The following is a 72,089-nucleotide window of genomic DNA, read 5'->3' as shown; positions in this document are numbered from 1 at the left end:
CATTTAATTTATTCCTGAAAACCCATTTAGTTCCAATAAAATTCTTATCTTTAGGCCTAGTAACCAATTCCCAAGTCTTATTCTTTTCTATCTGATCTAGTTCCTCTTCCATTGCTTTCATCCAAATCTCATCTTTACTTTCTTCAATAAAAGATTTCGGTTCAATTTGAGAAATTAAACATACCTCTTCAGCAACCTTCTTCTTGGCATCACACCTTTCCTTTTATCTGCAATGATCTGATCTTCAAAATGATTTAGCTTCACATACCTAGGAGGCTTAGGATTGTCATGGCTTTTTGATTATTTATGCTCTTCAATAGTCACTATGGAATTTTCTAATGTTACCAGAGCAATTGGATCTATGCTCTGAGCAGATTCTTGCACTGTCAGTTCTGATTGACAAATTCATCTTCTGATCCATAGTCATATGATTTGATCTGATTATTAGCTTACTCATCCATTGTGACATTTATGCTTTCCATTATCCTATTCAACCTTTTTCTATAAAATCTATATGCTTTGCTCTTAGTAGAATAACCTAGAAATATTCCTTCATCACTTCTAGGATTAATTTTTCCTAATGCATCATCTCTTTTAATGTAGCATTTACTTCCAAATTTTTTGAAATATTTGATAGTGGGAGTATGAACAAACCATAATTCACAAGGAGTCTTACCAGTATCACCTTTTATGTGTATTTTGTTGAAAGTATATCGCAATATTAACAACTTCTCTCTAGTAGATATTAGGCAATTTGGCTTCCATTATCATTGTCCTTGCAGCATCTAAGATATTTTTGTTCTTCCTTTCCACTATTTCATTCTACTGTGGGGTTCTAAGTGCATAAAATTGTCTTCTGATTCCATTCTTTTCACAAAAGTTGTTGAACTCACCAAATGTAAACTCACCACCTTGATCTGATATTAAACATTTTATCTTCAATCCTGTTTCTATCTTAACCATAGATTTGAAAATTTTGAATTTCTCAAGAGCTTCATATTTTTCTTTCAAAAATGCAACCCACATCATTCTAGAATAATCATCAATAAGCAACATAAAGTATCTATCACCTTGAAAACTTGTAGTCCTTTTCGGTCCATGCAGATCAGTATGAATAAGATCAAGAATTTTATTAGATCTATAATGTATGCTTTTGAAGGAAGTTCTAACTTGCTTACCCATTTGACATTCTCTACATACCGGATTATATGGTTTAGCAATATTGGGCAAATCTTTGACAACTTTTGTTGAACTGATCTTTACTATGCAATCAAAGTTTACATGACATATCCTCTTATACCATAACCAACTTTCATCAATATGAGCAATCAAGCAAGCCTTTTCACTGGAGTTCAGATGAAAGATGTTTCCTTTGATCTGAGTTCCGGATGCAATCTCCAATCCAAATCTATTGATAATATTTCATTTTCCATCTTTAAATTGCAAATGAAATCCTTTATCCACCATTTGACCTACACTCAAAAGATTATGCTTCAATCCTTCAACATAATTAACATTGTCAGTATTAGTCTTACCATCCAGGGATATTGTTCCTTTTCCTTTGATCTTGCATGCCTTGTTGTCTCCAAATCTAACTAGTCTGCCATCAAATTCTTCTAGAGTTAATAATTTCCTCTTGTCATCGGTCATATGATGTGAGAAACCATTGTCTATAACCCATTCATCCTTCTCTTCAATTTTAGTAGCTAAAGACTTCTCCTCAGTATGAGTTGTATCAATGACAAGTTTCAGAGAATCATCCTTGATAGCAATAAAGACCAAATATTTACCGGAGCTTCCATTGCCAGATCCACTTACAAGTTCATCATCAGTAATACCAAAATCATCATCAGTAATACCAAAATCATCATCACTAGCATAGTAACATGATTTATCCTTATTCCTTTCAAATCTAGGTCTGCTCTGATATTCTGAATTAGGCTTATAATTCCTCACAAATATTTCATGATTCCTAACAACTCTTTTAGGACATCTAGAAGAAAAATTACCAACCTCATTACATGAAATTTATTTAAAAGATACTTTTCCTTCATACTTACTTCCAACCGGTCCTTTAGGGATTCTTCTTGTAATTAGGGCTTCCAACCCTTCAAGCTCTCTGCCTTCTCTCTCAATGTCTTCCAAATATTTAGCATATAACTCCTTCCAATCTATTTTCTGCTTACCGGAGGCAGATTCTTTAAATGCAGTTTCTATCTTAGTAGTACTCTAATCTCCAAGTTCCTCAAGCTCAAAACTAGTCAATTTCCCAAGTAATGTATCTTTGATAACATGGGTACTTGACATTGTCTGAAATTCATTAATTGCAGTAGCCTTCATCTTGTAATCTAGAGGTAGAACTCTCAGAATATTTGACACAACCTCATCCTCATTAATTGATCCACCACAACATTTGATTGTCATGACAATCTCATTCTCTCTATCCATGAAAGAAATTATCTTCTCATCTTCTTCCATCTTCAAACTTTCATATCTCATTCAGAAACCTTCAAGTTTTGCAATCTTTACTACTTGGTCACCTTCATAAAGAGTTTCAAGCTTTAGCTAGATCTACTTTGCATTCTCCAACTCTATGACATTCAATAGCTTCTCATCAAATAGGGCACTTAGCAATGCTTCTTTTTCTCTAACATCATTTTCAGCTCTCTTCTGTTCATCAGCAGGTGCTGGTGTTCCAGAATTAAGATCATGAGGTATATACCCTTTCTCCACTATCTCCCAAACTTCAGCTCCAAGACTACTAAAATGAATCTTCATTCGCTCCTTCCATATTTTATAATTTGTACCAACAAATTTGGGACTTTCCTTCTGGTAGGGATTAAATGTAGAATTGAATGTTGATGCCATCAGATCCCTCAAGTCGTTAAGATTTTGTAGAGAGGACCAAGAGCTCTGATACCAATTGTTAGACAGTTCCGATACCGGGAGAAAATTGAGAGGGTGGGGGTTTGTGAATCAGTTTTCTCACAAGTATAACAATTAATGTAGATTATAACCTTTATATCAGAGCACAAATAAACCAACACAATAACAGATAAAGCATGAAATAATAGTACACACAATACCACTATTTTTGATGTGGAAAATCCAGTAAAGGGAAAAACCACAGTGGGAAACCCTACCCACAATCATATAATACTTCTACATTAGTATGTGAAATAATTACAATGGGGATTGTACTTGCAATCAGGCCAACCACCTAGAGTGCACTGCTCATCACAAAAGAAAGTCTCACTAACTTACAAAAACATCAGGCTACAATCCGAAAAGAATGAACTATGGAAGTAGCATCTCCTAATGCTTGATACAGTTCCAGTTAAGCACAAATTTCTTCCATGCAACACCAAATCCTTTACAACCTTCTGCTAAATGATATATCGCTGTTCACACATAAACCTTTCTTGATAATGTGTACATAACCATTGATACCATACCATACCCAAATTACATGAATAAGTCACCTATAAATACTAATCATCAACCTTAATGATAAGGTCGACTAAACCCTAAACCTATAAACCCATAATTACATTACACAATATCACCAGACCAATATTATGATTTACATTACATAGCATGGACCTAATTCAAATTCCCAAACAATTACATCCATCGAAAATCATGCTAAGATCAATCTCCAACACGTTTCACCAACTGGTAGAAACCCTTAGTGCAATAACACATAATATATAACTGGATCCAAATAGGACCACCATATCATCACACTAGCCAATGTGAAGCCACCAAACAATTAGAACATGACCAAGAATCACCTTCAACATGTTAGAAATAATTACCATAATTCGGACCAAAATCACTTAACCAAATCATCAAATATCGCTAATTGGTACTAGGAAATACCAACTAGGAACATAAGCAATAGCTTTCAGAGCACCAAATCATGAACCAATAGAATATGACAATCATAAGCCATCTCGACTAACCATCCAAAACCAAATCCAAGGATTTGATCATATTGGATCAAAATCACAGCCAAAACCAAGACAAACACCAAGTCTAACCGGGATAGGTCCAACCAGGATACAACGTTGACATCAATGACAACACTTAACCAAATCTAGCATATTGCCAACAAGTTCTACATGACTATCAGGGGTAACATGTGGAGATCTTGTAGTTCTTCCTTCTATGTGAGGATAGCATGTGATGACACTCTTCCTTACATGTGTCCTTGTTCCTTATGCCATGTTTGTTGATTGGCCTCTGGGAGTTTTATGCTTTTGATTTAAGCCATGTGATGTGAATTGGATCATTGTTCATGTGGTTTTTTCTAGTTGTGGTTATTGTTATGTTATGTCCTTTGGTTGGTAGGTGTCAGCCTAGGTCTAGTGTGTGTGTGGGACCTTGTGTCATTCTTCGTAGCATGGAGATGGTTCCTTATTAGTTCCACATGGTCAGGTGGTTTGATTCCTTCTTCCATTGGGATATTCTTTGTTGAATTCTTGTGTGTGTGGATGTGGATTCTTTACCTCTTCAACTTATTCATGATTTCTTGGAGTAGATATTGTGTACTTTTGAATTAGTTGGAAGACATTATTGTAATATGTATCATGGGACAGTCTTAATTGCAGATTGGAACTATGTATCTTAATGTAAGAGGATATTGTATTCATGTGTAATATGCTATAGATGTAATAAATTATGATTATGATTCTGTTGATAGAGGATGTTGTTGTAAACCTTGTTGGACATATGATATATCTTGGATACTCGTTATTCATGTAATTAGAGATTAAGATTCATGGTTAAATAAATGATTTCATTGGAATAGTAATATGTGTTTCTTTTGACTTGAAATAGGAATATTGTATTAGTTATGTATGAATTAGAGTATGAGGAAAGATTATGTTTTAGAAATGTTATTCCTTGGAAAATGAATGATTATTCATAGGATAGGTTAGGAACATTTGGAAATGGTGCTTTTAAAATGAACCTAAAATATAGTTGGTAATTGGATTAAAGTAGAATGTGTTCACGATTCTTATGTTCTTAGTGTTAAGTAATGTCATTGAGATACCCTAGGGAATGTTAATTGATGTGATGTTATTTATTCTGCTGGAGTATCTTGTTCTTATGATCATGTTAGAGTTGTATATGCATGTAGCATCATAGAATTGTGACCCTTGCAATTTTGACCACATTTTAGGCCCTCACCTTCATGACTGCATCTCCCTGTTCAATTGAGATCCCTCTCTACATCATCATTCTGAGTCTCCTCTCATTTCAACCCTAATATCACCTTAGGACCCTGTCTAGGCAACAAAATAGGGCAAGAAAAGGGCATGGAACCCTTGTCCTCCCTCTTAAGGTGGACCTAAGATGAGTCCATCCAGCCCTTGAACCTAGTTTTCTCTTCGAGATTCAAATAAATCTATGTCAGCCTTCAGTGAGATGAAAATTAATTCTCCTAGGCTAGTATAAAAAGGGATTTAGTCCTCTCATTTTGATATACAAGGATAAGGAGAATAAGGGAAATTCAAGCGGAAGGTCTCCATTATCGTCATCAAGCATTCAAGTCTCCAAGCATCCATCAAGTTCTCTTCTTCACGTGTCTTCTCCATTCATCCATTAGAGCAACATTACAACATTCATTTGAAAGCATGTGTGTGTGTGTTAGGGTTTTGTCATGTTACAGACCATTTCATACAAAATTTGTGATTACATTCAAGAAGCAAAGCAACCATCATCAACAAATTGCAAATCTACAAGGTATACATTTCTATCATTTACATTTAAGCATTTGTAATTACTTTCTTTCAAGGTTGATTCCTCAACTGGGGTTTGACTGAGGCAAACCCCTATCCACAACCCTTCTTCGCTTCTTTTCTATGTGTAGGTTGCAAATGTGCAATTGTAATTGCAGGTTTGGGCTACATTTGCAAAGACAAAAAAACCCTTTTTGACACATGAATTTTTTGGAGGACCAAGTACACTTTCAACTCGGTCCTGGTGACTTTTCTCCAAATTTGCAGGGCATATTCATATCATTCTAAATATCTTAGATCCAAAGTTACAACACGATCATGAACCGGTAGCTCCTTATTTCATCCATTTTGTTTCCCTTTTCTACATAGTAAACAAGTCAATATATCTATTTACAAAAGAGGACAAATTGCATTCTAACCCTTGCAATATACTTGGTATTAACATCCTTATTACCCTTGGATTTGGATCTAATGGATTCAACCCCTCTTTTGAATGTAAAGTACCTCCCAAGTGAAAATCATCCTAGTGGTTTCCTTTCTCTCTCCTAGGTGGGGAACCATTAGGATCCAATTTTCCACTTTACATTTTGGTGAGCCCAACATCTTATACTTTAATTCTGATTTCTCATTACCAAATTTGAATAATTACAATTTGAATTTCAAAATTTCATTTCCAAGTTTGATCTTTTTGCAAATTTTAGAGGTTAATTGCATATAAACCCTAATTTTTCATTTGGAGGAAATTAAGCTTGTGAAGTGTAACATTTTAGTTGCTTGTTTAAGATATGATTCCTATTTCAAAATTATAATTTAAATCCATCTTTTCATTTTGAAAATTAAGTGGTTAAAAAGCAAAACCCTAAGTTTTAAGAATCTCCTATTTCAATCTTTGACTACTTATTTGACTGGTGTAGACATTTCCAAATCAGATGTTTTTTTGGATTCTGCAATAAAATCATAATTTTAATAATCCCTAAATTTTTTTAGAAAAAGTTGGTCAAACCAGGTACACTTTGCACCCGATCCCTAGCATTTTCCCCAAAATTTTGGGAGTCGAAATTGATTGTATTGTTCTGCATAAATCTAGAAAATTGGCATACTTTATCAATTCTAACACCTCTTAAGGTCAAAAATAAGTTCAAATTTCAATAAAAAGATCCTAATTTTAGATCTTCTTTTTTTAAGATTTTAATTAAGAGACTTTCAATGGCAATCAATGGACTAGATTTATTTGCTATTTCACATATGATTAGATTTTTTTTAACATATATTTATTACAATCATGTGTTGGATATTGATTTCTTTCATTTTATGTTGCTTCTTTTCATTTATAGCACTTTGTCATATTGTGTTGATAGGATTTCAAATGTATTTCCTTTTCAAATTGATCTCAAAGCTTTCATATACCATTTTTGTTGCATTATGGTGATGTTATTAACAAACAACATTTCATATGTTAATTACCTTAAGGCTTTTGTAGATCCCAATCTTAGAGATCCTAATCCTTGTACCTCTCCTAGAGTATCTTGTGTAAATGAGATGAGAGATAATGCTTCAATCAATGATCTTTTTAAAAGAGAGAAAGCATTAGAAAGCAAAATGGGCCCATCTTCTTCTCATACGCATACCCTTGAGCAAGGGGGGCAAAATCGGAATATTAACATTCTTACATGTTTGGACCCTCCTTATTCTCCTAGGAACTATCTTCAACATTAAAATATATGTAGAGATAATGATGCTATGCATTTTATTGATGATCTTCCCCCTCGCATAGAAATAAGTAAAGATGAGCCTTTAGATGATAAAGATGTTCATCCCCAACCTCCCAAAAAGGATAAGATTGATAAAGGAAAGAAGATTATCCTTTCACATGATATTCCTTCTTTATCTACAAATCCTTTTATTCCCCCTTACACATCATATTTCAAAGAAATTTAAGATCCTATTCCCCCACCTAGTCATTTGCAACATTCTTATAGTCATGTCTTTCATATAATAACAAAAAAAGGTTTTAGAGGACAAGGACTTGAGCAAGGAATTTGTGTCCCTATAAACCCTCCCACACAAGCTACTACAAAAGGCCTAGGAAATGAGACTTCTCTCCATATGGATGAACTCCTAGGATCCAAAATTTTAAAAATTATCTCCAAAGGCAACAAATCAAGAGAGCCCTCAAGAATGCTTCTTCTTCAAAATGTCCTTTTTGTTCCTTTCATCAAACCTATAATCATAAAGTTGATGATTGCCCCGATTTTGAAAAATCTATTCAAGATGACATAGACAGTGGCAAAATTAGAATCATGGATGATAATCCTTCTTCTTCTAATAGTTCTTCTCCTCCATGCCAAAAAAATGAATTAACATATTAATCATCCTGAAAGACTAGCTATACGAATCTATTGGAGATTGAAATATGATAAGAACATTTCCTTTCCTCCTAAATAACAGAACAACAATCTTAAGCAAGTGAAATGCGATGAATATTGTATTTTTTATGGTTCATATTCACATTCTCTTGGAAAATGTCATACATTTAAGAAATTTGTTCAAAAGCGATATGATCTTGAACAAATTTGTCTTACAATAGATCTAGTTATCTTCCTTGGAAAAAACATAGTGCCTTAGCACTTCTCTTCCCTTCATGTTTCTCTTCACCATATGACATAACTAGCCAACTTCATTGGGGGATCTTTATCATTTGTGGTGGTAATATTTCAATTTTAAACACCTTGGGGTAGCAACATGAAGTTCACTTTCCTTCTTCTTTCAATGGATTTATCTTTATCTTTGTCCATTATTCATTATTAAATATCCTTTATTGCATAGGGATTCCCTATCTGATTTAAGAAGAGTATCTTTAATGAGTAATCCATTTATTCTCTTGCCTTCATTCCCTTGGAAAAATTACCTCTTTTATGGTTTTGGCTATTCACAAGTATGATATGCCCCCTAGTATGGAATGATCTCTCATGAAGTACATGTCCCTTGAGAGGATTTGTTCCATTAGAAAGGCATATCTCTTGAAAATAACCACCATTAGAAGATGTGTAATACTTCTCCTTGTTATTCTCACTCGGGGGCAAGGATTTCTCTCATTTCTCTTTCTTTATATCTCATTATTTCCTTTAGGGGCTGCATTTTTCACAAGCGATTATCATTTCTTACAATGGTATGTTCTTATGACTAATCCCTCTTGGGGAATATGTGATGTTCTTTCTCTCTTCTCTTAGAAGATTACCACTTCCTGAGATGTGTGTTTTACATATACTAATGTCTTTTCTTACATGCGTTCATGTAAGTATATTGTGCATTTTATTATGTTTAATCTCTCTCTATAAGATTGTGTAAGCTCTTATCATTGTCCCTATACTTGGGGGGCAATTATTTCTCTCTCTCTCTTTCTCTTTCTATAAGGATCTACTCTTTCCTATGTTGATGATGGTGTGAGTTTCATTACTTAATGTCATTCCTTGTGTGAAATCATTATTGTTTGCTCAAGGGTTCTCTCTTATACAAGAGGTGTAAGTCCTTGACTAAAACCTCTTTTACATTTAATAATGTACATCTATAATAAATTCACCCATCACCATTGGGATAAAAGTGAGTCATCCTTCATAAATAATCCCTTTCACCTAGCACTAGAAGGAAGGATTGAATTCTTGTTCTCTTTTGCGCTTCATTCTAGAAGATGTTATATTTGTCTAAGACAACTCGTCTGGGGGGGTATATGTCTTTTGAACAAAGATCTCTTCTCCTACAAGGATCTCCTTTACATTTACAACAAGATATCTCTTTTCAACTATCTTACCCTTTCCTGAAGAGTTTTCCCTCTCTTGCTTGGATTTATGACATTGTTGCAAGATGGATATCTTCTTGGTGACAAAGGAAGGTATCCTTGTTCTACTTTTCTTAAGATATCAACATTAAACTATTTTCACATCTTAAGGGGGGGGGGGGGGAACCCATACTGCTCCTTTTGTATTATATTTCTCTTGTGCATTGTATCTCTTATATAGTGGGTCATTCTCGGAACCAAAGGGCAGCCTCTTAGAGTGAGACGTTGTCACTTTTCTCTTGTATAGTGGGTCATTCTCAAAACTAGAGGGAAAACTCTAAGAGAGAGATGCTACCACTTTTCTCCTATACAATGGGTCATTCTCAGAACTAAAGGGTAGCCTCTTAGAGTGAGATGTCACCACTTCTTTTCTCTTATGCAGGGTGATTATTCTCAGAACTAGAGTATAGTCTCTTAGAGTGAGATGTCACGCCTTTCTTGACATTTGTACTATACATTTTATACAGGTTGTAGCATACTTGGGCATAGACTCCCATGAGGTGCTTCAAACCCCACTTACACACATGTGCATGAGGTTAAGTGGAACTAGTAGTGTTCTTACCCTCCCTCCTTACATGGATAACCTAGACAAAATCTAGGGGCAAGTTTTCCATGTCCTTTTTTCTCCATGGATCACCTAATTCTAGGGGTGAGATGTCCATGGTTCTATTTGTTTGCCTTTATTCTCATGGATCACTAAAGTGTGTATTCATGTCTTCTCTCTTCTTCCTCTCATGAACTCATAGTTTTACTATTGATGGTTCATGGATGATGTCAACTTTACTCTTTTATGTAATTATTGGTGTTTATGTGATGTCATTTGTCTTTGTGTTTCAATTAGTTGTTTGAGACATTTAAGTATCAAGGTTTCTTCAGATAATTGATTTGTGGTCTCATGTTTTTTTTTTTTTTTCGTATGTCTTTTATGCATTGTCTTATTTTGTTTGTCTTGTTCTTTTTTTTGTGTGTGCTATTGCATATGTTTGAATGAGTTAAGATCCTAAGATTGGGGACTTTTATCGCTCAAGATTAGTGATTTCTTATATTCCTTGTGGTATTGCTTCACATCTCTCATCTTCATCCCTCTCTTTCTTCTACTTTACTAACAATATTGGCGTAAGCCATATTCCTGCTAAAGTGGATGCTAAATGTAGCGTCATAAAATTGCAACCCTTGCAATTTTGACCTCATTTTAGGCCCTGACCTTTGCGACTACATCTCCCTATTCAATTGAGACCCCTCTTTGCATCATAATTTTGAGTCTCCTCTCGTTTCAGCCCTAATATCACCTGAGGACCCTATCTAGGCCCCAAAATAAGGTAGGACAGGGGCATGGTGCCCCTGTTCTCCCTCTTAGGGTGGCCCTAAGATGAGTCCATCCAACCCTTGAACCTAGTTTTCTCTTCAAGATTCAAATATCTCTATGTCAGCCTTTGGTGAGATGAAAATTAATTCTCCTAGGCTAGTATAAAGAGGGATTTAGTCCTCTCATTTTGATATTCAAGGATAAGGAGAATAAGAAAAATTCAAGCAGAAGGTCTCCATTATCATCATCAAGCATTCAAATCTCCAAACATCCATCAAGTTATCTTCTTCATTCATCCATTGGAGAAACATTACAACATTCATTTGCAAGCATGTGTGCGTGTTAGTTTTGTCATGTTACATGACATTTCATACAATATTTGTGATTAAATTCAAGAAGTAAAGCAACCATCATCAACAAATTGTAGATCTACAAGGTATACATTTCCATCATTTATATTTAAGAATTTGCAATTAATTTCTTTCAAGGTTGATTCCTCAACTGGGGTTTGATTGAGGTGAACCCCTATCCACAACCCTTCTTCCCTTCTTTTATGTGTGTAGGTTGCATATGCGTAGTTGTAATTGCAGGTTTGGGCTTCATTTGCAAATATGGAAAAACCCTTTTCGACGTGCGGATTTTTGGGAGGACCAAGTACACTTTCAACCTAGTCCTGATGACTTTTATCCAAATTTGCAGGGCAGATCTGTATTAGTCTAAATATATCAGCTCTAAAGTTACATCGCAATCCTGAATCGATAGCTCCCTATTTCATCCATTTTGTCTCCCTTTTCTACATAGTCAACAAGTCAACATATCTATTTACAAAAGAGGGTAAATTTCATTCTAACCCTTGCAATCAACTTGGTATTCACATCCTTATTACTGTTGGATTTGGATCTAGTGGATTCAGCCCCTCTTTTGAATGTAAAGTATCTCCCAAGTGAAAATCATCCTAGTGGTTTCCTTTCTCTCTCCTAGGTGGGGAACCACTAGGATCAAATTTTCCACTTTACAATGTGTATGAATAAATGATGTTAGAATGAATGAGTTATACATGTTGAATTAGTTTAATATTTTAAAAAGTTACCTCAATTTGCATATTAGATGGTTATATTTCTCTAGGGTATTTTGGCGGGCATTACAGACTCATTAGGCATGATGTATGGTGTGACCAACCTCTTAAAAAACCTATAAACTTGGTGCTTGAAGATTGTCACTGGTTCATTTGGCTCTTTTATACAAATGACAAACTAGTGATACGAGAGAGTTGGGTTAGTAAAAATCATGAATTGACCCAAGAATTTTCTTTGTAAGTCTTTTCATGAGGTGACTAAACCATAAAACATTAAAATTGCAGCGCATTTTACTATAGCCTATGGATAAAGAATTTCCAACCCTTGGAATGTCAAACAAACATTCTTAAATAGAGTTTACAATTAAAATTTGCCAACCCATAGCTAGTGTTTCTAACATAATAACTAGGCATTTAAATTATTCAAACTAAAATAAAACTAGAATTAAAATAAACTATTTATACTTACTAATTGAACTAAATATATCTCATGCCTCACACAAGAGGTAGGCACATCATTTTCAAGCTACAAAAAGAAAATTGTGGTCCTTCAAAAGTGGCTAGAACTGAATTTCAGCATGGTGGAACTCAAGTACAACTTAAGTAGAAATATCTTCTTCCACATAGCCTCCTCTAGATTAAAAGACACTTGATCTTGGTATGGATTTAAAGATGGGAGTTGTGACGTGAAGACCCACATGATGGATGGCATTGTAACCAAACTTGAACTGCTATATTTTCTTCAAAATCCATGGGTAAATTAGTAAGTGCATTTATACACTTAGAAACTTTATAAATCTGATTTATAATGTAAAAGAACCTCTGTGAAATCCTCAATTCACCTCCACTTCATATTCAAAACATGAAAACCACCTTTCACAAACCTACAACTTATAGAAAGGCCTCTGTATAGACATTCACAATAATATTCAATTCTTCAATATATGGAGCCTTAGTATATTTTATCTTTATGGCTTGAGAGTATCCAGATTCTTTCAATTTTACCTTTGAAGCTTTTATTTTGTCCATATTTGATTGCATATTGGTTAGTTTAGACTTCATGATCATCATACTATCAATATTTTCCTTCATATTTTGTTTATGAAAAATAGCTTTGAAATCTGGTATGATGGTTTTTGGCTCATTGACTTTGTTTGGGGTCTCCCAAAATGAGCAAGATAATTTACTTATGAACCCCTTTATCCTTTTAATAACTTTTCTTCCATTCTTATGATGATGAAATATCGTGTCTTTCATTTTCTTGTATGTGGAAGACACCAATTTGACTACCTTCAACCATTCTTTTGGCATATTCTTTTCCTTTTCATCAATGATAGATTGTTAGAGCAATTCCTCCTCAGGTGTGGCTTTCAAATTTGTCAAAATTAGGATGTAATTATCCCACATAAGAATGGTTTCTTACATAATATTACCTTTAGCTTGCCTTGACAACAACTGGCACAAAAAACTCAACTTATCACTAGATTAATACATTTTGATAACCTTATCGAGGGAATCCTCTCCTAAGACCTTAACATCTTCTCTCTATTTCACAACTACTATAATAAAGCCATCAATATGATGAATCCTTTGTATCCTCAATAAGGGTTTCTTATAAGCTCAATGTTGGTGTAACTATATATACCAACCCTATGAGGTGATTGATATATTTATTGATCTCTTCAACTTGAGTTTTAAGTTCTTCTTTTGTCACTTCATCCTTTTATATTATTTTAAATATTGCCTCTACTACTTGTTCCAAAGAATGCTTCTCGCCATCCCTTTTTTTCACCCCAAGGTCAATTTGGTATACTTGATAATCTTGTTGTTGGATTTCTCCTTTGGGTTGTCCACTAGAGGGACAATTATATAGTCTGTTTGGTGACCTTGTGCATCAATTTTTATATAGGTGTAATGTGGTGAAATGTGAATGAGAGATCAAGAGGAAAAATGCCCTTTCCCTCCAAGGAGAGATGAGAGTTTCACTACGGATTTCCCTTCAAACACTTTTCACCTAGTTACATTGGAAGAGGAGAGGAGAATTCACTAGATCCAACCTTCAAAGAAAGAATATAGAATTCTAAGTGAAATTGGAATGATAAGCTAATCCCCTCTTCTTATTTGAAATGAAAAGGAATTTATTGAATTATGTAATGCAAAAGTGACAAAGAACTGATTATAACTTAAGATCCAAATATGGGATGAAGTTGTGCACCTGGATTTGATAGTAATATGTCGAGACGAAGTCACCCTGTGAATTTGAGGAAAATTTGCTTGGACCATGGTGAGAATGTACACAGTCCTTCGAAAAATCTGCAAAATGAAAAGGATTTTTATGCCTCTGCAAATGGAGCCCGAATCTGAAAGTACAGTTGTGCACCTGCAACCTACACACAAAAAGAGAGGAAAATTGGTTGGGATTGGGGGTTCACCTTTAGGTCAAATCACAGTTTTGAAATTAACCAAGTAATGAAAGAAAGTACTTGCAAGTAGATGTAAATGAAAGACTAAATTGTAAATCACCTCAAGGGAGGTTGTGTGTAGCAATGTTAATAGAAATGCTTGTGTGGAATTAAATGTTAGAATCAATCTCCTCTTCAATTGTTGAATCTTTAACTTGAATGCAACACCTAGCCTTGAAGGGAGACTTGAGAATGCTTAATGCTGGAAAAGAATGCTTGAATGCTCTTGAATGCTTGATTGCTTATGCAGCTTGACCCACTCCAATCTTATCCAACTTTGACTTATGCAAATGAGAGGAGAAATGCCCCTTAAATACACGTTACTGAATTTGATTTTTGTCATAGGCCGACATCGAGGGAGTTTTCCCGCTCACTGCACAACCTACAATGCATGCTCTAGGAAAGGTCCTGCCCTAAAATAGGGTAGGAACAGGGGCGCCACGCCCCTGTCCTGGGAGGAAAAGTGTAGTACCCCTTCTCAATTAAACTTGTTAGACTTATATTTTACTGCAGTTGACTTTTCAGTTGATACATTACTACTATACTTTATTTAGACTTATTCGATGTTATTTCATGCTTTAACTAGATATGTGATGTATGCTTTCTTACAATATTTTTATGGATTATTGTCATGGACTGACACTTTTACCTTACATATGCGATGTGTTATTTATATGTTGCATGTTTGCAAGTGTATGGGATGCGAGGGGATGATTTTCCTTCACTCACTCTGGTGAGACAGGGAACACCACAATTCTCCTCAATCGGTGTGCATGTTGTGTCTGATTATATATTTGTCTATATGCATGTGTGGTTCAATGATGCAGGACATTGCAGGTACAAGTACCGGGTAGGTACAAGGTATCATCTCCACCTGGCTTCACAGGTCTGAGCGTACCTTATTTGTTCGATGGGAGTGGAGGAGATAGTGGTTGACCCAAATTTTTACCCTCAATTACACCCATGTGAGTGTGATCAGTTGGTCATCCTTTTCGTTTGTTCGACCTTCAAGTCTTGTTCAGTTGACTTTTTCAAAGTCTTCGTGAGTTTTTTCTTGGTTTTCTTGCCCCAGTGGGTTAGAATATTTAATTGTGTATGTGGCGTCATTTCATACTTGGTGTATTTAATTTATTTATTAATATACCTTTGTGTTATGGATTTAGTTAATTGAATGAGGTTATTAAATTTAATTTGATAATTGCATTATATCTAGAAATGTGATCATATTTAAATCAAGTAGAAAATAAATAAAGTTAATTTCATGCTATTGCCTTTTTAGATTTAAAAAAATAAAAATAGAGTTTAAATTATTGCCTTTATAACTCTTTAGAAAAATTTGATTAAATACCATTGAGAAAAGAAATGATTTTAAAAAAAATAACTTTTCCATTTACCTTTTTGGGAGAAATTAGAAAATTAATTTTTAAATTGGAAATTGTGATTGGATGAAAAAAAATTTCAACCTAAAAGTTTAGGTTAGAATTTTTTTTCTCCATATATGCCTGAGAGCTCATGGGAATGGAAGGAGGAGAAATCTTGAATCCTGGTATCCCGAGTAAGGGTTTCTTCTAAGAACAATGTTGGTGCGACTATATCTACCAACCACATGAGGTGATTGATATATTTATCGAGTTCTTCAACTTGATTTTTAAGTTTCTCTTTTTCACTTTATCCTTTTGCATCATTTTAAATATTGCCTCTATTGTAAGTTGCAAAGAATGCTTCTCACCATCTATTTTTTGCACCCCAAGGTCAATTTCCTATAATTGATAATCTTGTTGTTGTCACAAGTGTGGTTGGCGTTTCACCAAAAGATCAACCTGTTAATTCTTGATACAACCACTAGACTTATAGAATCCACAAGAGGTAGTTAAGCCATGTCACAAACCCGAGCGCTACGCTACATAACACAAGGAGAGCAAGGGCACACACCTTGCAACAATCCCCCCCAATGCAAGCGAGGGGCTTGAAACTATGACCAAGCTCTGATACCACTTGTTACAAGTGTGGTTTCCGTTGCACCAAAAGTTTGACCCATTAATGCCCGATACAACCACTAGACTTATAGATTCCATAGGAGGTAGTTAAGCCATGTCACAAACCTGAGTGCTATGTTGCACATCACAAGGAGACCAAGGACACACACCTTGCAATAATTGTTGCATTTATCCTTTGGGATTTTATACTAGAGGTACAACTATCTAGGCTTGTTGGTGACCTTGTGCATCACTTGTTATATATGAAACTTTCCTCACTTTATTTTTTGCACTTAGCAGTGTCTTGAAGGATTCTTCTAACTTAGAGAAATCTTGTTCTCGTGGCTCCTTATGTGTCATTTGCCTTCTCTGAATGTATGAGTGAGCCAAGTTGGGAGTTATCTTGACATTGCATCTAGTGTTTGATCATGTTCACCAGCTTCTTCTCTAACATCATTGGACTTTTAGTTAACATCTTCTTCTTGGTGGTCCTTTGGGACTTCAACCATATGTTGTTCCTCAAGAACTTCTTCCTCATTGAGCATTGTATGTGATTCTTCATCTTTGGGATTTTCTTTCTCAACTTTTTTGTGTTATTCTTCTTCTTGTTGATTGCCTAAAGGGATATTTTCCTCTACCCTCTATTATTCCTCTTCAACTTTTGCATTCTTAAATGGATCCAGAGATTCAACTATTTCCAAATCATGTTGTAAATCAATTATATTAGGATTCTCCCACTGAACTAAATTCCTCTCTTGTTCCCAATGTGTGGTTGAGTGAATGTCTAAATCCTTGGGTTGTGTAGAGGGATACTTTGAAGGAGTTGCTTGATTATCTTGTACAAGTGGAGGAACATCATTCTCTTGCTCAAGATCAACTTCTACCCTTATCTTTCTTCTTTTTGTGAGATTAGTGCTCTTCCACCTCTCCTTCTTCCTTAGAAGATTCAATGAACAACTTTATATGCCCTTTATTCAACCTCTTATAGGTTATAGGTTTTTCAAGTGGCTTCTTACCCTTTCCCTTAGCCTTAGATGGCTTAGTTTATTTATGAATAGTGGGGGTAGTGGTAGTAGTATTTATAATAGGATTTTTCTTATCTATGGCAACAATCTTAGAAGAATATCCTCCTTTCAAAACTCTCATCACCTTTATTGGGACCCTCTTAGTGACAAGCTTACATGCCCTATTGGATTTGAAGCCCCAGATGGTTGTCCTATGGAAGAAGATGGCTTCTTGTTTGAGGCTATTTATTGCCATTGAAGAGATTGGACTCCTACTTTCAGCATAGGATCCATAGGATAATACTTTGAAGCCTAGTCTTGAGTCCATTGGCCCATAGTCCTAGATCTCTTGCATCCATATCTTCAACTTCTTTAATAGAAGGATCAAAATTAAATATAGGGATATTGCAAAATTTATGTGAGTTGTAAGGGGGGTGCAACCTCTTTCCATCATCCTTAAGCCCCTTAGGGATCTATATCCTTGAAGCTAGGTTTTCTAGCTTCAAATCCATTATGTAGCAGTCCCTTATTCTTACATTATAAGCATCCACAAATTTAGCTAAATGATCCTCCACCTTTTTCTCATGCTTTAAGTAAGCCCCAATGATTAGGTTGATTTTATCTATTGGATCAAACCTATCTCTTACTACCGATAAAAAATTCAAAGAGTAATACTAAATCTTAGGTTCCTATAAGGATCACCATAACATCAAATTAAAATAATTTACAAAATACATATAAACAAGCATAAATCATTGTAGTGTGTTCAAATATATAAGACTAGAGACATGAAACTACATTTCAACATAAAGTAAGAGTACATTAGTCAATATCAAAGTAGGAGATAAGGAAGCATATTTCTTTACAATAGATCACAAAGTCAAATGTAATGAATACATAATGTACAAAACATGAAGGCCATCATGACAGGAACCCCCAACATTTATCTCTCTCTAGCACACTTTGGGCAAGAACACTATTAGAGCACATGTCCACCCTACCATGAAGTAGTTAGACTTTACCAAAATTCTTCTTGACATGAAGAATACCCAACCCAACATGAGGAAAAATAGCAATGCGATACTAGCAAGAGTAATAAAATTTGATCAGTATGTTATATCTACATTCTACACTAATATATCAATATCATGGGTACACAAGATGCATATAACATACATATGAAGATGAAAAAACAATCTTTGATTAACCATCTAAAATCATTTCATGATCTCAGCTCCATCTAAATCAGAATTATTCCAAAAGGGTGAACATACCATGAAATTATCTCAAATACAGAGAAAACTCAATAATGCATAAGCATTCAGAAGCTACATGAATATTAAGAGTAGATAAGAGGACATGCGAGCATATAGTTGCAATAGTCTAGACATCCACAAGTCTACAAAAGAACTCATTGGCTTACAGAGGCATTTTCATCATTTGATAATAAATATCATGCATGGAGAGCAATCCAACCATAATGTTCATAAGAAACTAAACACAATATTTCTCAACATGCACGAGAGGGTATAAAATCTTGAGAATTATCATATAAGAATAAAAAAGAACAACCTTAGTATATCTACTTGATAAATTTTAGATATTTGGAAACCTAATTTAGTTCATCAATATACTAGCAAGATACGTAACCTCAAACCCATTCATAACACAATGAGTTTATGGTATTTTCATCATGATTCTCAATTGACTAAATAAGATATACACTAACTAAATCAAGAGTCATCATGCAAATAAAAGATTAGCTAACATATTTTCAAATAAATAAAATGAGGTAACCTATTAACTAAGATGATATAAAAAGATATCTTGATAATTTATATCAAAGAATCTATATAAACATTTGCAACACAATTTATCCAAGCACTTTTCTTGGATATTGTATAGCTATTGTTGTAGGAAGATTAATGATTTTAGTCTAGAAGGTAAACATGACATGTACCAATATTTATTATGAGTCTTTAATGATAAATACTACTATGTTGACCAAGTATAAGCTATATATTGTACTCTTGTCTCAAGAAATGGTGAAAAGTCTTTATAGCTCCTATAACCCTATATGCTCTTTATAAGAAAGATGCACTCTTTAATATAAGAAGTTATATAGATTATTAATTGATAGATGATGACCTTTGACTTAACCTCCAAATTCTTAAATATTCAATATTCTGGAGGTCAAAGGACACAAGTCCTATTATCTCATTAATATGAGCATATATTGTCTAGATGTCACACTCAAAAGTTTAAGTAACCAACATATTAATATGTACTATCAAATCTTTCTATATTATCTTTAGCATAAAATTCCTTGCTCTTATCTCACTATAACCTATCCAAGAAATGATCAACAGTAGGAAGATTAAAGTGCAAATCAAGGTAAAACAACTTTCTAAAAACCATAACCTATACTATCAAAAGAGATTTGCCCATTAAATATCTTGGTTATAAATCCGTTCTTCTAATGGTCAATGTTATCATGCAAGCAAGATGTTGACTAGGATAAGTACAAGGAATATTCATTAAATTTGCATTCTTATTACGAGATCATATGCTACGATTGAAATTCTTTGGTAAGTAACATTGTATTTTTGAAATAATTAAATTTGAATTCTAAGCTTTATTGGTCTTTCTTTTGAGTTAAAAAAAATAATATAGGTTTTCCATGGCACTGTGGGCCGCGACCCACAAGTCGGCCTCGGCCACCACTGTGGGCCGCAAGTCACAGGAGTAGCCTCGACCGCACTGTGGGTTGAAGCCCACAACCCCCTCACACATCCATCGCGGCCATCCCAATATCACCGCCCCTTTCACCATCGTGCAGTATATTTCTCCTAAACTTATATGTATGTAGCCTTAGCAATTTTGACAATTTAGTGTTAAGATTACATTTTAGAATATCATCATTGTGAGTTATATAAAATCTTAAAATTGATTGATTTTTGAAAAAATAATAAATTATGTTATATGAACTTTTATTTTGTTATCATATCGATATATATCCTATAATGTTAGTATCTATATATACAAAAGAAGGAAAATTAGACTATTATATATAACACTTCGTAACTGCATTAATACATCCTAATAATCATATCATTATCTTATAAATTTTTTACTTATCTTTGATTTAATAGTTAATTTATCTATTAAGATTGAATGTTTAATAAAAATTATTTTAAGACATGTTCATTGTGTTTTAGATATAGATAGGACAATTCTGTGGGAAAAATTGGATATGCTAATTGGTAAGCTTCACATGCTAATATTTTGTGTATAGGTGGATTTCAGGTTATTGGTGTTTGATTGTCTCTGTAAGGAATGGTATATGAAAGGTTACATATTAACATTTAATTTGGCATGCAACATGTTTGGATTCTAAAAATTGGGCATACCCTAAATTAGCTAATTAGATTATACAGCTCAATATGTGAATGGAGTATATTGCTTAGTCAAGAAGTATTCACATGGGAAAGGTGGGTTTTATATCAGAGTATATGGACTATCAATAGAGATTGGTATTGTTAATATGTTCAACTATATTTAATCTCTAAGACATTACTTCATGTCCATATATTTGAGTTGAACATTGTTATGGGTGGCTGCAAGAAGTTGAGTCCCACTTTTGGGCAAAATGTGGAAGTGTTTTCTCTGTTTTTCAAATTTTATGTCGATTGATGTCAAAATTTGATGCACTTAGAGATTGAATCTCAAAAAACTTTAGTAATAGAAAATGTAGTGCTCAGAGTCTACTTTTCAAATATGTAATTTATTTTAATACCCACATGGTAGAAATCCCTTTTTAGTAGGCATGTTTAAAAACCATTTTTTCAAAATGCCTATTTCAGGACCATACCACGCATGTGTACGACCACCCTTTTTTGATGCAAATAAATGAATTTTTGCAAATCCTTCTAGGAAATGATACCTAAGACACCAAATATTGACGAGAATATTTTTGCTTATTTTTTTTATTGAATATATATTTTTTTATTAATTTTTAACTAACAATAAAGTATATTTTCAAAACATCGGGTTTACGACCACCATAATTTGATGAAAATTTCATATTTTTCCATTTTTTTTTTAATATTCAAAAGAATTGTATGTAGATTGATGCCATATAATTTATTTTTCTAAAATCCTAAGAACCAAAAAGTTATTAAAGTTTTAGTGAACCTTGGTATTTTAGGTTTAGGTTCCACTCTTGATTAATAAATAATACAAAAATAGTAAAAGTAATCTTATCACTATAAAATTTACATTTCTGAATTCAGGACGCTAAAAACTCTAATGGGTTTTTGTTTCGTCAAAAAATTCAATCAGAAAGGCCCTCAAAAAATTAGGCCAAGGTAGAAATCTGATGTCGATTTACCTTAGTCATTTTCTTGGAGATCCAAGCATAGGCTTGGTGAGACCAAGCCTATCCCGAAGCAAAAAACAAATCTAAGGAATGTTTCCCACCCCTAATTTTAAAAAACGGGTGCCCGTTTTTTAAATTCAAAAAACGGGCGCCCGTTTCGCTCTGTACCGTTGAAAGCGAAACGGGCGCCTGTTTTCAAAAACGGGCACCCATTTTTGAAAAGATCCATTGGGCCAGAATCTGGCCCACAAGCACAAATCCCAATGATTGAATGATTTTTCAATCATTGGCTGATAGGTATGATCTACAAAGAGAATGTTTTGATTAATCATTCTCTTTGTTTGTCTTATTGTCGATTTGGTAAGGAGATTGATTCGAATTCAAATTTTGGTGTAGCCATGGGATCAAATCAATGTAGGAAGAGGCAAAGGAAGGTTCTGACAACTGAGGAGATTGTAACAAATAGGGAGAAGGAGGCAATGCGTCAACGAGAGAGAAGATCAAGAATGAGACAAGGAGCTTCAAGTTCCACAATCATTTTAGAAGAGGAGAACATCAATGAGACCATAAATGCTGACAAAGGAAACATAATAGAACCATTTAATTCAGGTGCATCTTCTAATCCATTATTGGATACAGGTATGTCTCCACAGCCCTATGTTTTTTCTCATGAAGAAATTGGTGATTTAGTAGAAGCAGGTTACTTATTAAATGAAATTCTAATTGAAAATCAAACCCCAAATGAAATTAGAAGTCAAGTTGAAAGTGAAATTGAAATCCAAATTGAAACCCCAACTAAAACTAGATCTCAACTTGAAACTGAAATTGAAACCAAATTTGAAACTCCAAATGAAATTGAAAATCCACCTACAACTAAAACCAATAATGTGTATATAGACATGGAAACACCAATTGAAAATGAAACATGTTTGAATGATGATCAAATGAATGAAAATTTTGAAATTAAAAGTGATGTACTAGACAACCTTCCTGGCTTGGTTTCATGGAGACAGATTAGGACACATGTAAATAGATTGTTTAGACATTTTTTTTAAAATAAGAAATTTGGGTTTCAATGTCAATTAATGGTACAACTAATTAAAATGACTAAAATGCAAAAAGTGATGAAGAAGTTAGGCTTTTATGTCAAACCCAAGAAGAAGGAAGAGTCTTTAAAACAAGTTGTATCGACTGTTGGAAAGAAAAGTCATTCTAAAGATAAAAGTGTAGCACAATGGGCAATTACAATAGCTTTAGTAAGCCAAACAACTTCTAATAAAAGAATGATGAGTAACATTAGTGGATATCTTAATATTCATCGCAAAAATTTGTCAAGAGCTGTAAAAAGAAGAGTTAATTTTGAAAGTGATCTGGCAAACAAATTGTGGACTTTTAGTGGTAGACTACCAAGGTCTGATATGAAACTTACTGGTGAAGTCAAAATTTGATCAAAAAATTCTGGCACGATAATACGAGAGTATCACCTAATGTTAGAGATGTTCTTAAATTAAGAGTTGGGTCAAAAATTCATGATCCACATCCAAAACACCTATTGGACATGACTCAAACTGAATTGTATAAAAAAAATTTGGATGATAAAGTGTTGACTATTAGCATTTGTCAAAGGTCTTTTGAAAAGTGTAAACCTTGGTATGTTCGAATTAACAAGGAAAGAGTCACATGTTGTTGCAAAACTCATGTTCAATTTCACTACCATTATGATGTATTTCGATATATACGTGTTACCATGCATAGTAATGGAATGTTCCAAGAATGTGGTATAAATATACCACCTGAAACTATAAAGGAGTTTATTTCAAGTTTGTTTTGCAACCCACTAAATGAACAAAATTTCCTTTTCAATGCATGTGTTTTTGGTGTATGTGATATATGTGGCAATCTTGCATTGTTGAATGAATGTTTGCATGAAAATCTTTCAAATGATTTTGGACAACAATTAATTGATGTTAAAAGATTTAAAACTATTGAGTATCCACTGAAGGATGGAAAGGTTGGAAAACAATGCGATCTAATCACTGAAAACATTAGTGTTCATGCATTTATGAATGAATTCAAGAGTAACATCATACCTAAATATGTTAAACACACTCAAAATGCTAGATGGCTCGATGGTTAGTTTTGAATATGTAAGGATACATTTCCTATTGGTAGTATACTTTTGGTTGTTGACTTTGCAGAGAACTACACACTTGCACCACAAGATGAGGTACAATCACAATACTACAATTCAGTGCAGGTATCAATTTTTGTCCATATTGTCTATAGGCATGCACCAGATAGTACACAAGAGGATTGCAAAATTTCGAGAGAGTACCATTTCTATATAAGTGATAATAAATTACACTCATCTGAGTTTGTCCAGTTTTGCTTCAAGACCTTTTTTCAGAATTTTAGGGGGGAGAGAAATTCATATGACACAACATCTAATATGGTTTGATAATTACACAGGGCAATTCAAGAATGCTAGAATGTTTTATTGGTTGAGTAGGATTCATAAAAAAACCAATATCGAACACATTTGGAGTTTTTTTGAGGCTGGACATAGGAAAGGAGAACATGACGGTGCTGGTGTATGTGTTAAGAGAGCCCTTTGTAGAGAGCAACTCAAATTTGAGGAAAAGGCTAAATTTAAAAATGCAAGTGCAATTATGGATTGGTGTAGTGCAAATTTATCCACAGGATCAAGTCAGAACTCTACAATTAGACGTTTCTTATGGCTAGTTAAAGAGGAGAATATCCTTCCAAGATATGATTGTGATACAATAAATGGGTCAGCTAGATGGCATTCATTTAAGAGTTCTAATTCTAACACTTGGACTGTATGGACTAGAGAGCTTGCATGTTTTTGTCAATTTTGTGTTGCAGGTGAATGGGAAGAATGAGAGAATGCAGAATGGGTTGAAGAATGGCAACACAAATCCTTAACACCTACTGAGACACAATATGAAGATGTTAGAAGAAATGAAGACCCCGATCATGCATTTGCATTAGAAGATTATGATCATGTTTCGGACCTCATACAACCTGGTAATTTAATTCAATTTATTGTTTATAACTTTAAATTATATATTTTTATGTATTGTCATATAATTTATGATTACATTTTTGAATTATAAATTCTAACAATTTTTATTTCTACACATTGTACTTAAATGTGTTTTATAGGACATGTGTATGTTGTTGTTGTACCTGAGGATAATGATGAGCAGGTTGAGTATTGGCTAGCTAGATGTTTAGAACCTAAGAAAAAGTTGATATGTGATCAAGTAGATGATGATGGTTTCCAGTATCCAGTTGGGTCTATTGTGGTGGTTGGTACATGGCTATGCAAATACTTAACAAGAGGGAATGGCTTACTAGCTTATGAAGACTACCAATCAAAAAAGAAGATTATACACTATTCTCATTTGGTGGTGGCAACAAACATCAAATTAGAAAGATACAAAGGTAGACCTGCTAATAAGGTATTGTGGACACTTTCAGTAGAAGAGCATGAGGCAATCATAGATGCATTGCAGAAGAGAGAGGATGCAGATGGTACATTGGGTTGAATCAAATTTATATGCATGTAAGTTTGTGTTACTTGTGTGAACTCTTTTATATTTAATCATGATAATAGTTTTTCTTTGTCCCTTTAACATTGTATTTGTCTACATTTGATACAATTTTGGTTTCATAAACAACATTGTATTAGTTATCTTCTTCTTAATGTTATTTTGTGCACATTGTAATTGTGTTACAATTGAATTCTAATTTTTTATGATATATTTATTTTATTGTAATCTCTTCATAGATTAATTGTAAGTTCAAAGATAGAATTATGTCTTAAATATGACCTGACTCTATATTTATCATTGTATCACAAATCTATATTTTTAGTGTACTTTTTTATTTTAGTACCATGAAGTCCATGCTTTTCATACCACTACTATCCGCACTAATAAACCATCAATACACTAGTAAAGTAGTGTGGTCAACTTAAGAGGAAAGTCGATACTATGTTTGTAGCTTCCTAATAATTTGGTTAGCCTTAATTCCATCAATCTATTAGATTCCTCTATGAGATTCATTTATAATTAATAAGTCGATACTTGTGTGAACTCTTTTAAATATTTAATCATGATAATTGTTTTTCTTTGTCCCTTTAACATTGTATTTGTCTACATTTGATACAATTTTGGTTTCATAAACAATATTGTATTAGTTATCTTATTCTTAATGTTATTTTGTGCACATTGAATTATAAATTGTTGCACTATAATAACAAGTCTTGAAATAATAATTTAATAAGGAAATGACATTAAAACAAGTCCAAATAACATAATAACAAAACAATGTATCACATATATAATCACTAGAGTGTGCCAAATCACATAACACGACCTGATATCATAATAGCAAGGAAATGACATAATAAAAAGTCCTATATATAATCACATAACACATAACAACAAGTCCTATATATAATCACATAATAACAAGTCCCGGGAAAACATAACAAGTGTCATCATAAAAAGTCCACAATACAATAACATGTCATGATCTAAAATATACAATCTAAGAACTTGTGTGCATCTCATCTGTAGTCCTCTTCACTCCATGTGAAGGTCGCTGAGATGAATCATCCTACTGCACATGGTCCTGAGATGCACCATCCTGTGTCTGTGTAATATTAGTGTCTGCACCCTCCTGTGCATTATTAAAAGATTTTACATGAGAAGAAGTTACTTGCATAATTCACTTATAAAGTAATTAAATACTAAATTTTTTAAAATAAATTACCATACAACCGTGCTCGACAATGCCCTCACTGATATGTGGAGGTCCACTATCATGAACAAGAAAAGTGGTCGTAGCCAAGTCCTGCAAAAAAAAACATTGTATATCAATTTTGATAATCCATATAAAAGCCAGGTACACAGTATAAACAAATTAGAAATTATTTTTGTAATCATCGTGCCTCAAATGATAATGTCGATGGTTGCATCTGGCTCAACCCCATAGCTGTACCAATATTGGTAGTGGTGTGGACCTGAACATATATAAAGCATGAATCAAACTTATATATATACATAAATTATAAAGTATATATATATATATATATAGACCACAATATTATCATAGAAAAGCATACATGTGATGCAAGGAAAGTAACTAATGGTCGAAGGTGAACATGTGATGCGCCATCAAACGATCCAGAAGCCTACAGTGGCAAAAAATAACGAACATGAATCAAAGTTGTACTTAAATTAGTAAGCATGTAAACACTTCAAATTAATGGATGAAAAACATACTAGTGGTATATGAGGCTGAGCCTCAGTGGTCCATAGGTCATGTGAAGAAATACCCACCTTAGTGCTACATGAAGCACCCTACAAAATTGAAAAAACATATCATATGTAAATCATTACACTAAAAAATTTATTGTTTATTTTAAATGTACATATCAATACAATCTATCTAGATGAAAGTGCATACCGTAAATGGGGCACCAACATCTCTAGGTATTGAGGTAACATGCTATCAGTTCCTCAATGATGTGGTGTGATCCATCCTCTATTCAGAAAAAATTGACTCATGTTATGGTTCATATGTGTATATATAAGGAATTTAATATTGCACTGTAAATTATACAAATAAATTTGTACCTCTCTAGGCTGATCATTGTCTGCCCACAAGAGATCAACATATGAAGAGACGACATCAGCATGTGCAGCCTCCTTGAGATCATCGTAACCACCATGGGCGGCATCAACATCATCAAAATCATCATCTCCTCCAGGGGTAACCTCACTCTGTGGACCCCTACATACATCCCCACAACTCGTGCAAACATGTGCTAAGCAGGGGGCAGCCCTCACCTCCCGCAACTACCGTACCAAATTGCCTGATAGGACACTCAATGAACCTAGAGCAGAATCCATTGCTTGATGATGGGAAGGTGCTGGAAAAACTGGTGATGGAAGAGGAACCAATGGATCATCGCGCACACAGTTTCTAACCCTATCGCTCAATTTTGCTCCTAGCCTATCTTGGGGCATGCCTCTCCCAACCCCGTGGAAAGATCTAATATCAAAGTAATTGGGCTTTTTGCCCAATTCAAATTCTGCCCATAATTTCTTCAAAAAATACATTGGGACCTCATGATTGGAGTGTGGTGGATGGTCAAAGACGATCCACCACCTCTCCCAAAAGTGGCTAGCAATGCTCGGGTGCCTACACCATCGAATAGAGATCCGTGGCTTCTTCGGATCTATCTCTTCACCCGTCTTAGGGTTCACAAAATATTTTTTCAAATCTATTTTTATTATTTTTAAATCATTAACTTGTTTGTATGTGAGGCCATCTACGTAAAATGCATGCAATCCCTCATGCCAGCTACAATAGCTATCTAACTCGCTATCTGATGCCTACACAGACTGTACAATGCCTTGCATACTATTTGCAAGGCGTAACAACTGAGGGGGTGGATGAGGCTCACGCCTAATAGTGTGAATATCTCTAATCAGAGCATCAATATTTGTCCTAATTGTCTGTCGCAACTGCTCTAGTGGAGGTGGAGGTGGAGGTGGTACTATACCTAATAGCTCATCTATCTCAAACTCATCCATCATTTGAAAATAATCTGCATATATATACAAACATGAAAATTTACGATTACAATTACAAACATGAAAATTTACAAACTTGAAAATTTACAATTACAATTACAAACATGAAAATTTACAATTACAAACTTAAAATTTTCAATTACAATTACAAACATTAAATTTTTGATTACTTTTATAGGATTTTATATAGATTGTTACAAATAGAGATTAATCAAAAATTTATAAAAGACATTTAAGGGAAGAATTATTTGGGATTAATGTAATAAATATACAATTGAGTTGTTTCAGTAACCTTTTGAATCTTTAGGCTTCACTACAAGCCACCACAATGGTATACCAACACGGAAACATGAAACTCATTAGGCCTTTGGGCTTTGTTTGATTTCACTTAAAATGAATCCAAATTCATCTCGTCCTTAATGAAAGGCATCATTAATATTTGACTATCTTCACTTGTGTTAATAAAGAGAACAAAATATAAGAAGTCTATTTTGTCTTACAATTTTAAATCCCCCTCACTAGCAATAATTTCACTAAAAAGGAAAATTGATTCAAGTCTAATGGGTGAAGGCTCATTGCGAGATTCTCCTCAAAAAAATTATAAAAGTGATTTTTGTAGCTCCTTTTTTACCTACTTAAGTTGTGGAAAATTTTTATGTTCTTTTCATGTTAAGCTAGCTAAATGTCTCAAGATTTTTACCCCTAGATTTTATTTTCCTTTCTTTTGACATCTATTAATTTTAAGATAAGAGTTATTTCTTCATGAATTGATCCTAGTCGATTCCTCTAACTATGATTAATCCATTGAGAGTGTTTAGCTGCATTTCTATCCATTCCTTTCCAATAGAATGTTCTTAAAAATTGGAATTACTATTCCAATCCTTACCGATTTTTTAGGATTATGATCTTTTTAGTAGAGCATATGTATTGGTTATTCTTATTTTTAGAAGCTCACTTCATCAATGTTTGACAAGATATATGAAGGGTTGATCATAAAACTACATAGTTTTTTAAATTTGAAGGTGCATTTGGGCTTTAGAAGATCTTCCATGACTTGTAAAGTCAAAGGAGGTGATCTAAAACCAAGCATATAATTATTTTAAATTTTATAAAATCATTATGCTCAATCAATTTGGGAAATATAAAAATAATATCCAATCTCTTTACTATTATAATTAAACTAGTCCCTTTTGTTTGTCGATATGAGTGTTCCCTTTCTAATTTTAAATTACAAACTTGAAAATTTACAATTACAATTACAAACATGAGGAGGCATCATAGGTTTCTCTATTCATCCTTTTGTGGTAGAATTAGAAAGGGATAACTATGATTCTTTTGTAAAATGGTATCTTCATAAGTTTTAGGTGGTTTAATCATTTTCCTTTTATGTATGGAGTCATACCTAAACTAGAAACACTAGAAAATATATAATCTTGGTGTAACATCATTGACCATGTAGGAGTGATTTGATCTAGTATCAAGATCATGATTCTATGTGTATTGCATTGGATATTGATTTCCCCCACACACTTTGGAATAGACTTTAGGAGATCCATGGAGATCCTCATATCTCTCCATTCCTAGATGATCCTATTGTAGATTGTTTCATTCCCTTTGTAGATGAAGATCACATACCCTTCGATGGTGATACTTAAGAGGAAATTAATTATAAAATATTAAATAATTTATTTACTTAAGATCAACTTTTATTTACATATTAAATAATTTTCAAAATATATTTTAATTATGTACATCAATTATATCAATTAGAATAAACATTTGGTAATGAAATACAAGCAATTATCATAAAAAATTTAGAATCAATTCATTCTAAATGTAAAATGATACATACACATATAAATATATAATCAATTTTTTAATTTAATATATACTTGGCAAAATAAATTTATATAGACGTGTAAATTTTTAATTAATTTAGTGGGGTTTATAATGAAACTATCCAAGAAAATTTGTCATATATTAGAATACATAACTCATCTACCCTATATAGACACCACCCTTAACTCTCCTTTCTTGTTGGTTCTTATTTTACTATTTCAATTAATGCTTTCACATAATATAATACATTCACTTCCAACACACACTCTACTATTTTCATGTGCATTTTGCAAACCAACCAACACTTTACTAATATTGCTACAATAAGATTGCAATACCTCAAACTCTTGATGTACACCTTCTATTTATGCTTTCTTGCTTTCCATTTGAGGCAAGTAGGTCACTAAGTCCAATCCTTCCAAGAAATCAACAAACATTTCTTAGACAACCCTACCTTGATTCTCCCTTAACAATTTTCATGTCCATAATTAAAAGGAGTCTTAAGATCCATTTTCATAAGCCTACATTAATAATGAACATAATTAGGTTGAAGAAAAACCTCTCTTAGATAAAAAAATTTGTGATGTTACCTACCTCCATACTTGTCTCAAGCATCATAGGTAGTTGGGAGCTTATTCATAATTCTTAGTAACATGTGATGGATTATAAACATGATACTTCGCAATTGATAATAATTCTATTTCATCTAAAATAATTACATATTCCCACCATTGTGCAAACTATGCACTAAAGAATTACAAGGTGATTATTGCCTAGTGATAGATATTGGTATAACAAATTACATTTTATTACAAATTGGTATAAGATAAACCAAATAATTATAACATACACTTTCATGGCCTACCCTTATATTGACATGTATGAAAACATAATGATGTAGTGATTGTATTAGTTGATATCCACTTGTAGCCTAGACAATTCCTACACTATCTACAATGACCCATTTCTAATCATAGTCAATCCTCTTGATCATGCAAAAAAATGGGCCACCATGCCCTATACATGAGGTCTTAATTATTAGTTGTTATCATTAAGACCAACACTAACACTACCCTCAACGGTCTTCCACCATACTTGTATAGGCCTTAGTTCAATACTCTAACCAATATATTTTTGACACATTATGACACAATGATGGTGCATAATCTTGAGAGGTCACCTAAACACAATGACATGGATAAAATTCAGGGGTTCCTCAACATTTCCCTCACTATATTCTATTCCCCTCTAATGCCAATCCCTTTTACTCATTTGCATTCTTCATTCTTGATGTGGATTTGGCCATGTGCGTATGATTGTGCCATTTACATTTTGAATGTAAATCTTTCAGTTTTACTTTGATCTTATTCTAGATGCTTCATTTGTTGCATTGTATGCCCCTGAGTGTTTATTGTTTTCTTAGTTTGATATATGTTTTGTGATTGCTTTGGACCCATGATGTGTTGGATCGCCTTATGGTGATTTGTAATTTTGTAGTTACATTGAGATGAATGATGATCTATTATACCTTTGCTGATTATGATAGACTGAAAACCAAAAAAAACTAAATTTAACTCTAAAAGCTCCAATCAAAAGCTAAATATATGTTCCATTTGATACAACACTGCTAGGAAAAACACTGATCACTAAGCACCATTTAACTTAGGGTTTAGAGTTTAAGGTTTAGGGTTAATTTAGGGTTTAGGGTTAATCAACCAAGATAGTCAAATTTCTCATGGGACTTGTTCATTTTTTTCTATTTAGGGTTTAGTGTTTGTTTTTCTATTCAGGGTTTATTGTTTGTTTTTTGTGTCTAATGTTTATTGCTCATTTTTCTGTTCAGGGTTTATTGTCTATTTTTTGCGTCTAATGTTTATTCGTTTTTCTGTTAAGGGTTTATTGTCTATTTTTTGTGTCTAATGTTTACTATTCGTTTACATTTTTGTTTTTGTTTTTTGTTTTTTTCCTACGGTTTAAATACTATTCATGTTTTTTGTTTTTTCCTACAGTTTTTACTATTCATGTTTTTTGCAATATTTGAAAACTGAAAACTATTTTAAACATGAAATAAAAGACGATTTTCAAACTTTAAAACATAAAAATTAAAAAATAACAATACATTAACATTTTTTTATGAAAAACAATAAAAATAAAGAAAATAGAATATAAAAAATAAAGCTAAATACCTGGAAGGAGGTAAAAATGGTCTAGGGGGTCAGCTGAGGTGAAAAAAATGGGTACCCGTGCTCCTCAGAAATGCCTGCCCGTTTTCCAAACAGTAAAAATGATGGGAAAATGGTTTTAAAAAAAAAATACATTTAAAAAATGGATGCCCATTTTTTTTCAAATTAGGTGCCCGATTTGAAATAAACGAGTGTCCGTTTAGCTTCAGGCACCCATTGCTAAACAGATGCCCGTTTTTTGTTGGCTCAGGCACCTGAAGCTAAACGGGTGCCCGATTTTTTGGCTCAGGCACCTGAAGCTAAACGGGTGCCCGATTTGTAAAAATCGGGCACCCGTTTCTAGCGGGCTCATTTCCCAACCCAGGGACTTTTGCGGGATTGGGACCCAACTCTATACGTTTACCCTTATCCTTAGTGCATATCTTTGCATAAAGAAAGATACAAGTAAATCTTACCTAATACTATGCATGCTTATTGTTTTACTCAACTTATCTAATCAGATTTATAAATCACTATATTTACTTGTGAAAGACATGAAAAAATTAATGAAAATGTAATATTGTTATCACTTCTATGTTGGGTAGATATGATGCTTGTGTACCTGGTTCCTTTTGCTGTAACTTTATTGAGAACGTATGTCTGCTAACTTGTGTTGTTCAAACTCCATGAAATGACCTTCATCTCTCTCTTCTACACTCCTGAGGACTTGTGCAGAAACAATCTCATCCTCTTCTCATTTTTGGATAGTAAAAATATCTTTCAATGCCTTTCCCAAACTAACTTGTAGAGAGTTTTACAATGATGTCATTTCTCGTTCCTTCCTCTCGCCTCTAACAGAAATTGGTTCTATCACCTCTATCTATCATAATGAAATTAACATACAAAATTAAATAAATGAATAAATCAAATAGAGTATTAAATCTTAAAGGCATTTTTCATATCTAGACAAGAATGTACCCCTACTGTAATTAGAAAGATGAAACGAGGCTTATGTTTTGAAACAATTAGCTTGTGTGCTTCCTTGACTTGTCAGCATAGTTCCAACACAATCAATTTATTAGAAGGATACCTTGTCAATTTGTATGGTTCTTTGTTAAACACTGCCATCTTTATGTATGTAAATGTCTCAAAATTAGGACTTGCATTTGAATGAGGTGCAATGGTTAAGTCGATAGTAATTAACATAATTTATTTATCTTTATAATTTTAATATAGAATTATTTATTTATTTATATTATTAAATGAAAATTTAAAAATATAATATAAGAACAAGTTAAGAATTAGAAAAATATATGATCTTCATAATAGATCATAGAATATGACCAAAACTTTGATATTAAATTCATCGCATAGTCAAAATCTTAAAATCATTTCAAACACACTATCTATTAACCTTCCCCACAAAATAGCCACCAATCACTTTGGTAATGACTGTCGATGCCAACAATACCATTCTCAAAGATGTACTTAATAATTTCTAAGGGTATAAAGGTATTGACTTGCTAAATGCATTATTTTGTATATTATTTATTATATCGGTGGTAAAAGAGGTTAATCATCTTCCATATCTAGAAATTAAATGCTCAACCTCATAATGACGATGACTTTGGAATATATAGGGATTCCATTGATTTGTCTTACTTTGTTTAAGCATAAAAACTATAAAAGATAAGTTAAATCATATTAATAATGTAATTATATATACAATCTAATAATATAATATTTTTTATTACAATAATATAAAATATAAGTATAAATATAATAATGAGACAATATAGATTCTACTATAATAAAATAATGATATAAAATGATAACATATTAATAAAAATAATATAATATAATACTAATATAAGATGATAGGGCTTATGTGGTATATGTCCAGGCAAGTTTAGGGTAATAGCAGATCCATTTTTGGTTAGCTTTGATCTCTTTTTTTTATTCTACAAAAATTAATATGCTCTTTGTTATTCTGTTATATTTTGGGGCCTTTATATAAGAAAATATAATAATAAGATAATATTAATGATAGTATAATAGCATAATGATAATATAATAAAGATAATTATAATATAGGATCATATAATAATAAAACATACTATTTTAAATGTTATGTGTATTATAACTATAATAAAATAATATCACAATCATAATATTATAATAAATAAAATTAATAATATAAAATGATACATTAATTAAATATAATGATGTTATAACAATAATATTATAATACTAGTCAAATATGTTATAAAAAATTTATGTGTACTATAATTTTAATAAATTATATTATATTATTTTTTTAATATTATATATTATATATTATATTAATAGTTATAATAATACTCCTAATAATTCTAAAATGGTAACTTGATATCTAATCATTTTGTCTACACAGATCTTGTTACATTCAAACAGACACATTTTTTTCTTTGGATTGTATGTTGTGTTGTGTTCTTTCTATGTGCAAGTTGTTTGTGAGAGCAAGTCATGTACAATGCTGCAATTTAGAAGATTTTGCTTTGTAAATTTCTATGTAAGTTTATGCAAATTAGGGAGTCTTTGTGTCCTCCTACAATAATTATTCATTTAAGAGTTATATCAAAAATCATACTTACTAATTTCTAAGGGTATAAAGATATTTATGCAAGAGGGTTTTTGGCATATGCTTTTTATGAAGAAATTGATAAAATAATTATTAAACGGTAAAAAATATTGTTTGGAAGGAAAATATTTAAATGCACATCATATACTAACCCTAAAAAATGAAACCCTAATTTTCTATAAGCTTTTTTATGAAGTAATGTTTGGAAGAAAAATATTTAAATGCACATCATATACTAATCCTAAAAATAACTTTGATTTGTTGAAATAATCACAACAAGGTTTAATTTTAGTGATACATATAAAATTGTAGAATCAATGTTGAACATATTATTAGATGGAGAGTTTAATTTTAATATTAAAGATATATGCATAGATAGATACACTACAAACCTAAAGGAATGGATAGAATTTAGTTTATCAACATTTAGAGTATATGCAATGCAATTGTTTTTCATTGTTGTGATCAAAACTTTATCTTCAGAAACATGTTTCTCTCATCTAAGAAATGTTAATGGGTCTTTCCTTTTAAGTGTTGCAAGAATGTACATTCGAAAACATAAAAAATTCATCAAGTAATGGCAAGTCAAAATTTTAACCTAGTTTTGAAACCTTCTTCTAGTTCCAGCAAGGTTTTTTTCTTTTGAAGTTGTATTTCCTCTTTGCACTCCTCTCATTTTTTACACTCTAATATCCAAATCCATAAATGTACTTTAGCTAGTAAAACATGCATAAAGTATATTTTTACTCTCATGCAAATTAATTTAAAAGAAATGACAAATATCTTTGTAATTAGTAGCAAAATCATTTTTAGTTATTGTCCTGTAATCTTTGCTTCCCATACATATGCATATTAGAGCCTTCACATGCATGACAACACCACCATAATCTCGTTGCATGCAGATAAATTTGGAGCTAATATTCAATGGATAAAGAAATCAACATCTACTTAGTAGTGAGTGGTGGTGGTACTTTATTTTGATAGCCCTTACTTTTACTTTTCATGTTTTAAATACTCTTGGCACTAATTGATATCAACTTATATTTCCTTCCGATCGTTAAACATAAATCAAACTGATTTCCCAGACGTGATAAAAAGACCGTTTTTGCAAAATTATTTTTGATCTAAGACTTTCTAATGTGAGACAGTTTTCCGGTGGGGAGGAACCCCACATAGAAATAGCCTATCAACTAATTAATGAAGTAATTAAATCTTTGTATTTCTAAGGCTAAATCAACTGATAACCTTTTTTCAAAGTCATTTTTTAGTGTTATAATGAGTGCAAATGTGAGACCACAATTAACTATCTTGTGATTTGTCTTACTCTTTTCAAGATTCAATTGAGGATAATGTTTGTAGTCTATCATCTTTGGATCACTCAATGAACCTCTTCTTGTTAGGCCTAGGAAAGTGACACATGATGTAAGCAAATAAAATAAGTATGAAGTTATATAAAACTTAGGTTCATCTTCAACTCTTGATAGTTTCTCATGCATGCTAGCATATATAACTAGTCCTACCACTCTCCTTAAGAGAGTGACTTGATCCCTGGAATCCATGCGCAACATGCTTCTATGGATGGTCTTTGATAGTTTGTTCAACACCTTTCTTGGCCTATCTAGAAAATGGTTGTTGATATACTTTATTGGTTCTTCATAATTCCTATAATATTCTTCTCTAGAAGCTACATTCATATTGTCATAATAATCATGTGGAGGAATACCAAACACTTTTTCAACTTAGTTGGGAGTAATAAAACACCACCTCTCCAAAGGGCCTGCAAACCTTTATCTCAATTGTGATTTTGTTTTTGGCACATACTAAAACCAAAACTATGGATTGGTGAACCATCTGGAAGATAATTGTTGGAAACTTGAGTTGTTTTTTTGTGTTGTCCTTGATGCCAACATATCTTGGGTTGCCATTGATGTCACCATATGTTGGAGATGGTTCAAAAGTGAGTGTTCCAGTATTGTTGTCATTAGCATGTGTTAGCATGTGCATTTCATTGGAATAATTTGGAAAGGATGTGTTGTGATGTATTTTGGTCCTCTCTATCTCTTGGAGTGGACTAGAATGGATATTTCAGGTCTAGGTGGTTGAATTTATGTAATATTATTTATTCTATCTATGGTCGACCTAGTCAAAGGTTTTAATGATTAATCCTGTATATAAAGGAGTGAAAATGTCTGAGTGATGTATGGGATGTGTTTGAATTGACAAGTAGTGAGCATTAATTATTTGCAAGTAGATTTGATGTTGGAGATGTGCAACAACCAACTATGCAGAGAGTTGATGATGATATCTTCAGTGTGATAGTATTTTGAGATACTGTTTGAAGTCAGATGTGTTTTCCATGATCTTGGTCGCTTCACACAATGGTTTACGGACAATTTCCTTTTTAGGAGATCTTGTTATTTTCAATTAAATTATTCCTTTCCTCTATCGGAAGACAATGAGTCTCTTGACAATTTTTTATATCATTCCTTGAGACGGTGTATCTCAGTTTTGCAAGTTATTTTTATCTTGCACTAAGGTCGTGCACCTTATTTCTCCAAGTCCTTTCAGGAGTAGTGGGTTCCAAAGGCAACATTATAATAAATTATATTCATTATGTGAGTTTGATTCTCACTATGGCTTTTCCTTGCTTAGGGTTTTCCATGACAAATCTGGTGTTCATATTTTTATTGTGCATTGTGCTTTCATGATTTATTATTGTTGTAATTGTAGTTTTGGTTTCAAGTTTAAAGATAAAAAATGAAGTATTTTGAGGTTTGGATTTATTCATCCCCCCTCTCTTTGTTGAACAATTGGTATCAAAGCGAGGTTCCTCCTGTAAATCTTAACCACTTGAGGAAGATCTGGAATGGCACAGGATTTCACCTACAAGGCTCCAAAGTTTGATGGCACAATTAATGCTTATTAGAAAGAAAGGATGGAATATTGTTTAGAAACTTTTATGTCAATTGAAATATGTGAAATCATAAGAAGGGATGCACTACTCCTTACAATGGTCCTACAACTTTAGATGAAATCAAAGCATGTGAGAGTAATGAAAAGGCTAAAGTTGCAATTGTCACTTGTTTAAATGATTTAATAGTTATAAATAAAAGTTACAGGCACGATGTTAGCTAAAAAAATATGGAAAAAGTTGAAGAGTTTATTTGAAGGTGATGAAAATATAAAGAAAACCAAAATTACAAATCTAAAGAACAAGTTTGAGAATGTGAGAATGTGTGATTATGAGAACATTGAAGGCTATATTCATTGATTGAATGAAATTGTGAATGAACTTAGAGGTGTTGGTGGAACACTAGAAGAAAATGAATTTGTAAGGAAGATAATGACAATATTTCCCAAAAGCTATAAACCTAAGAAATATGTTATTGAGGAAAGTCCTGATATTTTTAGTGATATTAGGAGACTCTCTCCAAAATAATAAAGGTTATAGGAGATAAAATGGTTATACAATATCAGTAGAAGTATTAAATCTTTTTCCTGATCAAGTGACAAAATAAAAAAGAATTCACAGTGTTTGCAGAAAGGGGAATAGGAGATAAAATAGAGATCTCAAAGTTCATGGGTGCTTCAAAGAAGGAGGGTGTGCCATCATTGTTTAATAGAAATGGAAAACATAAGCATTATGAGTGGAAAAAGAAAGCAATTCATGAAATACATTTAGAAGAATGTTCATCTTTATCAATTTTGCAAAGGCATTCCACACACCACAACTGTTGCATATGTGTGCAGAAAGTATAAACCAGAAGTAGGGAAATAATGTGGTTGCAACTCTTGAAAAAAATGGAGGAATTTATTTTCATCATGAAGATATTTTTCATGATAAGGGAAGAATTCGTTTGCAAATACATTATGAAGTAATTAGTTAATGTGCTTGTAGCTTTAATTGGGGTAATCAATTAGTTTTGTGGTAATTAGTTAAATGAACAGTTGTGATATTTTGAAAACCAAGAGATGTAACCATTTTGAGGGGATCCCTTGTGTCTACAAAAGGAAAACCACAGATTGGAGATAAGGGGGGATATCCAGATTTTTGTAATATATTAATTAAGACTGAACAATATGAGAAGCAATACATATCAACCTGCTTATCATTCCTATTTGGTGTAAATGATTGATGTGAGTTCTTTTTAATTCAAGCTTGTTATTTTGATTCTTATAAATCAAAGGTTGCTAGAATTCTTTTTTGCAAATAGTGGTTATTTTATTTTTTTCAGTCTACTACATTATTGTGTGGAGTGATAAAGAAGAGAGTATTGTTCCTAGATTGATTGTTGTGCTAGCCTCTTTTTAGGAAAGGTTAAAATTGCTTGCATGTTAATTGTCATAATGAGATTCAATCACTGAGTGTGAGAAGATTAAAAGTGGATGGTGTTTTTAACTATCTAACAAGGACAATATAGGGAAATAAATTCATAAGACTTTGAGCCCAATAGGTGAAGAAGGCATTGGTCATAATTATACACTTGTAATCTCAAGAAAAGTAGTTAATTATATTTTATTTTTAGTTTTATGCAAGCAGGAGATAGGAGTACAGGGTTTGAAGTTAAATTAATCTATTCCAGAAGTTCATGCCATTCTAAGATAGAGATAAAAGATAAACTAAAGGAAGATTAAATATGCTTAGTTGAAAGGTGCACTCGCCTAGGTTTAGCAGAGCCTGAAGAGTAGGGATTTACAATCACATTGATAATTTTGTCAGTTGGCCAGAGTTGAGTGTTGAATCTAAACATAAGGCTTGGAATACCTTTAGGGTTTAGCAACGTGCAATTTTGAGCTCCAACATTCCCATCAAAATTAGTGGCATGTTGCAAGGCTCAAATGAAGAGAATATAGATTGTGAAGATACCATATGATGAGAAGCTCTTGAATGTAGAAGCCATCTTCCTGAATCATGACTTGTAGTGACACAAAGAGCTTTTCCATTTACTTTTGATTGTGACAAAGTGGAAGGATATTAATCTTTATTCTTGTAAGTGGATGGCAAATCAATGTTGTTATTCTTGAGGATGTTTGTCAACTCATCAATTTGCTTAGTGTGGCATTGATTCTCATCATGACTAACTCTCTTGCAATATGAACAAGTTGGTTTCTCCTTCCTGGTTGAACTTTCCTTCTTTGAAGAAGGTGAATAATTTCCTTGTTGTGAAGAGGATGGTTGTGCTTCATCTTGTTGTGACTTTGGCTTGGACTAATTTTTCTTCTTGTTGGAACCCTTTCCTTGATTCCCTTGATTAGCCACAAAATCTTTGGACTTTGAAGACTTGAGAATCCCCAAGCTTATCAAATTTGATTTCTCTAACATCAACATTTTTGTGAATGCATTAAATGATGGTATAGTGAAAAAACTACCCATTATCAAGTGATGGGTTTGGAATCTAGAAACAAATGTTGCATATCCTAATGAAAGTTTTCCCAACAAATTGTAGACCAACTATGCATCCTTCTTATCAATGGCACAATCCTTGAGTCGTGCTCGTAGTCTATTTGCTTTAGTGACATAGTCTTGGATTGTATCAAAAATTTTGGATCCAATATTTTGAGATCATTATTAAGATGATAGACCCTAATCTCATCAACTTGTCCATACAATTTACCAAAGATGTCCCAATAATCTTTAATTGTTTTGCACATTTCAATGTGAAAGATGAGATCTTTTGATACATATTTCCTCAAAGTTCCAAGAGCCATAATATTTTTAGTGAGCCACTTCATTTGAACATTAGGATCATCTTTAGGATTAGATGGTGCCACAACAATTCCTTTAATATAATGAGTTAAGCCTTTTTCCATTAACTTACTCCAAGCATCAATTTTCCAAGAAGCATAGTTATGTGGAGTTTAAAGAGGAAACTTAGGATAACCCATAACAACAAAATGAAAGAGGACAAGATAAAGAGTGGAACAACCAAACAATGTACCCCCCAAATTCACTCAATCAAAGAACACACACCCCCCCCCCCCCCCCCCCCCCCCAACCAAAAAAAAAAGAAAAAAAAAAGAGATGATTGGGCTCTTTATACTTAGTGCGTATACAATGAGCCACTTGCAAACAAGGAAAAGTGGGCTTCTTATTTTAATGATTACAACTACCTGAAATAAGCTATAATAGACTCAAATCAATTATGCAAAAGACCTGAACTGAGATCTAAGCATTATATGTGCCAAAAGAGGCCAAAAAAAACCAAAAGATAAAAGTGAAATTTCTAATCATAGTTCTACAAACTAATAGCACCACTGTAAAATAGAGATAAATCATGCACTTTAAAAAAAAAATTGCACTTGAAAAGGAGTCCATATGAGCCAAAACAAAGCCTCAAAAGTTGTAAAAATAGGGATTTTGCAAATTTTGGAGGACTACACCATTGTGAAGAGCAAAAAATTCTACCCAAAATAAAAAAATAAATGCTCGAAAAAAGGACTCTGGATGACTACGATATCATTGTTTGAAAATTGTTTATGTAACTAAAATGCATGAATCATCACCACACTTGCAAATTTCAAATGGCTCTAGATTTGGCCTTCAAATTCAGATTTGGATGAAACAAAAAGAAAATATAACTTTCTCAAACCTCTTGGATCCAATGGTAGGCTTAGATCTAACCCAGCAAGCTCCAATTTCGACCTGCAACAAAAAACAATGAATCCAAAACTCCAAATTGCACCAAAATTCTCCCAAATTGCAAACCAATGGTACTCTAATGGTTTTGATACCATGTAATAATTGGCTATGAAGGTAGCCACCCAAGATCTATAAGCTATGGCACAAGAAAAAGAGAAAAATAATATGTGACAAAGACAAACTATATTCTCATCAATGATGCAATAGATGGATCACACTGGATTTAATACAATGTGTATGAGACTACTTATAAATACAAGGTCTTAAATATGTAATTTTTTATAATTATAATTATGCACAACTTGAACACTATAACATACCACAAAAATGTGTTAGCCATGGGGCATCATGTATTGTCCATACAAGTATTGCATGGAATTGAAATTGTCTTTGTCCTATTGGTCTAGAGATGTCATACATGGTGACACCATTCCATAAATCCAGCAAATCGCCAATAAGAGGCTTAGTATATACATTCATATCTTTAACTTGGTACTTACCTAGTTGAATAAACAAAAACATTACATAATTATTATGACCATTTCACTACAATATTTATAATTAAATGTAGATGACTATTAAATGAGAAAACACCGAGAACAATCATTGCCAACATTATGTGCTCCCTCTTTATTGACATCCATGAAGGAATGTTATTGTTGATAACAAAAATAGTCCACATCGAGTAAACAAATCTCAACTCTCCAAATGGATTGACACCGTCAACTGCCAATGAAAGCCTGAGATTACGAGGTTCTTCTTTAAAGTGTGGCCACTTTTCCTCTTTGTCCATAAATGTTGAACCATCCACAGGCGTTCAAATAATGTCATCTCGACTTCTATTACGTGCAGGGTAATCCATAAATTGTGCCAAGCTAGTGCACCTAAATAATCATTGCATACGTGAAATAATGGGAATATAACAAACAACCTTGTGAGGCACCTTTTTTGTTATTTGATCTATTCGATATCTACTGACATGACATTCAGGGCATTCTATTCCAAATTCATGTTGTTTATGATATATAATATGATAATTGGGACAAGCATCTATTGCTTGATACTCCATTCCAATATCTTTCATAATGGTAGATAATTCTCGATATGAGCGAGGTAGAATATTTGATGGTGGTAATAAAAACTCACCTATCAATCTAAAGAAAAAAATATAATTTGTTAATATAAAGAATATTAATGGTACACGATTCACCATTTATTAACTATAATGACATATATGGCATACCTTAACATACATGAAACTGTTATGCTGGATAAACCATTCGTAACCGTCAAGTTCACCAACAACAATACAATGGAGAGAAGAGTTGTTTGGGAGCCTTCGTAAAGGGCCTCATATGCCTTCTCAAGTAGAGATAAATCATGAACAACATCAAGGTCATCTTGATCATCATGATCAGTTGTGCCAATACTAAATGTGTCATGGATCAATGTATTTGTACCATCATCTTCAATTGTGTTTTCTGGTGCATGATCGTCATCTTCAACGGGATCATTATCTTTAGCTTCGATATTCATACCTCCATGTTCCTCCACTTCGAAAACCATATTCTTTGGGTTGTGTTGTTTCATATCATGTGCCCTAGAGTGCTCAACCTATATAAAAATGATCAATATAAATAAACCATGATCATGATCTCATCATCAAGTGATTTTTTATGTATATAAATTGTTAAAACAATATAATAAACAACTTACCAATGGATGATAATCATGTCCCCCTTCAATGTGACGATGTTGCCTACAATGTTTCTTAGTTGTTTTGATTAGAAGTCTTCTAGTCTTTAAGCCCTTGCAAATTTTGTAGGGACAATAAAATTTTCCATCACCTTTTCTTTTCAAGTTAGACCACAATCTAGAAATTGTCTCCTTATTTTTCATTTTGCTAATATTATCTGACATGGTCTTTCTTCGCAGGCAAAAAAATCAGGCTATTGAAAAATTGCAAATCGAACCAAAACCATTTAACTCTTCTTTTTCATCTTAAAACATTGAACTTAATAAAGAACGTATTCAATGTAGCTAGTGGTCACAAATTCTTTTGAGATAGATGTTCAATCATTAGATGTTCAACATAATTTATTTTTCCTCTCCCACCAAGTCTTCCTCCCTCCCTCTTTCTCTCCTTCCCACCAAAAGATGTTGAGTGCAAATGTTTAATGGTATCAGCAGAAATGCCCTCATCATGGCATTTAAAAAATACTTAAGGAGGTAAACAGTTGGAGTGAGACAATTATAAGCTCCATCAACTGTGCATTCGAATTATTCTGAGTGCGGTCAACTTGAGTGAATCAGGCAGATTCATTGAGGACAACTCATTCAATAGTTAGATTTGCATTTGTTGGATTAGGCAGTGAATGCGGGGCTTCACATTAGACTTCAGTTAGTGATTGTGATTAGTCACCAATCAGATAAGTATATTTGATATTTTCTCTTGTAATCTAAACATTATATTGAAAGCTTTGCTCATGTAATAAAGGTAATCTGCGTGTGTTGACTTGTGTTTTTGCTTGTATTGTTTATTTCTGAGTTTTAGTTTACTTCTAATCACTAAAATTATCACCTTCTACATAAGTGAGAGGGTTCCTTAAGGTGTTCATAGTGATCCTTGAGAATGGAATGAACTCATAATTTTAGTAATTCACTATGTTACAAGTAAGACAAAATTACTTGGTGAAGTGAGGACACGTTTGAATTTTATAAGGTGTCTAGAGTTTCTTCCTAGAGGGGATCTTACTAGTATATTGATGATAATAGTGTTAGGATAACCGGTGAACAACTGAGAGGGAGAGGGGGGGGGGTGTGAATCAGTTGTTAACAAATTATATCAATCAAACCACTTAATAACCTTTAACCTGAGCATAGAAACATTGAATACTGGAATAGCAGAAACAAATACCGGTAAGCAATAGAACTTAAGAATGAAATAGAGAATTAAAAAAATTCAACCATGCCATATAACACCATGATTTGTACATGGAAAACTCGGAAAGGGAAAAACCATGGTGGGAAGCATACCCATAGTTAGAAGATACTTCTGTAGAAAGTATGTGATACAATAAGGGTCCTGCACATGCAGGAAGGCACATTGCCTAGAGTGTACTGCTCATTACAAAAGAGTCTTACTAACTATAGAGAGCTTATAAACACTTCAAGATAATTGGAAAACAATCTAAAATAATGAACTGCCAAAGATAGCATCTACCATGCCTGATTACAGTCCCGGTTAAGCTCAATACCAGAGGCCTTTGACCTCTTCCTTAAACCTAACTCGATCACCTATGATTGACCAAATCTCCTTCGCATATGATATTGTATTCCATGACCAAGATACCTATTTTATTGCCATACCATACCCTTCCATGATCTACAATGAGATCTTACATTAATTTATACAAACTCTAAGGCCTAAACCAATTAGGTCGGCCACCTAAAGATATTACAATAATATCATTACATACATCCATATTACAATGATATGCCATGTCAACTTAAGACCAAAACAACAATAACCAATTCATAAATCATCCTGGTAACATGTAGAGAACACATTAACATGATACCAGTCCATAACTTAGATAGGCACCAGAACTATTCTGGGTCTACCACACAAAAGAAATGTCTTCAATCAATTGAGACATGATCAAGGATGAACTTCTGCATCCTAAATTCCATCTAGAAGCCGCACCAACACCACTTATGCATTTTGTCAAGATTTATCAGTGAAAGCTCTGCCGATTAAACCTTAAACCCATTCCGGTAAGGGTTTACAAGAGTGTATGATAGCATCCTATTAGCAAGTCAATACTCCATTGATCCAAACATGCTCTAGAAGCATGTAACACATAAAACCAAATATACTCCATTGATCCAAACATGTCGGAAGTGTCCAACAGATAGTCCCTTCTGTTAGTAACACTAGATCTTCTACCGATAACCAAAACCTGTCTGTCGGTAACCAACCATAACAACTAGTGTTGACATCAATGACAAAACATCAATGCAACACATAATTAATTCATCCATATTTCCAATAGATAGATTATTTATTAGAGTTTTTTCCTATTTCAGTTTTCCAAAAGGTAAATCACTTGCATTATGTCCTTGTCGTGTGGTGTTTCTTTTATATCTAGTATGTAATTTCTAACTAAATTTTCAATTTGAATAAAGGGCCTTTTCACCTTCCCAATTTATTTGATTCAAGTTCTCCTGAGGTAAATGCCATGATATTGGAAAAAATGAAAAAATAATTAGAACCCAGGATCCTAGCAAAATGAGTAAACAATTTCATCCCACGGCAATCACAGTCTACATTTATAAACTGCAAATTTACCAAAAATCAAGGGGGAAAATGCTTAAAATTGTATGGTCTCCTTGCAGTTACCCAATAGATGTGATGTTAAATCTATTTATATTTATAATTATTTGATGTATAATGAGAGTATTGTTAATCATGTTAATATTGTTTGGTATTCTAATTCATCCCCTGCTCAATGGGGCAAGTTGTTTAAGAATATTTGGAACTCTCTTGTTGCTCCTAAAAAGAAAGCTTTTAAATGGTTGCTTCTACTTGATAAGTTACCTATCAGATCTAAACATTCTAATGATGATTTGTGTAACATTTGCAAGGTTAAAGAGATAGTTAGACATATTTTCTTTGACTGCTTTGTAACTAAGGAGGTTTGGAAGTTGTTTGGGTTTATTATTCCTTGGCATATTAGCATACTTGATGTTGTATCTGGTTTTATTAAAGGACTTGAAAAAGACTCTAATAAATTCTAGAATTTTGTTTCATGTGAAATTCTTTGGTACATTTGGAGGATTAGAAATTTAGAGAAGTATCAAGGGATAGAAAGGGCCCTTATTGAGTCTTTTCGTAGACTCGCATTCCATACTGTCTTCTCGCAGGTCACAATGGTTATCAGACTCAAGAAAGAAAAATTTCAAAGATTTCCTAAGGATGGACATACCAGGATTTGTATCTATGACCTCTCCCATGGATATACATGGGGAAGGTTAAGTGAAGGTACCGATTTGGCGAATACCAAGCCATTGGTTTTAGCTTCTAACATACAAATGTATGAGCCCAGGCCTTTTGACTATGCTGCATATCTGGTAGAGAAGTTACATGAAGGTTTTATAAACCTTAAAGATAAAAGGAACCCTACGTTCACATTTTATTCACTGTTAATGCATTTGGTTTTGTTCTATGGACATATGAAGGGTTTGTGGCCAAAAGATTTAAAATTGAATACAACAAATAGGGAAGGTGAAGAACAACCCATGAAATAATGGACATCTCTTGGGGAATCTCGGTATATATGATTCAATTATGTTAAGTTTGAAGAACTTATAGTGAAACCACTGTACATGATATATGGGGTTCCATGTGAAGGATCTATCTCTGATGGAATTAAGAGATTTTTAAGGCCTAAGGATTGTGATGAAAGGCGAATTGTTGACCATAATTGGGGAGATTGGTTTGAAAACAAAGATTTCACATGTTTCAGAATATATGGATTTGAGGGAAGCCCTTATATGTTGCCTAAATTAGTTCCAAACATAATAGCCTACTTAGAGATTGTAAGGCAGTTAAGTGTGTCAAATGCTAAACATTTTGTGGATCTACGCAAACAAGCTTTCCTGCCTGGAACACTAAGTTTTGGTGATTTTATAATAGTGTCTACTAAAGCTTATGATATAATTGATAGAAAATTGATGGAAGAATACAACTTATTTGAGTACTACGCTAGGAAGAATTATGATCTTGAAAGTTATATTCATTCTTGCAAGAAAAAGCAAAACTTGGGTGATTATCTGCACTCAAGTCTGGAGGTTGAAGATATGTTTAGGAATATGGAGGATGCAAAATCCCAAGAGGTAATTGATAGACTAAACAAAGAATTGGCAGAAAAGAGACAAAGATTGCAGGAAATGGAAATTGGGGAGGAGGAAGCGGAAAGTGGACCAGATGAAAATACAGCCATCTCTAGGTATCAAGTACCAGAAAGGGAAGAAGAGACCAATGTGCAAGCGAAAATTGTGACAAAATTGGAGGATCGTGTTGATTCCAAGTTGGAGGAATATTCTTCCTTTGTTGTAGATGATGTCTTTATACAATCAAAATAATTTAAATCATTTTTGTACAATTTCAAAGGAAAGAAGTTGAGGGATTCTATTCCCAACATTGCACTAGAAAATGAAGTTGAACTGTTGAGGAAGTTAAAAGAATAAAAAGATGCTAAATTGGCCACAGTGACTCCTCAAAAGGGGAAACAACTACTTACAGGGGATGGAGTGATCTTATTTCTTGGATGGGATCGTAGTGCTTCATTTATTTTTGATAGTTTATTATAGTTAAAGAATAAGGAGTTTAAATTAGATATACAAGGTGTAAATAATGTGTTCATTGGGTCAAGGTTCGATCAAGATGAGGAAGCCTTTTTGTTATGGGCTTTATATCCTGCTAATAAAAGACCTAATATTATTGATGTTGATAAGGACTTTGGCCATACGATGAAGCTTAAAGTTGGGGAGATTGATCCCATCATTTCTGCAGATATTGGAGTAGATATCTCAAAGTTTAACAAGGCACAAATGGCCAGGACAGTAAGAGAAAGAAACCAATATAAATGATTGTATGAAGAAATGTTGAAAAGAAGTGGGCAACCAATGCTAATGGTTCTTTCTCTCGATAACTCACTATGGAAAAGAAAGTGTGAGGAATTACAACAAGAAAACAAGAAGATGCTTAAATAGATGCAAAGTGTGAGGACAGATACTACCTTTGTATTGTTAACCAAAAGATTTGAGACTTTGCAAGGCTTTTTGGAAGAAATATGGATGGTTTTTCAAAAGAACATGGATAATGCAGTCTCACACAACAAGATTCAAAACAGATTGGGGACAAGATTGCATGATAGAACAATAGCCAAAGCAGAAACTGAGGAGATTGAAAAGATAAAGAAGTTGTTGGCAAGACACAATAAATTTGATGAACAGTTACATATTGAGTATGATGAGTGCAAGCACATAACTCAACATGGTTTCCCATAATTGGTTGATCAGAAAGGTGAGATTAAAGATAAGGATAAATGGATCTCATAATGCCAGAGTCTTCTCAATGTCGTCCTTGATATTGCCCAGACTGATGGAATTGAATTAAAAGATACTATAGAACATATGCAAAATTTTGTCACAGTGGAGATCATCATCAAGGATATAATTCATGATGCAGATATATACAAGTCGGCAAAATACCTGGAGCACATTCAAAAATGTGGCAAGATGCTGGGAGATCAGACTTGATTTTTAAAAAGGTCTCAAGGAAATGTTAGTTTTTAGTTAGTTAGTCTTAGTTAATTTTAATTCCAAATGAAAGGGTATGCCCTTTCATTATGGAACTGAATCCTCATCTATATTTTTTACTCTATCAAGATAATCTTTGATGTGGTACTTATGCAGTTTTTTTTTTAAGAAAGACAATATCAAGTTGGCGGATGATAATATTTATTGAAATCAACTGGTTTTATTATCTATTTTCAATATAAAGATCAAGTGTTCTTCATCTTTGATGGTATCTACTTTTTCAATTGATTGATTAGTTCCTGGTGATAAATCTATTCAATTAGATTGCTTCAATGTGCTATCTTATGTTATTGTGATTGAGATTAATTTTTTAGTTTGAATATCAGTTTGAAGGATTGGTTGGCAAGCTTCAAATTGTCTTATTGGTCTTTCAGAGTAAAGTTAAATTCAATAATACTAACTGCATATTATATTTTGATTACAACTGATATAGATGCCTTTGACATGATGATCTTGTTTTCAGAACATGTAATGTCCCCTAGTCATACACTGTCAATTATCAAAAGTAACATCTATGTTACTGCCTTACATTATTGATTAAGTATAACTAACTAATTCCCTGTAACATAACTTCTTAAAACTAGGCCTAAACTTAAACCAATCCGATCCTTTTCCCAAAAGAGGGCTTGGCTGCCTAGGGCACTTGACACCATCTCTTTAATGTAGCCCAAATTACCAGGATCAGTCCATTCACCCTTGGGGCATGTAGCCTAGATTTTAGGAGGAGTCTTCCACCCTTGGGGCTTTCTATTGGAAGGTTTTACTCTTCCCTTCCCTAGCAACACCCATCTCCCTTGGGGAATATAAAATACAGAGTTGATTATGGTTTAAGACAACTTAAAGGCATTATGTTTGTGTCACATGAATTATCGATTGTTTATTCATCTTGTTATATATTTATTTATGAATCTTTGAATTATATTATTGATTAATTTTCGTATTAGATTAACTGGTAGTCATGCATTTATTTATTTATATTTGATGGATTTGTATCACTGTAAATCTTGTTAATACTACTTACTTATACTCTTCATAATGGATTACTGATTTATTCTCGTGTACATAGTCATACAATTATTTTTTCTATATATATATATATATACATATTAAATTGTTCATATCTTGAATAATATTAAATAATGATTACAATATTATCTTTCTTCTTAACTTACAGTCAGCAATGAATAGTTTTTAGTGTGCATACCTAGAAGTTCAAACAAGATATCACTCTGTGCGTGATCTTTCACCTGCGATATTCTTTCTTAAAATCCTTCATGCCTTTCCTCCTTGCAGACCCCATGATTTATACTGGGGAAAAGGCTATGTCTATTGGGAGAGACGTGGCTTATGTGGGGTCATGTCTCCCCTCAAGGGTATTTTGACTCTGTTTTAACTACCACCCCTTTGTTATTGGTAATCAGTGGCAATGAATAATTAAGTATTATTGTTCTACTATTGTTTGAAGATAACTTAATCAGGTGTTTTCAGAGTAATCTCAATCAAGAAATCATACTTATAATAAAGTAACCTTTTATTTAAAGCATTCATTTACAAGCAAGTAATTCAAAGTTTTCAGCAATTATTTAATTAAAGTGACAATCTCAGGAATCATTTGCCCTCTAATGCACATAAACCTTGGAAACCTTCAATTCCAATCAGGCATATTTGACAACAATGGGATTAATACCCATCAAAAGTCTCTTCTCAATCTTCAAAACACCCTTACAAGACAACAACTTAATAGACACCAACCATACTTTGAGGAAGACAAACATTACAAAGGCTGCCCTTACCTTGTAATGAAGCCAATTGCTCCGATCAATCTCTTGATATCATTGTTACAAACTTATCCTCCAATTTATAGAAAGATCCAACAGTGCAAATGAAAGTTACAATAATTCTTCCAAATTTGCTACAGGATACAAGAAAGACAATATTAAGATAAACTATACAAGATACACATTATGAAGAAAACTAGTCAAAATTCTTGATAACATCAAATGAAATATAGTGTTTGATCAGATTCTACTTTCTTTTAAAGTTCTATACAATACCTAGTTTTTTATTAACCCATAAAAAAATCACAACTAACAAATAAAATGAGATAAATTATTTATATTTCAAGCCTCCAACTCAAAATGATTTTGCATGATAGAACCAATATCCATTAGGACTCATTTCACCTTGTGTCATATGAACTAACCAAGAAAATGGTTGAGGATGTATACTGTGAAGATGCAGGACAAGATATAGATGATATGGATGAGGAAACACAAGAAATGGCAGTTGAACATGTCAAATAATATCCCCATGTGTTAAAGGCCCTTGATATTGATGAATATGATAGAAGTGTGGAACAACGGACATCCAATAAAAAGCAGGAAACTCTTGCTGAAATAAAAATTGAATCGGCAATATGAATATAAACAACAAAAATTAATTTTCTACAATTCATGGGTTAAACTCTATTTTAGTTTCTCTTTATATCTCTATGCTATGGAAATGCCCTTAAGTTTTTTTTTAAAATAGTTTTTCTCCTTTTCTACAATTTGTTATGCTTTTTTTAAATATGATTTTTTCTGATTTTTTCCCAATTTTTTCAAAAAATCTTATACTTTTGGTTTGCCGATTTTTGCCCCAAATAATTTTTGCTATTATGATATAAAGAGCCATCCTAGAATGAGGAATTTTATTTGCTAACTGGAGAAAATGAAGAGACCCTTTCAGTGGGGAAAATTGTACAAGCAACTGCCCATAGAGTCCTAAATAATCATATAAAAGCTGCAAAAAACATTAATTTCCTACAATTCATGGGTTAAACTCTATTTTAGTTTCTCTTTATATCTCTATACTATGGAAATGCCCTTAATTTTTTAAAAAATATAGTTTTTGTCTCTTTTTCTACAATTTGTTATGTTTTTTTAAATCTGATTTTTTTCTGATTTTTTCAAAAAATCTTATACTTTTGGTTTGCCGATTTTTTCCCCAAATGATTTTTGCTACTATGATATAAAGAGCCATCTTGGGATGAGGAATTTTATCTGCTAACTGGAGAAAATGAAGAGACCCTTTCAGTGGGAAAAATGTACAAGCAACTGTCCATAGAGTCCTAAATAATCATATAAAAGTTGCTTCCATACAAAGGGCTATTTTGAGGGCTGGAAGGGTTTACAATCACAGAGAATTGTCAAACAAGTAATGGTTATAGTAACCAACCAAGTTGGTGTTGACATAAACCTAGCAACATCACATGAATGGATGTTTTCTCCTCTACAATTTGTAGTTGGCATTGGACCTAGAAAAGTTGCTTCCATACAAAGGGCTATTTTGAGGGTTGGAAGGGTTTATATTCACAAAGAATTGTTCACCCCTCTAGAAGGTATGAAGCGACTTGTCTTTATAACTACCAGCTGCATAATTGAGAGGTTAAGGAGGTTGAGGATCCATATTTTGCCAAAGCGGATACCATTAAACAAAGTGAACAAGAGAATGCAAGGAAAGCAAAGGAACTTGCAAAAAAAATCTTGATGACAAGAATGAAAGGACCAACCTCTTGTACAGTTGCTACCGAGAATCTATCTAGAGCAATTGTGCCCTAATAATTTCCCTAATTTTAATTTTTACTCATTATTGATGCATTTAATCCTATTTTGTGGACGTTTTAGGGGTATGTGGCCTGGGGAGGCTTAACCTCAGAAATAGCCAAGGGGAGGAGCAACCTATTAAATTATGGACTTTTGTTTGGGATTCTCATTACACAAGATCAAATTATAACTGAATCAAGACCTAAAGATTTTGATGACAGAAAGATAGTGAATCATAACTAGGGCGGTCAGTATGTCCAGCGACTTGTCTTTATAACTGGCAGTCGCAAAATGGAGAGGTTAAGGAGGTTGAGTATCCATATTTTGCCAAAGCTGATACCATTAAACAAAGTGAACAAGAGAATGCAAGGAAAGAAAAGGAACTTGCAAAAAAATCTTGATGACAAGAACGAAAGGACCAACCTCTTATACAGTACACAATATGAAGCACAGGAGGTAAGAGGTAGTAACAATAATGGTGATGGTCGTTGTGTCAATGACACCGCCGTCTACTGCTGCAATTTCTTCAATTTGAATTTGGTGAGTAAAAGTAGAGTGAATTCCCTAGGGTTTAGGGTTTCCAGCTCCAATGGTTTGCTTCCCATGTGTGGAGAATTTGCAATGAAGAGGTTCCACATTCGATTCTCAATAGGGACTCATGAGAAAGAGAAAGAGTGGATTGTGAGCAAGAAAAGGTTGCTTTCCGTTGCCACGAGTGAATTCTTCATAACATCTATATGCAACAATTGTTCCTGCTTCCTCCCAATTTTCACACCCTGAGCCCACGTATAATGATGGTGCATAATTACTTTTTTTTTTAAATACCACATGTTCATTGGAATTCTGACATGAAATACAAAATCTGCACTATCAGCAAAAGTCAACCTGATGGTAACGCAACTAAAAGCATGTGATTGGGATATAATACACCGATGAAGTCCATCGGCATAATGCACACTAGTGGAAATGGAGAAATTTTGTATTGTCGATAGCTGATGATGCTATCGGTAAGACTTTTCCCAATGGACATTGGCAAAAGTAAAAAACATCCGCAAAGGTTAAGACTATATAGGGTCAAAGCTTTTGCTGAGGAGACATAACGTATCGGGGGGAGCTACGCCAAGGGAAAAGACATCAAGGAAATCATGCCCATCGCCTGAACACATTTTAAGCTATCTCGATGGCCGATGAGACTACCAAAAGAAATCCCATAGTCGGTCGAAAATGTTCGTCGGTTTTTAGTCCAAATTTCAACGTGAAATTTTACCACATCAAAATTTTGACGAACACGGAGCAATTTTTGAAAAAAAAACATATCAATCCAAAAAAGAAAAATAAATCCCATAGATCATAAAAAATTCTCATTGGAAAACCACTCCAAATGTATTAGTGCATGCACCAAACTCAATGTTTTCATTACCTTCTCTTTCTCCCCTAAAATCCCTAGTCCCTAATTGGCTAGGACCAAAGAACCCACACCCCGGTCCTCCCAATTATGACCCATTTGGGACCTCATAATGGTAACTTGAAATGGATGGGAACCTAGATCCCATGTTGGCTAATGTCAGAAAATTAAAAAAAAAATCGACCAAGAATGTATAAAAGGAGGGCTACCCCTCTCATTTTGATATACATTCAATCCTATCCAACATTTGATCAATCAATCAATCGAGCTTTCATAATTCAAATTAAATTGAGCAAGCAATCAGTCTTCTTTCAAGAATTAGAGTAGAAGTAAAGTCAAGATTCAAGGGTTGGAAATGACATCCATGTTCTATGTTTTATGAAAACTACGTGAAACCCTAATTCCTTGTGAAGATAAACAAAACTTCATAAAAAGGTATATCACTAATATTTCAATCATTCTTCATAATTTCCCTCAAAAGGAAATCATTTCCATTACAATAGTTCATTTACATTTCAATTGTATTTCATGATTGATTCCAAAATCGGTGTTTAATCTAAGGCCAACCCCTATTCCCAACCATTTTCTCATTTATATTGTGTGCAGGAATAGGTATAAAGATGTAATTTTCAGGATCAACATTATTCATAGAGACAAACAGGTTCCCCTTTGGAAAGTGAAAAGTTTGAAGGACCAGAGTGACGAGGATTTTGGTCCCAATAATTCAGGTCGACCTTCTGAGAACAAATCTAAACACTCACATATTGCTTAGATCTAGGTTTGTGGCTCCGTTTGATGATTGTAGCTCACTATTCATGCATAATTGCTTCAATTTACACATAGTTACCCTAATTTTAACATTATTAATAAAATTAATTCAAGTTAAAGGGAAAGTAGAGGCACACCTAAAACCCCTGGAATCTTATCATAATCTAGATCTATCAATACTAGATCTATGAAATTCTACCTCTCCCTAATGTAGTTGGTCCCTAAGCAAAATTAGTGGTTTTACTACACCTAGTAGTGGAAACCCTAATTTTCACCACATTACATTTTGTTGATCCCGACATCTTACACTTTAAATTTTTATTTGTGTTCTTAGATCTAATTGTTTATGCATTTACAAATTGAATTTACATTTTCAAGTTTAATTTTCAATTGAATTACCTAAATTTAGAGGTTAAATTCACAAAAACCCTAATTTTTAATCCTAAAATTGAACTTGAGGGTTGTCCAATTTGGATTAATTATTTTAGATCTGATTATTTACTCATATATCTAATTTTCAATTGAATTACATAAATTTAGTGGTTGAATTCACACAAATGCTAATTTATAATTTTAAAATTCACTTGTGGGTTGCATAATTTTTCAAGTTTATTTTCAAATCTGATCTTTATGATATGCCATGTTATGATTTAGAGGTATTTATCTTTTAGATTCACAAGTTACATTGATCAATTAACTGGTTAATCAATCACATTTACAAAATTTTGCATTGTTTAATCACAATTTTAAATTTCAAATTCAAATTTTCCTCCTTTGTGCATGATTTTTATAACCTTTAGTTCTACCTACAATATTCTTGTGAGAAGAAGTTGTAGAATTAAGGCTTCCAAAAGTTTAATTACTAAGGATATGGAGCCTAATTGGATAACTTATTTCATGAGAATGTTGGTGGTTCCTCTAATCCAACAAATGATGTCATTTATCCCCATTCTTTCCATATTTCTCATGATGAGGATGAATCACTAACTAGGGTTTTTGTTGACCAATTGGAGAATATTGATAATGAATTTGAAAGTCTTCAACAATGGATGAGTCAACAATACCTGGAAAGTGAGGCAATCCTATTGATTGAAGGATTAAAAAGAATGGTTCAACGTGATAAAATTGGTGTTGATTTGTTGTGTGGCCTTACTCATATTGTTGACACTAATATCATGCCTATCAAAAGTTGTGTCAAAGTCCTTGGTTACACCCAATATACTATTCAAGTCAACCAATCTATTCCTATGCCTACATTCGTGCCTAGTGTGCCTACATTTGCATCCACTATCATGACTACTTCCATAAAATATGTTAATCCTCCACATGTTAGTCAAGGGGGAAACCTTGTTAATCAAAATTATTTTATACCTCCTTCTGCGAGTCTTCCATTTGTGACCCAATCATCTCCAATACTTACTATATTGGTAAAAAAATAGGGTTGTAATCACAAGAAGGATGGCAACTACTAATTTACTTAGGGACCAATACATTAGAGAAAGATAGAAGTTTGTTAAATCTAAATCTAATAGATCCAGATGTTGATTAGATTCTAGAGATCTTGGATGAGCCTCTTCTTTCCCCTGAGTTGAATTGATTTGTTAAAGATGTTGAAATTAGGGATAACAGGTTGAAATTGAAGTAATTATACATGAATAGTGAGTTACAGTCATTGGATCGAGCCACAAACCTAGATTTGAGGATTGTAAGAGTATTTAGATATGTTCCAAAAGGAGCTCTTCATTTGTCAGGACCATAGCAACGGTCACTTTGGCCTCCACACTTTTTCAAACTCCAATGAGGGATCGATTTGTCATTGTAAATAAAGCCAATTCTATAGATCATAGTTCCTACTAATTCTTGCACACACTAGAGAAGGGAAATAGGTTGGGAATAGGGGTTTTCCTAAGTCAAACCCCTATTTAGGAATCAACCCTGAATGAAATATTGCAAATACTAAAATAAACAACGGAAAGATATAACTCAGATTTGCAATGACTGATAATGATGCTTTGCTTCTTGAATGTAATTACATATGTTGTATGAAATGGCATGAAAATGACAAAACCCTAATCACACACACGTGCTTTCATATGAATGATGCAACTTGTTCCACAATGAATGAATGAAGAATATTCATCCTTTAAGACCTCTAGAAATGCTTGATAATGAACACATCAATGCTTGAATACTATAGGTTGAATACTTGGAGTCTTAGGATTGAATTGAATTGATTAATGTCTTTATATATGAGATCAAAGGTCAATTTACTGATTAGGCCGACCTCCAATGGTCATATAGAGCCACCAATTTCATTTCCCACCAGAGTGATAGGTCGTATCCCCCACTTAAACATTTTCTCTCATTGAGGGGCACCAGGGTGCTAGTTCCCTGGTCCTCCTCAATCAGGGACCTCAAATTATCCTCAAGGAGAAGGATGTAGCTCCAAAGGATCAATTGACAAGTACATATGACACAAAAGCTAGAGTTAAGGCATTGAACGAACCCAAATAGGAGATGAGGGGGAGATGAGATAAAGTAGGGGTACAAACATGAGCTATAAATTAGCCCGATGATAATTTATAATGCTATACCTACATATCATAGTGTTCCATCTCCTTACTCTCAACCTCCACCTACATAAAACAATGTTACTCCTCCGTCCCAATCTAATATGTCTAATTTCAATCCATCCACTGAACCAACCATCAATAACTTAGCCCAAATTGCTTCATCCCTACAACAGCAACTAGCTTCCATTACCCAATCCATGTTTAATTTGCCCACATTTGATATAGCGATCCCATTATTCAATGACATTGTCTTTGTTGTCCCTCCTAAATATATGGAATTCCCTTAATTAGAGCTTTACAATGGAAAAAGTGATCCCTTGACTCATGTAAAACATTTCAAACTTTGTGTAGTGACTTTGCTCATGATCAAAGACATCGATAAATTATTTACTCAAACTTTAGGGATAAAGCTTTACAATGGTATTTTTCCTTGCCTCCTTACTCTATTACATCATTTCAACAATTAGCTAGTGCTTTCATTCAACAATTTCACAATAATATTGGTCCTAAGATTACTTTGATTGATTCGATTTATTGTAAGTAAGGTGTTAAAGAAAAAGTGATTGATTTTATTGGTAGATATAAATATTTTTATTCTAAATTTCTTATCCTATGCCTAATCATGATGTTCAAAGAATTTTTATTGCTAATTTACAAAAAAAAATTAGGGATAAGCTTCTCCTTTCTAAGTTTGATTCCTTTACGCAATTGTGCATAGTATTTCTGTTGGCAAATGCACACTCCTATGAGATATTGTAGGTGATTGAAGGTTTTGTCATTGATGGAAACCTTGCAATCCTATGACACCGACAAGACAATTTACTGGCACCAACAACAACAGACTCTACACCGACAGTAAAAGGAAGTATACTGGCACCCAGGCCGACAAGAATTTTGTTTATTATATATTTTGTAAACTATTGTAAAATCATTGTAAGCCGACGTGGAAAGTTGTAAAATGACCCATATATGTATGAGATCATTATAGAACTTTTTGTAAGGAAGTAGATAGGTGAAATAAGGCAGACCTATTATGTGAATTATAGGTTAAGGGTTTATGTATGAAGCAGAGCTAAAACCGGTACTGGATCTAGCATAGTAGATGCTATTTTGAAGCAGTACAAGACATTGGATTTGCATAATCCATTTTGTAAGTCAGTGAGACTTCAAATTTTGTAATTGAGTAGTGAGCTCTAGGCACTTGGCCTTCCTGCATGTGCAGGCCCCCATTGTAAGAGTAATATTCACTTATTGGCCAGTAAGTGAATATTGTGGGTCACAAATCCCACCGAGGTTTTTCCCACACCGGGTTTCCTCGTTAAAATACTATGTTATGGTGTGTTTTTTTGTGGTTGTTGCTATTCTTGTTTACTGCACTATTTCTATTCACCGGTAGATAGTATTGATATGCTTTTCATGTTTTAATTGAAGTAAATTAAAGTAACTGGTAAGATACTGATTCACCCTCCTCTCAGTATCTTTGGGAACCCTAACAATTGGTATCAGAGCCTGGTCCTCTATTTTTAGAAGCCTAATAACTTGAGTAATATCTTGACACAGGTAGAGATGGAAAACTTGATGAAGCAATTAGAAGCAGCTCTCTCAGACTATGATACAAAAAAGTTGAAAAATATCAAACTTGAAGATGATCTAAAAGCTGCACAGGATATTATTCAAGCACTTCAAGAAAATCTTACCATTGCAAGAAACAAGAGAAGAGAACTTTGTGAAAAGATGCAAAATGAGAATGATGAAAAGGAAACTCTTAGTGATCTGATGAATAAGCTGAAACAAGAAAACATGACAACAAAGAATGAGATGTAGGATATGACTATGAGATTTTGTAAAGAAATTGAAGATAGAAAGAAGAATGAAGAAGACTTGACTAGAAAACAGAATGATGCTGCAAATGAAAACATAAGACTTAGTTATGAAAATGATATGTTGAAGACAGATCTGATGCATGCACACAATAATTGAAATGAACTCATGAGACAAAAAGGTATCTTGGAAAGAGAACTAACTATTGCAAATCAACACAAGGAAAGATTCAAGAAAAGCTCAGAAGAACTTGGTGACTTGTTGAAAAATCAAAAACCAAATGGTGACACTAATGGCCTTGGATTTGAAGCTGGTGAAAGCTCTGGTACTACAAACACACATGATCATAGCAAACCGGTAAGACAACCTACTACTTATAAATTTAATGGCAAATGCTTTAACTGTAACAAGTATGGTCATAGAGAAAGTCGGTGTAGATCTATAAATTATCAGAACACTAATACACCCACCGGTCAATGTTCCAAATGCAACAAAGTTGGTCATAATTCAGAAAATTGCAGAATAAATGTAAGATGTTATGTTTGTGGAAGATTTGGACACTTATCTAATTAGTGTAGAACACAAATCGACATAGGTTATGGGAAAGCTATTCAGAAAAATACGGTGACTTGTTATGCCTATAACAAGATTGGACATATTGCAAAATTCTGTAGAAGTAAGGCATCACCAGCAAGTAACAAAGGTCCTAGTTTGAAAGGTAAAGTAAAAGTTGAAGAGGTAAAGCAAGAATTCTCAAAATAATGGATCAAGAAATCAGAACTAAATGGTGATAGGAATACTCCTCCATCAGCAGGAGACTCTTCATCTAACTGAAGAAAATTCCTTTGAGGGTTTGGCAATCAAATGTGAAACATGCTATTATTCTCTCAGTTGATGGTGAGAAGTTGAAATTACTTCTATATCGGCAAATCAGTTAAGTCATTACTTAACCCGACAAGCATTAAATGTGGTGGTTGACAAAATTAATATTATAAAACAAGTGTTTTGGCTCCATTTTCATTTCACTGAGCATTCAAATCTTCGAGAGTGCGAAAATTCCCAAGCAAAGGCATTCCAAGCAAAGAAGTGAAGCAATTCATCAAGCAATCATTCCTTAAGGCAGATAAAGATATTTATAACCATGGCTTCTTCATCTATTCTTGAATTCATTGAAAACCCTACTATTGTCAAAGTTATTAAATGCCCTAGACTCGTACTCCAATTAGTTCCTGAAATTGCCAAGAAAGATGATAATATTGGTGCATTTTCCCAAATTCCTAAGGGAGTAGTTTTTGCTGAAGACCCTAGAATGTATATACATTGTCATATAGAGGAATTAGGTGATGAAGAAATTAAGAATATGTATAAGTTTGTAATTTGTGAAGAATCTAGAAATATCAAACCTGAACACAAGATAGTAGAAACCCTAGGTTTCACTGAAATTCTCAATATCCCAGATTTTTCCAAGCATGTTATAAGGATAGTACTAAGCAAGGTACATGGTGCATTCTTTTGGTTGGAATCAGTTCACAAAATCACAAAAGAAGCAGTAAAGGTTGTGACAGGGTTACCCTCCATTGGTAACAGACCTGATAAAACAAAGAAGGTCTCAAATGACCTAGTGATTAGCCTAACTGGTGCAACATCTGATAAGAGATCCTTAAGGGTAAATGATGTAACAGATATCAATATCAGATTCATTAGTATGATCTTAGGCTACAAAACCACACATGCAAATAGGTTAAACTCAGTCTCTAGCCTATGCATAAAGAGTGCCTATGACATGGTTAATGATAATGTAAAAATAGATGTGTGCGAATGGCTTAAAGATGAACTAATTGACAATCTGGGAAAGATAAAGAAAGACAAAAAGGGGACATTCAGATTTGGAAACCTACTTGTTTGTCTAATGCTACACATAACCAAACAAGTACCCAATATCAGTAACAGAAATCTTGGTTTTGATATACTGGTGTAAAGCAGAAAATTGAACCCTAGGTATTCCCCCCCTTCGAAGGAGAGAGGAGGTCACTAGGATTGACGGTTTTCACTTAGGAGAGACTTTACATTCAAAAGAGGGGTTGAAGCTCACAAGATCCAATTCAACACAATGCAAGATTGAATTCTAAATGAGTTTCAAGGGTTGAGACAGCAAGGCTACCCTCTTTTGTAAAGAATGTAGATAGAAGGATTGAATTAGGAGTGTAGGTGAAAGTAAGAAAGATTCGCTTGCAGACAGAAATAGAAACATGGGATGAAGCTGCAAACCTGGAATTAGTAGTAAAATGTCGAGACGATGCTGTCCTACAAGTTTGAGCGAAAGTTGACAGGACGATGGCGCCCAGCGTGCACACGGTCCTCCAAAAAATCCGCGAAACGAAGGGGGATTTGTTCGTCTCTGCACAAGGGTTCCAGATCTTCAATTACAGCCGCGTACCTGCAACCTACACATAGAAAAGAGAGGATGATTGGGGGATTAGGGATTAGGGGTTTGCCTTTAGGTCAAACCCCGGTTTTGGAATTAACCAAGAAATGAGAATGTTGTAAATGTAAATGTTTGCAATGTAATCAAGTACTGATACCTTGTTGTAGGAATGTTTGTATTCTTACATGTGAAGGTGTAAATGATGTTGTATGTTGTATTTTGTAAGTGATCTCCTCTTCAATGGTTGAATCCTTGTCTTATGCAACACTTAGCCTTGAATGGAGACTTAGAATGCTCAATTGCTTGAATGTTTGAATGTTTGAATATCGCTTCCGCCTTTTGCACACATATGTTTTTCCTTTATTTTTACATCTACCCTTTCTGAGAGGGGAAATGTAGTTTATATACTTGTCAATTAGGGTTAAAACACTGATTTTTCCAACCTTAGGCTGACCTAGGAAGATTATTTTCCAATTTGCAAACTTGAAGACCCGATGCCCCATAAGAGACCGGGCCCAAAATAGGGCCAGGGACCAAGGCGCTGGGCGCCATGGTCCTGAGGGACCAGGGCACTGGGCACCATGGTCCTGAAGGACCAGGGCACTGGGCACCATGGTCCCACCTCCCGGGACAGCAGGGTGCAAGGAAGGATCAAGCCAAGGTGCAGAAATATGCAGTTTTTGATGTCACAAACAGGTTTCGGGGTCTCCATTCAGGTTCAACGTTGCGCTGCCATCGTGAAGACCCAAATGCAGTTGAAATTGCAAGTGTCACAATTTTAGGATGCTACATTTAGCCCCCACTTTAGTGGGAGTATAAGCGTATGCCCATACTTCTGGTAAAGTACAAGGAAACAACATTGAAAGACTTTCACCACGTCAAGGAGGCAAGATACACCAAGCCCCCAGTGGACTAAGGATCTTACGACTTCAATTGAAAAAGTAAAAGGGAAGATCATGATGGAGAACCATGACTGTCAGTAGTAAGGTTCCCTCACTATGAGTCATGTAAGAAAAATACCAAAAATTTTCAAGGCAAAGCTAAGTTCGTCAAGAAATTTTCAAGTATCCTGAAGAGATATGGACGGGGTGTATGCCCCCCTACGTTAAAGCGATCACACATGCCTCAACGGGAGTGATTGCTTTAAGGTAGTGATACACATAAGAAATGAGAAGGGAAAGGAGCACGTTATCACAAGGATTTAGCCCCCAAGTGTGAGATAAACCCAAGGATAATAGACACAAAACACAAAGCATGAGGTGACTTCACTTTCCTTGGGGTTAGTATGTTGTATGATAATTCATGTATATCATATGTATTTATGCATAATTTTTCTTCATTCCCCAATCAAGGAAGGTCACCTAGAAGAAGGGAACACATGTGTCTTTTGAGTCAACATGAGAGAGACCAAAAGAGATCTCAATGCTTTGCATCATCCTCAAGTAGACAACACTAAGGACAACAAATAGAAGAATGAGAATAACACATAGAAGAAGTAACAAAAGATATCAAGAGAGGAGGAGAGAGTCTGCTATGCTAATGAAACTAGTCTAGCACGTCATCCACCCCCCGATCTTGCTGATCAATATTTCGGGAAGGCAGGAAACACGCTAGAGGAGGAACATCTAACACAGCAGATGGAGCTATCACAAGATCCAAACAAGGGCTATGTTCATATTCCAAGCCACGTTGTTCTTGTCTAGGAGCTAGGATAAGTGCTTTAGAAAATTCGTTAGATAAATGGTTATCAACATCAACATATTCATATTCACTATCAGAAGAAAGAGGAGTAACATTTTCATCATGAATAACATTTTCATCTATATCATCATCAAGATTTATAAAAATAGGATCTTTAACTTGCACAGGATCAAAACCATCATGCATCTTATGCTTAGGAGATTTTGGCTCAATTTTCGGCTGAGGAGAAAATGGAATAATACTAGCTGAAGGTGTTTTTGGAGATTGCAAAGTTTGAGAAGCAGTTGCACAAGCTCTAAGACGATGCCTTCGTCGGCGTTCACACGCAGAACGATTTCATCTAGTCTTAGTAGGAAGTTGAGGAGATTGAGGAGGAGGAATGTTCTCATCCTTATCACTTGGGTGTTTAGGTTGTGGTCTCTTAGGTTGGATAATAGGAGAAGAGGAAGGTCTCTTCTCTTTATAAGAGGAAGGAGGAGGAACCACTCCATATAAAGGAGGAATATTTGGTTTAGGAAGGATACCAAGTCCATCATGACGAGGAGGTATAGGTCTACTTTTAGAAAGTTTATTAGACATAGACATTATCACATCCATAGGGGTGGGTTGGGAATCTTCTTGAGGAAAGACATTAGTTTTATCTTTCAAAGGAAGAGCTTCCTTCTCAAGAACAATAGGAATATCAAGTTTGGGTGTTCTCAGTTCACTTAGGGATAGGATCATATCTTTTTTCCACTTTTGATAAGATTTGAAAAGATGATCACTTCGCGGTGGAAGAGATTGGAATTGTTTAGGCCAAAAATAATCAATAGGAACGCTAGAAGTTCTTTCAGCTGGTTTAAAGAGGCTATGATTGACAATAACAACTTCACCATTATGGGGAAATTTCAAACACTTGTGAATAGGAGAGGCAATAGCTTTCATGGAAGATAGCCAAGGATAGCCTAGCTTCACACGAAATTGTTCGGATGATGGAATAATAGCAAAGCTCACGTCAAGGGATTTGTTATGGACCTCAATAGGTAATGTAATAGAACCAATTGCAGGAGAAGAAAATGCATCAAATAATTTCACAACCACATTTGTTTTGTCATAGATCACTTGATTCAATTGCAAAGTAAAAAGAAATTCTTCAGTAATAACATTAACCATTCAAGAAGGATCAATAAGCACTCCACGGCAAGGTGTATTCTTGACTTTTGCAACTATATATAAAGGACCATCAGGTGCCTTGATAGTTTCACTGGAATCAAATGTGATGGAAGGTTCTTTAGGGATTTTCTGCTGCTCTACAAAGTTAATCACATTCGGAGTCATAGACACAAGACCATCAGGTGAGAAAGAGGAATCATTAGTCTCAATCACATTAGAGGTATGAGAAGGTAATGGATCAGTAAAAATCTTAAGATTTTGGTTAGGAAGAGCTACAGATGTGTTGCCTTTATCATTCACACCTGAAACAAAGATAGTATTATTATCAATCAAATCTTGAATTTTACCCTTTAAAGCAAAACATTTTTCAGTATCATGCCCAGGTTGACGATGAAATTGACAAAAAGATTTGTTATCAAAATAGGGTGAATTAATCTTTGCAGGATCTATTTTCTTTATAGGAGGGAGAGTAAGCACATTTTGTTCCAATAACTTATTCATAATACTATGCAATGATTCATTCAAAGGAGTAAACTTTCTTTCTTTCTTGAAAAACTTAGAAATAGGAGGCACACCTAATGCTGCATTCACATTGTTGTTGATGATGTTTTCATTGAACTTAACAGACTCTCTGTTCGGTTTGAACTTCCCAAATGGTTGTTGACTACTATCACCCTTATCACTCGGAGCCATAGGATTTGCTTGTTCCATTTGACTCACAGTCAGTTGATAATTGTGAAGAGTTGCACACAACTGTTGGAAAGAAGTAAACTCAGAAAATAGAAGTTTTTCTCTAATATCTTTGTGTAAATTAGAAATAAAGATTCTTTGAATATCATTGTCAGGCACTGGAAAATAAATTTGAGCAAACAAAAGCTTATATCTACCAATGAAATCAGTCACTTTTTCTTTAATACCTTGTTTACAATGCATTAAATCAATCAAAGTAACTTTAGGACTTATATTGTTTTGAAATTGTTGAATAAAAGCATTTGCAAGTTGTTGGAAAGAAGTAATAGAGTAGGAAGGCAACAAGCAATACCATTGTAGAGCCTTATCTCTTAATGTTCTAGTAAACAGTTTTGCAAGCAACCTTTGGTCATGAGCAAAATCAGTACATATTGTTTGAAAAGTCTTAACATGTGTTAGAGGATCACCTTTACCATTATAAAGCTCCAACTGTGGGATTTCAACATGCTTAGGGGGGATAGCTCGAATAATGTCAAGAGAAAGTGGGCTCACAATATCAAATGTGGGTACACTAAACTTAGATTGATTCATAGAGGCAATTTGTTGTTGTAAAGAAGAGACAGTTTGCGCAAGATTGTTAATGGTCGCTTCAGTCGAAGAGTTCGTATTAGACATGTTAGATTGTGATGGAGGTATTATGTTATTGAAAGAAGGTATTGATTGAGAGTAAGGTGGAGGGACACTATGATGGTTAGTCATAGGAGATGATTGGAAAAGAGGAGCACTACAAGGAGGAATGGAATGGTTAAATGAATTGCCCCCTTGCGTCATGTTCATTTGTGGAGATGTAATAGGAACACTCATTGAAGGAATGAATGAAGAAGTTGGATTGAATGAAGGAAGAGGGTTGATTGAAGAAGAAGGATTGCCCCCATGACTGGTGATCATAGGTGGAATGTCTTGTATTGAAGTGGTCATTATGTTTGATGTAAAAGTAGGTATACTAGCAATAGAAGTTGTCAAAGGGATAGAATGATTGACTTGAGTAGGAGGTTGTGTATAACCTAAAGTTTGGGCACAACTCTTCATAGGCATCACATTTGAATCCACAATGTGTGCAATACTATGCAAAATATCAATTCCATTCTTATCACTTTGAACCATACGTTTTAGACCCTCAATTAATGAAAGAGCTTGACTATCGAGGTATTCTTGAGACATCCATTGCTGAAAATCATCAAATTGGTTATCCAATTTTGAAAGTTGTTCTACAGAAACCTCATGGAGAGCTTCTTCATCATTAGGAGGATTAGAGGAATTACCCGTGTCCTCATTAAAAAGGCCATTCAAATTAGGTTCCATCTCCTCGGTAATTAAACCTTGGAAAGACTTAATTCTAAGGCTTCGTCTAATGAGAATAGTGTAAGTAGGGCTTATTGTTGTAAAACTCATGCACTAGAGAGAGAGAGAGAAGATTTTGAATTTATTTTTGAATTTAGAGGTAGCAAATTTCAATAAAATCAACCAATCTCCTAGATTTAAGCTGTTAAATGCAATCACGACAATCTCCCGAAATTTCAGAAAAAATGTCAAGGACCATGGCGAACGGAGTGCACACGGTCCTCGCAACTTTTTTTGAAATTTTCAGGGATGAAAGTTATGATGATTTTAAAGCTAATCTGAAAAAATTGAGCGATTTTATGATCTGTAGATAGGCCAAATTAAAGTTGCAATCTCAAAATTGAACCCTACCAAGATTGTTGAAAAATGCAAAATTTGAATTTTTAAAAAAGAGAGGGAAACTGAAATTTTGAATTTTATGTTTTTAGAGGGAATACTAAGAGCAATGCAAGCTTTCAAATTTAAAAGTTGACTCAATTTCATGCAAAATTCAATTTTGAAAGCCGAAATCAAAGTTGTTGCAATTAAACACTTAATTTCAAAAGTCACAATTTGCAAAAATTTGAATAAAGCACTGAAACTTTGAATGAATGCCAACACACTTTTCAGATTTAGGACAGTAAGAAACACAATTTTGACACAAAATTTCAATTTCAACAATTTTTGAATGATTAGAAGCCTTAATCCAAGCAATCACTAGACCAACTTTGACTTTAATTTTGAAAGTGTTAGAATTGATGAAATCAGCCAAGATTCTGGATTTTAGCAGAAAAATATAGTAAGATCTAGCTCCCGAAATTTTGAAAAAAATGTCGGGGACAATGGCGCTCAAGGTGCACACGGTCCTCGCAACTTTTTTCCAAATTTTTAGGGATGAAAGATATTATGATTTTGTTGCGGAATCCAAAGTTACAACCGATTTGGAGGTGTTTTGATCAGTGAAATTATTAGTCAAAGGTTGAATCAAGAAGGTTTTAAAAATTAGGGTTTTGACACTTAACCACTTAATTTTTAGAATTAAAGCACAAATATGAATTGACAATTTGCAATAGAAGGGTAGATCTGAAACAAGCATTAACAATTGAACATTTCACAAGCTCAATTACTAAAAAGAAAATTTTGGGTTTTTATGCAATTAACCTCTAAAATTTGCAAAAGATCAAACATGGAAATGTAATTAAGGAAGCAAAATTTTCAGATCTAATCATGAATAATCAGAATTAGGATGTTCATGTCAGGTTCACCAAAATGTAAAGTGAAAAATCGAACCCTAGGTGTTCCCCCCCCTCGAAGGAGAGAGGAGGTCACTAGGATTGACGATTTTCACTTAGGAGAGACTTTACATTCAAAAGAGGGGTTGAAGCTCACAAGATCCAATCCCATACAATGCAAGATTGAATTCTAAATGATTTTCAAGGGTTGAGACAGCAAGGCTACCCTCTTTTGTAAAGAATGTAGATAGAAGGATTGAATTAGGAGTGTAGGTGAAAGTAAGAAAGATTCGCTTGCAGACAGAAATAGAAACATGGGATGAAGCTACGGACCTGGAATTAGTAGTAAAATGTTGAGACGATGCTGTCCTACAAGTTTGAGCAAAAGTTGACAGGACGATGGCGCCCGGCGTGCACACGGTCCTCCGAAAAATCCGCGAAACGAAGGGGGATCTGTTCATCTCTACACAAGGGTTCCAGATCTTCAATTACAACCGTGTACCTGCAACCTACACACAGAAAAGAGAGGATGATTGGGGGGTTAGGGATTAGGGGTTTTCCTTTAGGTCAAACCCCGGTTTTGGAATTAACCAAGAAATGAGAATGTTGTAAATGTAAATGTTTGTAATGTAATCAAGTACTGATACCTTGTTGTAGGAATGTTTGTATTCTTACATGCGAAGGTGTAAATGATTTTGTATGTTGTATGTTGTAAGTGATCTCCTCTTCAATGGTTGAATCCTTGTCTTGAATGCAACACTTAGCCTTGAATGGAAACTTAGAATGCTCAATTGCTTGAATGTTTGAATGTTTGAATATCGCTTCCGCCTTTTGCACACATATGTTTTTCCTCTATTTTTACATCTACCCTTTCTGAGAGGGGAAATGTAGTTTATATACTTGTCAATTAGGGTTAAAAGACCGATTTTTCTGACCTTAGGCCGACCTAGGAAGATTATTTTCCAATTTGCAAACTTGAAGACCCGATGCCCCATAAGAGACCGGGCCCAAAATAGGGCCAGGGACCAGGGCGTTGGGCACCATGGTCCTGAGGGACTAGGGTGTTGGGCGCCATGGTCCCACCTCCCGGGACAGTAGGGTGCAAGGAAGGATCAGGCCAAGGTGCAGAAATATGCAGTTTTTGATGTCACAAACAGGTTTCGGGGTCTCCATTCAGGTTCAACGTTGCGCCGCCATCGTGAAGACCCAAATGCAGTCAAAATTGCAAGTGTCACAATTTTTGGACGCTACAACTGGTAGGAAAACAATTGTTAGATTTATTGAACAACATGGGAGAGAACAGAGAAAAGAACATAAATGAGTATTTTCAGGCATTGAAGGCCCGAATGAAGACCAGAGTTAGGTTGTCACAAGCAATTGTGGACAAGTATAAGGATGAAATCTATTTTGTTATAAAGAAGGATTAAATTTGGATGGAGGCAGTTATCCCAAGAATCATCTGGGTTACTGAAATGGGGTATGAAACTGATGACCACATAATAGAAACATATGCAAAAGCCCTCCTAGAAGCACCTAAGGAACCTAAAGAAGAGGTATTTGGTAGTGTTGAGACTATTGAAAAAAAAATTCAATCCAAGAAAAATGTTAAAAAGGTTGAGGCAACAGTTAGAAAAGGATCCAGGCAAGCAAAAGCTATTAAGGAAGATGTACTTAAACAAACTGGTATTACTGAAGATGAGTTAGAAGCACTTCAACCAGAAATTCACCTTTCATCGGTTGGAACTTCTTCAGAAAGTGACATACCAACTACATTCAAAAGAGTTGTGAGAAAAAGAAAATCTTCACCGGTATCTTCACCTTCTCCTAGAAGAACAAGATAGAAACAATAGGCAATAAGGCCCCCAACAAAGAAATTAACTCCGAAGAAGAAAAAGGTGACTCCTAAGAAGAAGTCTATAGCTCCTATTGATAAATTACTAGATGAAATTACTGAGAATGGTAAATTGAAAAATATCAGCAAAATGTATAACACATTATCAGATAATGACAAAGATAAAGTAGAGAACAGTGTAATATTGCACTTAGATATTTTTAAGAATTTTTTGATGCAAGTTGTTGATGAAATACCGATAGATCTCTACAATAGACTTGAAGCTAGGAGAGTAGGTATTATTGAACTTGATAAGAAAATAAAAATTGAAAAATTACTTGATGTACATCCTGTCAACTCACCTGATGAGATAGATGAATTGATCTCAGAGGATAACCGGTTAGTATTTTCAACTGCTCACCAGCATGTAGCACTAATGGCAGGTAGAGTGAATGAGGTAACAGAAGAAAAAACTAATGCATCAGACATATTCCTTGTAGAGAAGGAAAAGCAGGAAGAGTATCGAAGCCCTAAACCCATCAAAGTATATCAAAAGGATAAGGGAAAAGGTAAGGTTGATGGACCACCCAGCATAAAAATAATAGATAACTTATCCCCACCACCTCTAGATACTCCACTAGTAGTTACCACTGAAAATCAACCAGCTAGTGAGAGTATGGACATACCACATGAGGACACAAATCTCTATTCTAAGGTGTTATATACAATGAACATTGACACTCAGAAAGTCAATATTGTGGTAGATAAGGAATCAATAGGGAAAATAGATGTGGCAACTAGGCCATTGGCAACAAATAGCATAGAAGGTAAACTGATAGGTGACAACACTGAGAAATAGGCAGAGCAACAGGCTCCCTCAAAGCAACATGTTCATGCAGAGATAGTGCCACTGACAATAGCTGAGAAATCCAAACCTTTGCTTAAAGAAATGCAAACAAAAATTGATCTACTAGAGGTCACCACAAGCAAAGAAATTGCTCCCACCAGTGGAATATAGATTGTTGGTTCTTCCAATGTAGAATTCAAACCAACAAATGTGATAGAAGTTCTTTTGGATTCCATCAAGAAGATAACAGTGTAGCTCACAAGCATACAAAGCAATTGATGACACAATTCCAATTTTGAAAATGATAGCACCCAAGTGTAATGTAGATAATAAAGATTCTTTGAATCAACTTGACAGATTGTCTAAGTATATTACTGACAACACTGTGACAGTTGAACAAATAAATGAGGAAGCATTCAAAGAGAAACTAGAGAAGGAAAAACAAAAGTTCTTTAAAGAGGAAATAAAGAAGTGCATGAGACAATTTGACACTCTTTTACCGGAACTATGTAGTACACTAAAAGAATTTAAAACTTTGTACAAAGATAAATGCAAAACTAACTTTTTGACAGTAGATATAGACTGGAAGATCAGCAAGGTACAGGAAGAAATAAATCAACTAGCTGATAACTTCATTAATTCATCTGAACCATTATCAATTTTTGAGCAGAAAACAACAGGTTTTGAGGAGGAACTTCTAAAGTTGGAAAGAGAAAAGGAAAGAATAAAAGGAAAGGCAAAAGATCTAAAATGGAGACTTAGTCCAAAATTGGACTACCTCGCCTCCTTAAGAAAAGAGATATCTAAGGCTTTAATTCAAGGATAGAAAACACCAACACAACAAATGTAACACCTCACCAATACAATTCAAAGGACAAAGGCCACATTAAAAGATAGCAAATGGTTCACTGAGAGCCTAAATCTAGTATTGGCAGACCTTTTTTAGATTGTAACCAACCGGTTACAAGGATGAAGCTAGAAACCACACTCAATTGACACTTTGACAACCTTTGTCATTGATGCCAAATGGGGAGTAGTGGTAATGAGAAAAATAATCAACAAATGGATCATCAGCTCAAGGGGAGCACATATGTTTTTTGGTACACAATTTTTGACAGTTCTAGCAGATTCTTTTTGGATGACACTTTTTGGATTTTTCTCATGAGTGTTGCCATCAATGACAGAGGGGGAGATTGTTGGCAAATGCACACTCTAATGAGATATTGTAGGTGATTGAAGGTTTTGTCATTGATGGCAACCTTGCAATCCTATGACACCGGCAAGACAATTTACCAGTACCAGCAACAACAAACTCTACACCGACACATAGAACATCGACAATAAAAGGAAGTATACCGACACCCAGGCCGACAAGAATTTTGTTTATTATATATTTTGTAAACTATTGTAAAATCATTGTAAGCTGACTTGGCAAGTTGTAAAATGACTCATATATGTATGAGATCATTATAGAACTTTTTGTAAGGAAGTAGATAGGCAAAATAAGGCAGACCTATTATGTGAATTATAGGTTAAGGGTATGAAGCAAAGCTAAAACCAGTACTGGATCTGGCATAGTAGATGCTATTTTGAAGCAGTACAAGACATTGGATTTGCA

Source organism: Cryptomeria japonica, chromosome 4 (genome assembly GCF_030272615.1).
Source record: "Cryptomeria japonica chromosome 4, Sugi_1.0, whole genome shotgun sequence".
Lineage (NCBI taxonomy): Eukaryota > Viridiplantae > Streptophyta > Pinopsida > Cupressales > Cupressaceae > Cryptomeria > Cryptomeria japonica.
The sequence above is the reverse complement of the archived record's forward strand: the minus strand, read 5'-3'. Positions refer to the sequence as shown.